Source organism: Miniopterus schreibersii, assembly GCF_964146895.1.
Source record: "Miniopterus schreibersii genome assembly, chromosome: 18".
Classification (NCBI taxonomy): Eukaryota; Metazoa; Chordata; class Mammalia; order Chiroptera; family Miniopteridae; genus Miniopterus; species Miniopterus schreibersii.
In genome coordinates this window covers 26796201-26867644 of record NC_138121.1, presented here as the reverse complement: position 1 = coordinate 26867644, position 71444 = coordinate 26796201, and the positions used below count along the sequence as shown (strand labels likewise).

Sequence of the window (71444 nt, the reverse complement as noted above, 5' to 3'; positions counted from 1 at the left end):
CATGGAGAATTTAGAAAACTTTCAAGGCCACCTAGAAAACTGGTTCAGAAAGAGGGTCCGGCCCAGGCAGTCTGCTGTAGGGAACCCTGTAAACTTTGTGCTCTGTGGCTGGACGCGCAACAGGCCAGAGGGGCCAAACCAGGGCCACCTGCCACACCAGTAGCTCCATGGATAACTAGGCATCTGGAGAAGATTCTAGAGAATGAAGATTTCCTCCAGCAGGCTTCAAGTGGCTTCTCGGAAGGCAACACCTTGAGATTTTATGGCTCCTCAAAACCGGGAGCCGGATGGCATTCCCAGAAATGATGTGGCTGCTTTTATGACAGCTCCACATCCGGTTCACAAACGTTTGTTTGACTTTTTTTTTTCCCCACTTTCTTTTTGTTTCGGGAGTTTTATTTATTCCCCACCCTATGTTTTTTTTTTCCTCCCCCCACCCCAAACTTTGTATTTTCCTGTGCTTTCCAGGTTTTCTGCATTTGAGCCTGTGTTACATTTAGAAGTTTTTCAAATTTACTTTATGTTAGTAGATAAACAAATGCTTACTGTCTCTAACCCATGGGTCAAGGGAAATAAATGGGGAAGCAGTTCAAGCAATCGATATCATTCAGTTGTGAAATTTTCTCAGCATATTCTTGTCTTGTTTTTTTAATCTTCACCCGAGGATATTTTTTCCATTGATTTGTTTTTTTAGAGAGAGAGTGGCAGGGAGGGAGAGAGAGAAACATTGACCTGAGCTGGGTTGCCTACCCCATGCACCCCGACTGGGGCAGGTGATCAAACCTGCAACCGAGGTACGTGCCCTTGACCGGAGTCAAACAGCAACCCTTAGATCCGCAGGCCGACGCTCAAACCACTGAGCCAAACCAGCCGGGGTTCAGCATATTCTTTAGGCCAATGGGGCCTCAAAGAAAATTCTTTGAAAACATTGCTCTGTTTCAGCATGAAGACATGATCGGGTCCGATGGTGCTGGGGGGCTATGGGGCCCCTGCTGGCGGTATTGCCGATGAGGAAACTGAAACCCCAAGTGGTTAGGTTCTGTTCCCAAGGCCGCGCAGCTGGGGCTCAGCCTCACCAGGACTAGAGCGGACAGGGAGCTTCTGCGGAAGGTGGCAAGAACAAGGCCCAGCGAGGGGAGCCTGGCCAGCCGCCCCTTGAGTGAGACCCGAAGCCCCCCACCCGTTTTCTCCAAGGGCTTGTTAACAAGCCTGTGAGCTGCCTTCGCCCAGCTGTGCTCTGGTGAGTGAGAAATCGACCCTAAAGCAAAACTCCCTTCGTGAAAAGGAATCAGGTTTCGTCAGCTCTGCAGTCACATTGCTGCAAAGAGCAGGTGGTGCTCATGCAAGTCACTTCCTCTCTCCAGGCCTCAGTTTCCAACCTGTGACATGAGAGGGTCCATCGGGACAGTCGTAATAACTTGCGGTTATGAAGGGCTGGTTATCCGCCAAGCATAAGCTCACTTAAACCTCACAAGAGCCCCATACAAATAGGTAAACCGAGGCAGGGTGTGGTTAAGTCATCTACCAGAGTGATACAATGACCATGAACAAAGCCAGGGTTTGAACCAGGGCCTCTGACACCAGAACCTGGGACCCAATCTCCACACCATCTGGTTCTGGAAAGTTCTGGCAGCCCTGTTGGTTCTACATTGCTCCCCAGTGTTCATCTCAACAATCTGAAAGAAGCAGGTCCAGGGACGTCCCCGCATGAGTTGAGACATATAAGCGACACCATCTACCCTCACCAGGGCAGAATGTAACAGTGCTTGTGTGACAGTCTGCACTTGGTTCTCTACAAGGGAAATATTGGGGACAAACTGGCTTCCACGACATTCAAGAGGAGGAAGAAGAGGGCTCAGTAGCTGAGCCAGGAGCCCGATCCATCCTCGGGTCTGAACATGTGAGCTTCGGTTTTCCCTGTCTGCAAAATGAGATATGGGACAGCAGAGAGATACCAATTCCTGGCCAAGGCAGAGCTCAGAGCCCCTTCTCCCCTCCTTCTAGAAGGTAATAATCACAGCTCCCTGCAGGGAGCACTTGCTACGTGCCAGCCCAGTGCCAAGGATGTCACACAAATAAATCATAAATCCTCACAACTGTCCAGTGAGGTGGAGGCTGTTACTATCCTCATGTCCCTAATGGGGAATTCAAGGCACCGGGAGGTCCTGTGGCCTTGTGGTTAGAAAATTGGGGGGTACAGACTGGAAGGGGAGACACACAGCTAGGCTCCAGGACCCTGGCTCAGGGCACCACACCACAGACCTCTCAAAGCCGGCACCACTATTGTCACCTGGTATGTCAGGAACTGGGGCCACATGTGTCATTCACCTGTTTTGCATGTGACCCCTGTGGATAGCCCCAGAAAGTACGGAGGTGACAGGTCTGCATTCCCACCCCAAGGCCAGTGCCCTGACGCCCTCCACGCTGCGTGGGAGGGAGCTGGGAGCTGCTGCAGAAAGACAACTTCAAACAGCTGCCCAGCTGGACGTCAGGAAGGAAATCAGGCCTCTCCCTGCTGTCCCTCCTCCAGGGCCAGGAGGCACTGACCCATGAGGAGCAGGAGGCTGGAGGGCCAGGCATCTTTTATAAATCCTGGAGCCTCGCTTAGACCCTGCTTGGACTGTCCAACATGCAGATTTTGAGCCTCTCCGAAGGCATCAGCAAGGTACCACAATTTGGCTCTCTCTCTGGAATGTAACAGAAGGGACAAGACTTTAGAGACAGGTGGACAAACGTTTCCACCCTGCTCAGGTAGTTCTTAGCTGGAGGCCTTGGAGCTGCTCCCGCTACCCCCATGGCTCTCCAGCCATGCCAGGCCTAAGTAAGGCCTCCCTGCAGAGTTGCCAAAAGGTTTAGAAGCTCCTAGGAGGCCGAGGGGCCCACCTTGCAGGCTAAATGTGGGCCAGAGAAAGTGGCCCCCCTGAAGAGCATCCTCTGCAGCCAGGGTGGCTCCGGCTGTCACTCTCCCACGAGGCAGTGGAATGCAGTATTAGGGCATTAGCCCTGGATCCAAGTTTCCTGGCTCCTTGCCCCATCGCTGTGTGGCCTCAGGAAAATGACCTCACCTCTCTGGACTTCAGTTCTGCTCCATCCAATGGGGCTAAAAATAGTTCTTATCTCACAGGGTCATGAGTTACATCCTTTGGAACATATAGGAAGAGCTCAATTATTAGTTATTTTATTATTATAACGGTCTGTGCCTTCCAGACCACAGCAGACCAGGATCCATGCTGAGGCCCAGCCAAGGGCTTTTCTGACTATCCTTGGAGAAAAGGCCACCCAGGGGGCAGCCTGGGACCTTTGTCTTCAAGAAAGGCCCTGGGAGCCACTCACTGGCCACACGTGCACACTTATGCACACACTCATGTGCACACACCCATACACAGTCACACACACACACAACCACATGTGCATCCACAGGCACACACACACAGAGGCGTACCAGTGACGGCCTCTCCTCTCCTCTCCTCTCCTCTCCTCTCCTCTCCTCTCCTCTCCTCTCCTCTCCTCTCCTCTTCTCTCCTCTCCTCTCCTCTCTTTCCAAGGGAGCTGGGCAGGGTGGGGCAGGCAGTGGGTACGGTGCCAGGGCAGAGCCCGATTGCTCAATGCCAGGACCACACTGGGTCTCAACGGTCAGGGACCTGGCTGTCACAGAGCCTCGCAATCCAGCCTCTGCGGGCCACGGGCTTATAATATTTTTAGAGAAGTTGGGTTTCTGCCAAGTTCCTCTGCTTCAGATTCTTCCTGGAGCTGGTGGGTTCCCACCCGCCAAGGTCCTCAGCCCCGCTCTTCAGTTTCTCTGGGGGCTTCACAGAATCACAGGAGCCACCGCCTCTGACCTCGCACAGGGTGCCCAGCCCATCAGAGTGACTCCCACCGCACCTGCCTCCAAGTTCCCTTGAAGATGCCAAGGCCCTTCGGTCCCCAGGGCCTTTGCACTGGCTGTTCTGTCTTCCCAACAGCCCTTCCCCCACCTCCAACACCTGTTCTTTTCCTTCCCAGCTGGTTTCTTCCCCTGCTCTAGGACGCAGCCTTGATGGACTCCCTCAAAGAGCATTCACCCTGAGCACCCATCTGAAGTAGGCACCTCATTGCTCCAGAAGGAACCCTATTTTTTCTTTCAGGTTGTCATTCTATATCCATCCGTTTGGTCGCTGGTTGTCCAGAATGTTGGCCATGCATGTCCCTGCTGACCCAGTGCCCAGCAGCATGCCTGGCAGTTAGTGAGCTCTCCTGGCACTTGGCGAGTAAGTATGGAAACCCAGTCCTGCAACCATCAATCTAGGTTAACAAACCCTCCTGGGCCCTCCCATGGCATCATGCTAGGGACTGCGCACCTTGGGATGAAACACACGCAGAGAGAAAGAGAAATTAGCAGAACTTTAGGACACGGGAGGTACCTGTGGGTGGAGAGATGCTCATTGAAGCCCACATCAACCCTGTGCCTTAGGGAGGGCTGGATCCCTGTCACCGTTTTAAAGATGCAGAAACTAAAGTCCAGAGAAGTCACTCAGACTGCCCAGGCCGTAGAGCTGCCATCCGGCTCGGCTCCCTGGTCTCCAGTCCACCGCTCGCTCGGCTACCCTATGGCTGCTCGGCCCCTCTCTGATCTCGGTGGGGAGGGGTGACCCCACCTCAGTGTGGCAGAGAAGGCATCCATTCTCCTTGGACACCACAGTAGCAGGGGACCCGCAGTGTCCCTACAAGGTCAGGAAGGAGCGTGTGTTCGGAGCCCCCACTCCAAAGCCAATGCTAAGGTACCAAATTTATCAAGCAACTTGGCCCTGCCCTGTGTCCCCCACCCACGGACCCCACTGACATGGGCAATTTACAGCTTAGTCTCGATCTTTCCAAGCAGAAGAAGGGGAGGTGACCAGGCAGGGAGCAGAGCTGAGCAGATCTAGGCTGGAGGGGAGGTAGCAGCGGGTGGGCCACACAGAAGAATGAGCGGAGGGCTCGGGTCTCCAGGGGGAGCTGCAAGCAGCCGAGGGGTAAACCTAAAATGCAGGGATCCGCTTGAGCGCGGCCCTCGGGTCCCTTGCTAAGTAACAAATCATGACTGTGTCTGTTTTTACCTAATCTTCATCATTCCAGTGGTGAAAGGACCATGACAATTGAGGAAGTGCGGGTGGACTTTCTTTCCTCTTAGTCGAAGTGCAAGGCTTTCCTCTAAGGTCCCAGCTTTAGAGCGTGCGGGGGCCGAGGGGCCGCAGAGGCCTCGGCTCCGAGGTGAATCCGCCCTTCACCCTCCTAACACGAGGCTGGCAGGCCAGGGCTGGGCCCGTGGGTCCGGCATCGGGGCGGCCCCGACAGCTGTGTGTTGTGACATCTCCAGGGTGGATCGGGCGAGCTCTCAGGGCACAGGGTTGGTTTTTAGATTACCCCCGAGAACTCTCGCCCAGAGCCCTTCTTTCATAATGTGGCGCACAGCATTCCCACAAACCGTCACCGAGTATTTTAGGCGACACGTTTCTATAACTGTAATGCTCCTTAAAACATTTTTTTTTTTCAGCTTGCCCTTTTGCAAAATAACTGTTTTTATTCTGATTCAGAAGCTCTTTCTCTCAGAACTGTTCTCAGCCAGAGTGGCTCTAGCAGGTGACACTAAGGAGAAAGCTGAGACCAGGGGCACAATTCCTCCTGTCTCAGTGCACATCACGCTGTGGAGTTTTAGCCCCAAGCAGCAGGAGTCACTCCTCTGCCCCAGAGTACCCCATAGAGGGACACTCGCACATGAGAATGGAAAACGCGTTGCTATTTGAAAGCAATCAAGAAAACAAGGCATCATTCTGACATCCCACAGGCAGGAACCCCAGACACAGGGCTCATCCGAAGCAGGTCACTCTGGGGTCCACATCACTGCACACACGCACACACACACGTCTGGGAAGGATGCTAGCAAACTTCTAGCATCAGTTACCTCTGGCTTGGAAATTTGAGGAAGGGAGAAGCTTTTGCATTTTCTACATATCTCTCTATTGTTTAAATTTTTTGGCAGTACACATCTAGTTCTCGTGTGTGCTTCTTAGATTTGCATGTATTTTTTCTTTGAAAACAATAAAGGGAAATGTTACTGTGCACCCAATACACGCAAGACGCTACATTGGATGCTGAATGTCATGCGAAAATGAGAAGTGGTAAGAAAAGCAGTAATTACTGTTTAGTTGAGGGATTTCTACGTGCCCAGCACTTTTATAACCACTTTGCACACGTGACCTCATTTGAGCTTCAAACAGCTCTTGGAAGTGGTTACCATTATTCTTTCCATTTTACAGGTGAGGAGCAAATGTGAGACTCACGGTTAAGCCATTTATCCAATGTCTTCAGCGTCGATGGCCCAGGCTGGTGGCAGGACTTGAACTCAGGAGCCTGCAATCGAAGCACTGACCCGGCAGTGTGTGGCAGGGAGCCTGAGCTGGGCAGCAGCTGGGAGACAGCAGGGGTGGGAAGGTGTCAACCAGGAGGGATCTTAAGGACACCTACGTGTTCAAGCCGTGGAGATGCATTTGTGGAAGGGGGTGAGTTCCAGTGTTACCCAGAGGCATCCCTCTGCAGTTACACCTTTGAGATTCTCAGTTTTTTATGATATACTCCAATTTTTTAAAAACTACTTTGCTATGCATCCGTTTACACGTCACCCTGTCAATACAGGTATATCGAACAGAAGCTCCTGAAAGCCCCTCAGTAATTTGTGACAAGGCCACGCAGTGATGCCAGCCTCTGCTGAGAGCCCTGAAAACACAACCCTGGAGACCACGCCCGGGACATGAAATCTCAAGCCAGTGAGTGTTGGAAAGGACGTTTTAAAGTACAATTTGCATAACACGAAACTCATGGACTCAAAAGACGGCAGCACAGTGAATCAGGAGAAGGTTTACTTTCAGGAGCAGGTTTTTAACACACAAATTCAGTTTTGGGAGGAAGCAGATGCCATCTAGAAATTTGGTTTGAGGGCATTAATTCCATGTCATTAGTTTACTTCGTGACTTTTTTTCCAACTGCAGTGTAGCAACCAGGGTATTTTTGAGGAACAGAACTGCACTGCCAACAGAAGATTGCACCACGAGTTTTCCAGGCCAATGGCTCTGGTGTCGGAAGCCAGGCTGCCAAACACAGGGATTCAGAGTGTCACTGCGCAGAGCACCGGGCTTTCAGGCAGAGGTAACACTGCAAGCTGTGCACTGCCCTGTCTGCAGCAAGCTCCCCCCCCCCTTTTTTGCACAAAAGGCAGGGCTGTGAGCTGGTCTGCATTCACCCAGAGGAGCCCACCTTTTTCTAACCCATCTTCCCAGCAGGGGTGCCTTTTTCCAGTTCACATAAGAGGGCCATCTAGGTTAGCTGGCCATGGCTCCAGGCGTGAGAGAGGAGAGCAAGGCAGGCCTTGCAGAGGCTCTACTTCAAGGTCAGGAGGAAGAGAAGCTCAAGGTGTGGCCTGATACAGAGAAAGAAAGGAGGTACTTTTATGAGTTCAGTTTGCAGTGAATGGAGAACTTTCAGGAACCCCTCACCTTGAGGTTGGCCGTGAGCCCTTTGCTAAACATTGAGGAAAAGGGGTGACAACTCCAATCTGAGATTCCCTTCAAAGCGACACCTGCAGTCTTGGGTTTGCCTAGGACCCTGGCCAGTAAGGATGACCCGGTAGGAGCCAGGCTGGTCGCCTCCAACTGACATGATTTTAATTAAGCAGCCCTCACACATGCTCACCTGAAATCCTTTCATCGAGAACTGGCTATTCCTAAATCCAGAAAAGGCACCCCCTGTAGTTACCCTAAAGGAGGTGCTCTGTTGATTTAAATCACATTGAGGTGTAAGTGGCTGATGCTAGAACCCGTGAGGACAACGTGTGACAGAGGAAGGGGAGACACCAAGGCAGTCCCAGCTGAGAAAGGGGGCATCACAGAGGGGAGAGGGTCAGGGGGAGCAGAGTGAGGCAGAGAAAACGGCCAGCACCAGCCTGTGAGCTCAGCTCTGTGCCTCTTCATTCATTCATTCATTCATTCATTCATTCATTCATTCCATGAACAGGCCCTGGCCAGTCACCCAGCCAAACTGGAAAGAGGGAAATGAAGACATTATCCTTGTTCTCAAGAAACTGTCGTCTCTAAAGTAATATAAAAATAATGGATATTTATGGGATTTTCTGTATCAGGCATTCACCCAGCACTTTTAGCTGCATTATCATTAACCTTCACATTAATCTCCGGAGGCGGGTGCTGTTTTTAACTCACATTTCATAGAAGAAGAAATGGAGGCTCAGAAAGGGAAAGTGATTTAGTTGAGCTCACACAGCCAGGACCATCTGGCTCTAGCCTTGCACTCTTACTGACTCAAAGACATCCCTTTAAAGCAGCGACTTTCAACTTCTGTGCTGCAAGAATTTTTGAAACATGCAATACCTCACCATTTAGTCAGGGGCACTGATCTCTTTTCCTGTAGGTTGTCAAATAAAAAAATGACAACAGCCAACACAATAGCCATCAGATGCTAATGCCCCTTCTTGAGCCATAAATATATAGGTCATAAAATAGAGTTTCACCTTATTGGTCACGCCGCATAATAAGGTTGCATCTGATTGCTTAATTCTTGGTTTCAGAAATCCTGATTTTTTAAAAAAGTCACTTTGGAGCAAAAAGGGTAGGTAATTGCTATTATTATGTAAATCCATCAGAATTATAACTATCTTTGTCAGATCAGCAAAAAATATATTTTTTGGTGTCCCACAGAATTTTAGTAATTAGTTTATGTGCCATGAGATGAAAAAAGTTGAAACTTGCTGCTTTAAAGGACTATCTTACCTGTCAAATCTCTCAACGATTGGGTAGTTATAGAAATAAAGAGGTTTGCAGCCTTGTGCTATATAACAAACACCGTGTAATGAACTCTGAACTGTCACTGAACAGAAACTCAACATGGACTTTTTATGACCTAGGAGTCGGCAGTTAGCTTGAGGGCCTGACCGAAGGTCAAAAAGTGGGTCCACAGGAAAAAGGGGTCCCCCACAGTGAGGCAGGGAAACAGTCGTGGCAAGTCTGAGCCTGCATGATGTAAAACCATCCCTTCCATCAAGCTGAATTCAGGTTCAAGGTGAGATCACCCCGACACAACGAGCGATGGGCACACCAGCTGCCTCCCACCCCCGGCTCTTCCTAAAGGGCGCCAGCCCAAGATCCCACCCAGGGCACTCAACTGAGGCTCAGAGAGGCTGGTGTTGGAGAAAAGCTTAAGGCAATATTATGCAGACGACACCACCTAAAAGGGAGCTGGATGGGTGTCCCTCCCTCTGCATGCAAGTAACAGTCCTGAGAGTTGCAGCAATCCCAGTAGCAACAGCAGTGATCGTCACAGCAGCAGCCCTCGCAGTGGTAATAATGGCAACCGCAGGCTCCTGTCTCCGGCAGCACAGCAAACTGCCATGGCCTGAGAGCACTTACAGCGAGAAAGTGAGAATTGTATGTAAACTGAGATTAATAGCCTCTGAGCAAAAAAATGCAAGTCCTGCATCCTGTCCTCAGAGCACGGGCTAGAGCCCCTGGTCTTTAGGTCTCCAACGTGGATCTGAGGTTTGCATGTGGATCTGAGCCTTTTGTCTTCATTTTTATTGTCATGGTTACTCCCCCGATAGTTGGAATTTTTTGGCCTCTGACTTCCAGGGTCACAGTGTTGGAACAGTGACAACCGAGCCCCGATAAGAGAATGAACACAGCTGCCAGAGGCAGGAGGAGCCAGAGTAACTTAGAGCAAACGGCTGCCCCACACAGACCCTCGAAAGACACAAGCCCCTCCAGCAAGGGACCCGCCACCCAAATGCACAGGAAAGCCCTGGTAAGTCTGGGGGGGGAAACGACACCAGATTCTAGCCACAAAGGCAAATGAAAACCTGAAAGTAATGAGATAATCTAGCCAGTGAAAGCTGCCTTGAGGCAGCAGAAACTCTCATATTTTAGGTAATTTCTTAAAAGATCAGAACTAATTATGGGCAATCCCCTCTACCAGAAGTGTGAGGTCTCTCTTCTCATATTCTCGTGTTTAGTTCCTGTCGTTCCCCCCCCCCCCCCCCCGGCCAAATAATCGTTACGGTAAGCTTAAAGCCAAATGCCCTTTCTGGTGTCTTCTCTTTTGTAAAACTCCATTCAACCTCACTCCTTCATTCTGAAAAAAATGTCCCAATACTTTATTCTGATTCTTTTCTGCACCATTTCTGACACATAAACCCCCACTAGATACCATCCAGTATGTAAGAGAAGCTCAGACATGATTTTGATAGGACTGTGCTGTTCTCGAATCTTTTCTTATGTTCAGAGCTGCTCTGTGGCGGGGTGAAGTGGAGGTGAGATAGCAGCAGGGGTGAATCTTTGTGTCCTAATCAGGACACCTGGGGCCACCTGCCTGTCACCCTAGTGTTTTCTTTCCCCCTCTTAAGTATTTGCTTTCCGTCTTTCATGCTTTGTGGGGACCAGTTTAAGACCTACCCAAAACTTCCAACATAATTCCCCACCAAGTGGTAATAAGACTATTTTGCATCTTTGCTACTCAAACTGCAACCAACACCATCAGGTCCCCTGGGAGCTGGTTAGAAATGCACCATCTCGGGCCCCAGTCCCAGACCTACTGAACCAGAACCTGCACTTCAGTCCCCCGGACACCACGCAGGAGCATTGCTTTATTTACCCATTTGCACCGCAGCTGTTCAAACCTTTGTTGCTCTCAAAGTGCCAGCCTATTTCCCAGGGAGAATACAAAACATAAGATGCCATAGTGTCATCCCAATATATTCAATAAAAAGAAAAAAATCATAAGATGCCATGCCTGCTCTCAGGTGCTCTCGCCCTAATGAAGGCAGACACCCAGGCTTGCCAACCTCTGCTGAGTGTCACACGTAGGATGCCCCCAGTGGTGTCCCACAGCACCAAGCTCTTAGCCATTTGGTAGGATTTTCTGTTAATCCATCTCCCCCTTCAACTGCAATCTCCTGGAGGTCAGAAGCTGTCTTATTTGCAGCTTGTCCCAAGTACCCAGAATATGTGTGTAATTAAATTAAATATGTGTGTAATTGAATTAAACAGCCAAGGTTAATTGCAAGAACCTGGAACTAACCCATGCTTCTTCAAAACCAGTCCCGATTATGTCCAGTCTGGTCCGCAGCCTCTTTGCTCTTGTCTGCCCACAGCTGGCACCATTGAACCCCCTTAGCAGGGCCAACCCACCTGCCTCACCCAGGGCAAGCACTCGGGCCCAGGCCTCTGGAGTGTCAGCACTAGTGCTTGGGCAACTCACCAGGCTGACCTTGAGCGCCAGCTGTGACCTCATCATCAGGTTGACCTTGGGCACCTGGGTTTTTTCTTCCTTGTTTCTGAGCCTTTTGTCCCCACTTTGTGCTTCAATTAATGGTGCCTTGAGTCTCTTGCTTGCTTGTTACGTCTGATCCCCTTGTCTAGGGCCCTGATTTCTTCTTCGTAACTATCCTAAAGCTCCCCATTCACATGTAGGTACAGCTCTTCTCTGACGTCCTAGAACCCTACCTCCTGCTATCAGAGCTTCCTGCACTGACCAGAGCTGCCTGCACAGACATTCAAGGGTCCCCTGTTCCCAAATTCCTGTAAGCTCTGCCCTGACTGTCAAGCCCCTCTTGACTTCCCCTTAACCAGCTGCACTTTAGCCTATGATAACCTTTCCTGCAGATTCTGGCCTCCTGGCCTGGGTTTCCCCTGCTCCCTGCCATTGCAGCTGTGTTCATGTTCCTCGCCCCTGCACCCCTCAAGTTCATACTTAATGTCCCATTTTTATGTATTCCATACCTAAGCTCAACAAATATTTGTTGATGAATGAGAAGACAGATGGATGGATGGATGGATGGATGGATGGATGGATGGATGGATGGTGGTTGGATGGATGGATGGTTAGAAGAGTGGAAGAGAAGTGGAAGGCAGATAGACAAGTGAATGGATAGATGGGTAAATGAATGGTTGAACAGATGGAGTGGTGGGTGGGTGGGTGGATAGATGGATGATGATAGATGAGAGATAGAGATGATAGATAGATAGATGATAGATAGATAGATAGATAGATAGATAGATAGATAGATAGATAGATAGATGATAGATAGATAGATAGATAGATAGATAGATAGATAGATAGATAGATAGATATAGATGATAGATAGATAGATAGATAGATAGATAGATAGATAGATAGATAGATAGATAGATAGATGATAGATAGATAGATAGATAGATAGATAGATAGATAGATAGATAGATAGAGTAAATCAATTAAACTATCTCAGACCTGAAAGTCCAACACACTTGCAGCAGAAATTATTTGATCCATTCAAAGGGGCTTCTAGAAAGCTCACCAATGTGCCTAGAACAAGGGTCTACAGAGAAGAATGAAAGATGACCCTGCCCTCGTGGCACTCAAAGTCTAGAGTACTTGGGCCTCAATTTTCAGTGGAATTAGACAGACAAACCCCAAACTGAACAACCCCCCGGTCATATCCGATGCTTCCTTCACTGTCAAGATCACTGTTAGGATGGTTTCCTTATGTGTCAGATGGGGATGGGGATGGTCATTGTACCTGCCTGTGTTAGTTTCCTGTGGCTGCTGTTATAAATGACCACGAATGCCGTGGCTTACAACAACAGAAACTGATTTTTCTTACAGTTCTGAAGGCCAAAAATCTAAAATCAGTTTTGCTGGGCCAAAATTAAGGTGTCAGCAGGGCCATGCTTCCTCTGGAGACTCTAGGGGAGAATCCTGTTGCTCGCCTCTCCAGTTCCTGGCTCTAGTGTCTTCTCTCGGTGGCCTCATCATTCAGTCTCCGTCTCCACGGTCACTGGCTTTTACCTCTTCTCTGATCAAATCTCCCTCTCCCTCCCTCTTATAAGGACACTTGAAATTGCATTGAGGGCCCACCCAGATAATTCAACATAATCTCCCCACCTCAAAATTCTTTGTTTAATCACACCTGCAAAGTCCTTTTCTGGCCATAAAGGTAACATTCCCTGGTTCCGAGGATTAGGACATGGATAGCTTTAGGGGCTATTAGTTAGTCACCACACTACTCCATAGGGGTAAATTAGGTCATTCCTAATCCATAGCAATGACTCAACAAATAGTATCTATCTCAATAATAACAATTATTCAACATTATACTGGAGGTGCTTGTGAACAAAGAAGAACAAAAAAGAAATTTTATTCTTTCTATGAGTCTATAACATGGATCCATCACTGTCTCACACGTTTGGAAAACAGATGTATCTGCTGCTTAATGCACGCTCTTGGCTTTTTTGTGGCCACAGACCCTGTGGCCACTTTCCCGAAAAGGGTCAGTCATCACAATTTACTCACTAATTTGGAGGAATTACTGCTTTGGTGTTGGAGTCCAGACAAAGCAGAAGGCTCAGGGAAGAGAGTCTAAGCCAGCAAATGCTAAGAAGGAGAGACAGAAGCCACTTCCAAGCCAGCTGCTGGACGCCAAGACACATCGTCGCCTGCCAAGACCCGAGAGCCTTCCCAGGACAACGCACTTGAGTTGCAGCTTAAAATGCCATCTGGCTTCTGCCCTATGTGCGACCTAAAAAAAAAAAAAAAAAAATCACTTTAAGAAGTGTAGGTGGGAATAGAGAAAAAAATAAGTGGGAGAATTGCATGTGTTTTTTCAATGTGTTTTTGGTCATTTTAGAGCAACCTCATTAACCTTTCAGAGGCTGGAAGAAATTTCGTTTCCTTACAGATTTAAATAAATACCAAATATAGATGCAGCACTGGGAAATTTGAATAGGGGCTGGATATTAAAGGTGATACTACATTTCTTCTGTGTGACCATAGCATGAGCATTCTGGAGGAAGAAGTCTATTCTCTGTAGACCCCACGAAGGTATTTGTGTGTGGTCTGTCAGCACGCCTGCAACTTACTTTCAAATGGATCAACAAATACATAAACACAGATCTATAAAGCAAATATGGCAAACTGGTAACAGCTGTTGGATGTGGGCAGTGCATAAATATTGGTGTCCATTGCTCTGAGCTCCTCTGTGTGTTTGGAAAGTCTTCACGTTAAAAAGCAATAAAGGCAAGGAGAAAGTAACAACTGTTAAGTGAACTAGGGAGCTCTGCCCACTATTTGTCCCTAGATTCAACTTGATGGGCAGGGGACGAGGTTGGGGGGGAGCCTCAGAGGCCAGAGGCTGTGGGAACAACGATACCAGCCTGGGCTTCTAGGCTAAGAACCAGAGGCGGAGAAGGAACGGAGACACAGCCGTGGCTGAAGCGCTTTCTGGGCATCGGGGCACTAGCAGAACCAGAGCCAAACACCCTCAGAGCCGTGGGGACCAGGGCATGTGCTGTGAACCGCCGGGTGCCGCTCAGGAAATCAGACGTCGGCCTCGGAGTGTGTTCAAGTTGGTCAGCAGCGGGGTGAGGCCTGGGTGGGCTCCTGAGACTCGGAGCCTCAAACGCAGCTGCTCGGGGTCTGCCGTCTGGGGGCTGGCTGACTCCACTCTGCCTGCCATTTGCATGCAGAAGAATTAGGAGGTGTGCATCCCCAGGAGGAACCCACAAGGCTGAGAGTCGTGGACATTGAGGTTGAGCACCCTGAGCCTTCCTTCCACCCTCGCTAATTCAGTCATCAATCTAATCCAGTCATCAACCCCATCCCTCCACAGTGATTGCTTCAGGAATGGGCATGGGACCCAGTCCTGGCCAATGAAATGTAAGACAATGTTGGCCAGGGGAGGTTCTGGAAAAAGTCTCCTCCTGCCAGGAGAGTGCCATGGAAGAGACACTCTTCTTCTGGATCCTGTCTCCTGAGTGGGATGCCTGGAGCCACTGCCACCCTATTGTGACCAGAGAGAAGACAAAGCCAAGGTCAATGTTGGCAGGACAGAAGGATGGAAAGGCCCTGCGTCCTGCCCTGGCTGGTGTAGCTCCGTTGGTTGAGCATTGTTCCAAGCACCAAAAATGTTGCTGGTTCGATTCCCCATCAAAGGTGCAGGCCCTGGTTTCAGGCTCAGTCCCCTGCAGGGGGACAGCAGGAGGCAGCCAATCAATGTTACACTCTCACATCCATGTTTCTCTCTCTCCCTCTCCCTTCCTCTCTCTGAAAATCAATAAATTATTCTTTTTGTGGCTGTTGTTAATCCTCCCTTGAGGATATTTTCCCCATTGATTTGTTTTTTTGGTTTTTGGGTGTTTTTTTTTGAGAAAGTGGAAAAGAGAGAGGGAAGGCAGAGAGAGAGAGAAATATGGATGTGAGAGAAACACATTGATTAGTTGCCTCCCCCACAAGCCCTGACCGGGGCCGAGGAGAGGACCCTCAACCCAGGTACGTGCCCTTGACCAGAATCGAACCTGTGACCCTTCGGTCCACAAGCCGTCGCTCTAACCACTGAGCCCCATGAGCCAGAGCAATAAACTGTGCTTTAAAAATTCATTAGAAACTACCTGGGCCCTTGAGGACATCTCTGAGCAGTGGGACCAGGCAACCCTGAAGCCCACTGATAACTTCTCATTAAGTGAAGTATTCTCCTCTTGAGTTTTTGAGATATCTGAGCCTCACCCAGGGAGTGTCAATGGCTATCTCGCTCACTTCCACACCGCCAGTGCCTAAAATAACACCTGGCATGAGGCTGGTGTCAGTAAGTATTTTCTTAATTAGCTCAGGAATAAGGGATTGAGTCCATGGACGAGGGAATTCATGGGTATAACACTTGAACCTAGACCTTGTTGTTTACTGCATGATCTGCGTGGTTCTAGAGCCCGTGGTGCCATTTTACATACAACAGTCTTTATTTACCTAGGACAGGCACATTTCCAAGTCACTACTCAGAACTTAGGACTCAATGCATGGGCATAGAACTTATTCGCTTGTAGGTCGGGATCTGGGTTCTAAAATTGGCTGTGCTACTGTTTCTAAAATTGGCTGTGCTACTGGTTCCCAATTTTTCCATGTCTCCTGCCTCATTAGAGCCAAGCCTTTTACATTCTACAGAGAAATCTGAATTCAGTCCCCGCAGAGGTTTACAAGGCTAGTGATGTGCTGGAACCAACTGTTTGCATCTCTTCCCAGTTCAATGCCATCACATTGGTAGCTTCATTTGGTCATGGTTGGGTGTATTTACACCACGAAAATTAGCAATCACTTTTTTTTCTCTAGAGAGTGGGTTGTTAAATTTCTATCACTTTAAAAGACCCAAATTTCTTTGCAGTATCTGATCTTTAAAACTCCTATTTATTTTGCAATTATTTCACAAAACATTATTTTTTACTTTAAGAAACAGTTTAATTACCAGTTTTATTATGTTACTTCTTCCTCCCAAATCCTTTATTAAAATGAATGCTCTGAGAAGGCTGCCGTGTTTATCCTGCGGCTTGAAAATCTACTTACAACTGGATTTTCCAGTTAAAAACAATAACAGAACATTGGAGAAGGAGAGATGAATAGGTAGAGCAGAGAGAGTTTTTTTAGGGCCATGAAACTACTCTCTATGATATTATAATGGTGGATACATGTCATTGTGAACCATGGTATAAACTGTGGACTTTGATAATGATTGTCATGCAGGTTCATCCGTTGTCAATGAATGCAGCGCTCTCGTGGGCGATGTTGATAGTTGGGGAGACTGTGGAGAGGCTGGCGGTGAGGGCAGGGTGGATGTGAGAAATCTCTGTACTTTCTGCTCAATCTTGCTCTAAAAATAAAGTCCTTTTTTAAAAAAAAAAAAAAAAATCAAAATTCAAAGAAGCAACAGCATTGCATGATTTCCAGGTGTCCTTCCAGATCTTCAAGTTCACAGGGTTTTGTCTCTGTTCTTTAATTAGCACCAGTGAAAATAGGATTTCCTTGCACTGGCTGTGGGGAAAACACTGTGGCTCACACAGGTGGCCAGCCACCTACCATCAGATGTCTTCCCCGTGTGGTCAGCGTTTGGGGAAAGTGAGCCCAGGGGAGGCTCGATTCTTCCAGCGCAGTGGTTTCTCCAAGTGTCTGCGGCCACCTGCATCACGATCACCTGCTGAGTTTATGTAAAGGCACATCCCCAGGCCCTGGAGCCTTTCAGACACTGCACCAGTTTCTGGCAGGGATAGAGTCAGCTCCCTTTTCCGAATGGGCCGAGAATGACCCAGGCCACACGGACCCTTCACCCCACCCAGCTGCCTCCGTGTAAACTGAAATGCAGTGAGGCACCTTTCCTTTCCTTACCCTCCTGGAGGGGCCTTTCCATATGGATAACATGTACCCTCCCTGGTTGCTAATACCCAGGGGCTTCCCGCACACCAGGCACTAAACACTAAACTCAGGCTTTTCCCTTGGTCTTTCTCTTTAACCACAATGGCCCTCAGAGAGAGGAATCCCCATGTGCCCATTGTGGGGGTGAGAGCGCCTCTCGGGGTTTAGCCAAGTGCCCAAGGCCGCCCAGATTGGAAAGGGCTGCGCAGGACTGGAAGCCAGGGCAAGCCCTTAATCGTCACCCTCCGGTGGTTTGCCTCCTAGGTCCTGGGGGGTTGAGTCAATAGGTTTGTTAATATAAACCCCAAGATACTGCATCACAAGGGAACTAGCATCTCCCACAACTGAGGGCCCGCTGCGTGCCAGGGTTTACACGGGCTACCTTACTTAATGGAGATTATTGTCAGTGGCGGGAGACTGAGGGGGCGCCCCAGCAGCAAGCCTTCCTCGCATCTCCCCCACCCCAGCACCGCAGTGAGCTCTGTTCCACCTTTTTCCTCCCGGGAAAGCCTAGACAGGAGGATGCTGAAACTCAGGGAGTGGGCGGTGAGGGACATGCCCAGGGTCACACAGCAAGTTGGCGTCAGAGTCTGTCTTGGAGCACAAGATTGTACTTTCCTCTGCTTGGTCCCTGGGCCACACCCTGGGCCACCCAACCAGATTCCTGTGACAGGAGCCAAGCCCAACCAAGGAGGTGAGCTCCGTTCCCAGAGCAGCGGTCCTCAAACACTCGGGCACCACGAGCTGATCCACTTCTTTACTGTCTCCTCTGTGTCAGATTCAGGGTCAAGGCCTCGGAGCTGAGACACCAGAGTCTGGATCTGGGTGAGTTTGGTTCTGCCACCCAGGGGGCAGGTCAGCTATCACCTCAACCACTAGTGTTCTGGTTTCTAAAGTGGGGTCATCCTGCTGTGGGGAATGAGTGGATCCTCAAAGTGTTTCCATTTGGCTCCTGTAGCTGTCACCTGAAATCTCCAGGACTCAAGTGGTCAAACAGTGTCTAACATGGCTTCTAAAGGCGGGGACCTACTCTTCCATCCAGACCCACCCTAGTGCTACCAAATTAACACCCAGAACATTTTCATGTAGGTATTTTTAGAGACATGAGTATGTCAGAACCACTCATCAGGGAAAATCCCCAACAGGAGTTGCCCCTGGCCCCGAGCACTGCCATAGGAACCAGCCATTGACAAGCACCTTCTGTAAACAATGTGGTCATCCATGTCAAGAGTCTTGAAAATGTTCATAACCCTCCATATATTCGAATGTTCATTTGGCAAGTGTGCCAGGCACCTACAGGAAGCTGGAGATGCACCAATGCACAAGACATAGTCCTCCTGGCACTTACTGTCTAGCAGGAAGCCATCAACTGCATCAATGTCACATGGTGACAAGTGCCCCCAAGAAAAACAAAGCTGGACAACTGCAGAGAAAGTAAAGACAGCCCCCTCTGAGGAGGTGGCATCCGAGCAGACCCCTGGGTGAAGTCACGGAAAAGCCTGGTGAACAACTGGAAGGAGAGTGTTCTGGGAGGGTGGAGCAGCAAGCAGTGCAAAGGCCCTGAGGTGGGACCAAGATTAACACGTCTGAGGACAGCAAGGAGGCCTGTGTGGCTGCAGTGGATTGAGGGTGCAGGGGGATGAACTGGAAAAGCGACGAGGGTCTAGATCACATTGGCCATCCAGTAAGGCCACTCCTGGACATTAGCCTAAGAGAGTAATCAAACAGAAGCAAAAATCCACCCACACGGTGTATGCAGTATTATCCTCGAGGGCCAGAAATTTCCAAACCGCTCAAATGGCCACCTGCATGGGATAGCTTTTTGTTGCTGTTGCTAATCCTTACCTGAGGATATTTTTTCCATTGCTTTTTTTAGAGACAGGGGAAGGGAGGGAGAAGAGAGACACATCGATCGGGGCCAGGGATCGAACCTACAACCCAGGCACATGCCCCTGACCGGGAATCGACCGAATCCATGACCCTTCCAGGCGCGGGCCGGCAATCTAACCGCGGAGAACATGGGCCGGGGCGTACATGTGACGGTTCCACAGAGCCTGGCAACCGGCTCCGTCGGTGCTGTGAAACCGCCAAAGACACCGTGAAGCCTGGAGCGACGAAGACAGAGCGTATGATATAATAAGTTCAGAAACAGATCTCGTGCCAGGATGAGGGCCTGGAGCTGTTGGGGGGGGGCGGTGAGGAGGAACAGTTCTTTTTTCCCTTTTTCAAATTTTATATAATGCGGTCGCTGCATTATTTTTATAATGTAAAAAAATTCAAGGGGGAGAAGGTGTTCAGGCCAAACCAATGGCGAAGTGAGGGCAGGGCCACGAAACAGATTGGTTTCCCTTCCTCATGATACCAGCCCCGCCACTGACATTCAGGTTTTCTCACAACCACTTTCTGGAACCCAGCCAGTCCAGGAACCTTGGCCGCACCGATTCTTAGGAACGTGAGAATCCTGTCCCAGGGCCAACGGCTGCTCCAAAGCATACCTGGATTTCCAGCATGCGGGCGGGGGGTCACATGTTCTTACAGGACCCCTGAGGAACCCTCCCCCGAAAACCTCCCTGGCTTCTGCCTGAAATCCCACCTTTCAAAGCCCACCAGGTGACCGGGGGTTTCCTCCTGATCCCTAATGGAGAGAATCGCCCCTCCTTCCTGCCCCGTGTTCAATCCAATGTAAGGCCAAGTCCCGCTGCCCCAGGCCCAGGCTTACTGCCCTCATGTTATTCTCCTGCATCCCCTCAGCCTCGCCTGCCCCCTTTCCTAAAGTCCCCTTATCAGGTGCCAGCCCCCCAGCCGACTGATGTCTCTGAAATGGCGCTGGACGTTCTCCTGCCTCTGGACCTCTGGTCATGCTGCTCCCTGGGCTTTAGGCACCTGCCTGCCCAGCTCTGAGTACTTGACACTCAGCTTGGATGTCCCCTCCTCTGAGCAGTCCTCCTTGACCTCAAAGAATCCCAGCGTGGGTCAGGAGCCTATCCTGGGTCCTCTTGCCTACACCAGCACCCACCATAACCAGCCAGAGGTGGGGGGCCTCTCCATGTGCCTCTCCCCACCCCACACTCCTGGGAGTGCCAGCACAGAGGTAAGGATGAGCTGGAGAGAAGGGAGCACAGATAGAGTGGGTTTGGGTGGGGTGTTCATGTGAGCTTGGGGACAGGTGAGGGTCCAAAAGGATCTGGGGTGCCTGGGTGGGTCCCTGCCAAGAAAGCTGAGGGGGTCACAAGCCCAGGCTTGGTGGGGAGATGCCCCTCCGGCAGGCAGCCAGCAGCACAGGAAGTCACAGGGAGGGATGAGCCAGGCCAGCCATACCCCAAGCCTGGCTACCAGAGTCCCTTTGCTTTCCACATCATTGTGGGGCATGACCCCCATCGGCAGGGAAGGGACCTGGCATTTACTGAGTGAGGCCTCCCAGAAGTGATGATATCTGAGCCTTCACTGGCTGACTGGGGACCCCACGGGGCCTATGCACTGGGCACCAAGGGCCGTGTCCAGAGGCTGCAGAAAATGCTGTTTCCTGGACCAGGCTTCATGCACAGGCTTCGTGTGACCAGAGTCTTGGCCTCTTTTTTTCCCCCAAAATGGAAATAGGATATAAATTGTGTCCTCCTGTTTTTGTTGTTGGGTGTGTTTTTTTAAAGCAAAAAATGCTCATTGCAAAAGTAAATTCAGAACACACAGAAAAAAATTACAAAGATGAAACACAAAATTGGACTAATTTCTATACCCACCCTCAGAAGGGTCTGGAAGTTTTAAAGAGAACTTTAAAGGGGGATTCTCAGCCATGGCTGCACGTTTGAATCACCTGGGAGGCATGTGAAGTACAGATGCCCGGGCCCTGCCACAGACAACAGATGAAGCACAGGGCTCGGGCTTTAGAGCTCCTGGTTCTGTGGGCCTGGGAGGCGGCGTGGGCCTGGCTGGTGGGCTCCCGGGTGCATGTTCCCAGTGAGGCCCACAGGCCTGGAGAGGATGCTCGGCAGCCAGGTAGCACCGCGTCTCTACCTTCAGGTGTTTGCTTTCAGACTCCTGCAGGGGCTTCAGAAAGGAAGCACAGCTTCAGGAGAGGAGTCTGCAAGAAAGAGGAAAGGGGAGACAGGCGGGTGAACCTTCTAAGGTATGTCACAAGCCTGGGTTGGGGTCCCAATGTACCATTCCCTCTCTGCGTGGCCTGGGCCAGGTGGGGCCCCTGGGGCCTGTGCCGTTACCAACACACGAAGGCAAATGAGCTCCAGTGTCTGTCTCTACGGGCCTTCCAGCCCTGAGATTCTGCCTCTAACACTATTTTCCTGATTCCTTAGATGTTGAGGAAGCACAAATGCACGTGATCTTTGGTGCGAACATCACTTCATTGAAGATCTTGTTCCATAACCTCAGCTTGCTCCCTCCAGATCTTCCTTCTCACCCAAAATGCTGAGTGAATGTTGACTCCCAAGCCCACCCACAGATGGAAACCCAACATCAAAGAGGTGAAAGCTTCTAATGAGTGAATCTCCAACATTAAAAATAAAATGCCTGTCAGGCCAGTGTGGCTCAGTGGTTGAGCATCGACCTAGGATCCAGGAGATCAAGGTTCGATTCCCGTCAGGGCACATGCCTGGGTTTCAGGCTCAGTCCCCAGTGGGGGGTGTGCAGGAGGCAGCCAATCAATGACTCTCTTATCATCGATGTTTCTATCTCTCCCTCTCCCTTCCTCTCTCTGAAATCAATAAAGACATATTTTAAAAATATATAAGTAAAAATTTTTAAAAATAAAATATAATGCCTAGAGAACCGTTTCCTTTGAGTTCTGGGGTCTCAACGGTTTCTTATTTTTGTCTCCCTCTCTGTTCCCAGCTGGTCTCCACTCAATACACAGTGGGTCCAATTAAATGAACAGAAACTGGCCTGAAAAGGGTGTGGTGAGGTATTTGGTTGAAGCCCATCTGTGAATCGAGGGGGCTGGGAATGGGGTGGGGAGTGAGTGTGCCCCCTCCCCCGCTTCGGGTGTGTGGTTTCTGCATCTGCTAGGGCGACAGGGATGGGATGCGCCTCTGTGTCGTGGAGAATGAAATGTGGAAGTACATAGGCCGAGTGAGGCCTGCAGGGGCTGAAATAAGAGGAGGGTGGTCCCCTGACCTCCACACAAAGAGTCTGGGGATCTCACTAGGGCCCTCACTCACTCTGTGGTCTTAGGCCACTTAGCGACTCTGAGCCTCAGTTTCTTCATCTATGTAATGGCAACTGAGCAGAGTGTAGAGTGGTCAGCAGTGGTGCCTCCCAAAGAGGTCCACATTCTAACCCCCAGTACCCATGGATATGTTATGTCACATGGCAAAGGGGAGTTACCGTTGACGACAGACTTAACCTTGCTAAGCAGCTGACTTTAAAATAGACTGTCCTGGGTCATCCGGGTGGGTCCAGTGTAGTGAGAGGGAGAGGGAGGCAGAAGAGAGTCTGAGTGGTGCGACGTAAAGACTCAACAGGCCGTTGCTGGCTTTGAAGACGCAGGAAGGAGCCATGAGCCAAGGGGTGCAGGTGCCTCGAGAAGCTGGAAAAGACAGGAAAGTGGGTTCTCCCCTCAAGCCTTCGGAAGGGACACAGCTCTGCCAACACTTAGGTTTAGCTCAGTGAGACCCATCTCCAGAACTGATCCAGCTCTTATCTCCGAAACTGTGAGATGATGCATGTATGTTGTTCTGACCACCAAGTGGGTGCTGATGGGGGGGTTTAAAGGGACATACACAGATGCAGCTCCCAGCACACTGGAAGCCCTCAGGGAATGTTAGCTATTTCCATCACATCTCAGGGTGATCAGGATTTGGTGCCACCCATCACCCTGAGATGCCCCACTTCCCAGGCTTCCAGCAGGCCTGGGAGGGGCCCATAGGGTGCACCTTCTAAAGACAACCCTGGGAGGTGGCAAACCTGGGCCCTGCGTCCCGGTGAACAGACATCAGAACCGTCTCATTCAGCAGAGCCCTACAGACTGAAGAGGGAGGGAAATTATGTCCCGCTTTTCTCAGCACTGGATCTCGAACAGCCACCCTCCATCCTGGTAGCACCAACTTATTCCTAACCCTGAGGGCCAGGGGGCATCAGTATTTTTTTACAGCTCCCTGCGTGGGTCCCATGAGCAGCCAGGGCTGAGAATTTAATCTAGAAAAGACGCTGACCAAAGATCTACACAGCCGCCCTTTATTATTTAGATAATAATAACAATGACGACAACAACGGGGGTCACCGTTTGCTGACGGCACCCTGGCCTAAACACAACACAAAGGCTGTCCGCTGACTCCTTAAACGTGAGCTGTGGGGTGAGCATCCCCATTTTACAGATGAAACTGCAGCTCTGAAACAGGGAGAAGCTCGCCCAAGGTCACTGAGTGATCAAGGGATGGAGCCCGGATCTGAAATTGTAGGACTTCCACAGCCTCCCCCTTGGCCAAGGATGTGTGATGCTCGCCCAGCTGACGTGAAGAGGCAGGCTGTGCCAGCCTTCGGCTCCTCCAGCGCCCAGACGGCACATGGGCTGCAGGGACAGACGCTCCCCTCCTGTTCAGAGACCAAGTTTAAGTTCAGACTTGGGGGGGAGGCAGTAAAACATTACCTTCGCATCTCTCAATCTATGCTACGCCTTGGCCTGTGGCTTGCTTTGACAAATGCAGTCACCCTGAGTCAAGCCTTATCACTATGAAGATCTTTGAAAAATAAATTCCACATGTCCTCAAAAAGATGCTTCATGTATAAAGCGAGGGACATGTGTTTAGTTGAGGCGGCTATCCGTTTTTGAGAGTGTCGAGACCCTCCAGCCACGACCCAGGAGCTTGCCTGGGGTGGAACAGTCAAGTTTCCTCTGTTGCAGCAGGTGGACCCCCCCCCCAGGGGAATGGGGAGAGAGAGAGTGTTAGAAGAGCCTGGATGGGACAGGCCGGTTTGGGGTGCAGCACCAGATGGAGCTGTGACCCCTCGCTGTAGCCGAGAGGGGAACAGTTTTCTACTGCGTGGGTGCCGCAGTCCCCCGTTTCCTATCCTTTTATGGTGAACTCCAGGGACCTTGTCTGAGGTTGGTGTTGATGCCCAACGGGTCTGAGAGCCTTCTTGCAAGAATAATAAGAGTGAATGAAGCCTTTTTAAAATATTCTACAATTCCTGCTTTTCACATTGACCTTCCCTCTGTGCAGGCTGGGGCTGGGTGTCTTAGAAAGATCCCCGCTCCACACCTCAGCTGACCCATTCGCAGAATTAAACCATGTTTTCCAAAGCATTTTCGACATAACACTAGCTTCCTGAGTTTCATGGGAGTGATTTAAAAAAAAGGGAGGGGGAGGGTTCCCTGTGCTATTGAGTTTGGGAAGCACTGGGTTCTTTGCTGCAGGACTTCTCAGAGTCTTTATTATGCTCCTGTGCGTTAGGAAATGCACAGAAAGCCCTGGCTGGGTCCCAGGCTCAGTTGGTTGGAGTGTCATCCTGTACACCAAAAAGGTTGTGGGTTCCATTGTCAGGGCACATACCTAGGTTGCGGGTTCGATCCTCGGTTGGGGTGCGTACAGGAGGCAACTGATGGATGTTCCTCACATCAGTGTTTCTCTCTCTCCCCCTGCTTCCTCTCTTTCTAAAAAAAAATCAACAAAAACATCCTCTGGTGAGGAATTTTTTAAACATGCAGAAAGAACTGGGTTACTTTCCAAACTTGTTTGACTACAAAACCTTTGGGTTTGGGGGGGGGGAGTTGGAGGCAATGTTCTATGGGACAGAGTTTATAAAATGCTGAAATCAAGGGGAAGCTAAAACAACGCTGCCCAGCGGGTAAACCATGAACTTCTGAGCAGCCCGGGGAGTCCTCACAAGGAGCTCCCATCGCAAACACTGCTCCCCGCGCACGTGTGCGTGGCTGCTATCCAGACGGAAAAGAGGCTGCCGTGGTTAATCGCGGATAAATCTGTTGGCTGGGGCGTGTAAGAGAATTAATTGAGCGCAGCTTCTGATAACTATGGAAGCTCCTGAAGCATGGAGATGAAAATGCTCAGCCCCCTATGAGCCCCGTGTGGTCTGATCTCACCCCCGCGCATCCTGTGGCCTCGGCTTGCTCTCCTTTGCCCCCCTGCACCAACCCTCCTGCTAAAAACAGGCCTTTTGCTCACTCTGCGGCGGAGCATGCTCCTTCCCAGCACAGCGTCCTCAGAGACTCTTCCCCTGTCAACCCCCCTCCCGTCTCCACTCACCCGTAGGCGCCTGCCCTCATCCCCGGGCGAGGGGGGTCCCCTGCTGCCTCCTCTAGTGGCTCTTTCCTAGATTCTTTTCTAGCACCTTCCACACTGTGATTTACATGGACTCCTCTCAGCACCTAAATAGGTCCGTTTCCACCCCTAGGAACAGGGCCGTGTCCGTTTGCTCTCTGTTGCATCTACAGCTCCAAGTACCCCGGCTTGGCACGCGGCAGGTGCTCAATAAGATGTGTTGAGTGTATAAATGAATGGGAGGCCTCCGCAGGGTATTGAAAAGGGCCCCAAGACTCAAAATGTTGGAAACCACAGGTTAAAAGAATACATAAAAGTATTAACAGTAAAAAAAAAAAAAAACAACACCAAAAAACAAAAAAAAACAGGGAGGGGGTATTAACACTAGGTGAGGGGCCGGGTGTGGCTCAGCGGTTGAGCATTGACCTAGGATCCAGGAGATCGAGGTTCGATTCCCGGTCAGGGCACAGGCCCGGGTTTCCGGCTCCATCCCCAGTGGGGGGCGTGCAGGAGGCAGCCGATCAATGACTCTCTCATCATTGATGTTTCTATCTCTCTCTCCCTCTCCCTTCCTCTCTCTGAAATCAATAAAGATATAAAAAATAAAGTTAAATAAATAAATAAACAAACAAACAAACAATAGGTGAGGGGTGGCAGCCAAAGGCAGCGGGGCTTTTGGGACGGGAGTAATGAAAATCTCCTAAAATTGACTTTGATGATGGTTCCACAAGTCTGTGAGTATACCAAAGGCCATTGAATTGTACACATTAGATAAGTGAATTATAAGCTGTGTGAATTATATCTCAGTAAAGCCATTACAAAACATAGACGAGTCTGGGTAAAAAGTATGAGACTGTTCTTTGCACTGTTCTTATTAATTTTCTGTATATTTAAAATTATTCCCCAATAAGTTTTTTAAATGGCTGTATCAACCCCTCTGTCTTGAGTGAACAGGATTTTAGGAACCCCCTTCCCTCCCTCATTCAATAAACATTTTCTTTGCATTTATTCCATGCCATGCTGGTCACTATAGCGAGCATTGCCATGCATTAATTCGTTCGACTCTAGCAGCCTTCCAGTGAAGGACGGTCTTTTAATTTATCCATTGTACAGATGAGAAAACTGAGGCCCACTGACGGGAGTAGCTTGCCAAGATAGCCCAGCAAGAAAGGAGAGGAGGCAGAACCAAACCCAGGACATCTGACCTGAGTCTATACTCTTTGCTATTGACTGGCCAGACCCAAGTGCCAGCTTCAAGCGTAGATGTCAGTTATGGGATGTGGGTCCAGAGACGAACCCTACAGAAAAATAGGCGGAGTGGTGTTTTTTTAAGGGGGTCTAATTCAGTCTCTCACACATGTCTTGCCCACAGCACCTGGGCTGCCTTCTTACTGGAGGGGCCGCAGAAACCTCAGCAGCTCATGTTGCAACAGTGTGGCCCTGCCACGTGGCAAAACTGGCAGCTGCTCAGGAAGACGCAGCCTCTGGCTGCCCGACACAGGTCCCCAAGACAGGGACAGGCCACCCCAGCAAAGCACAGCGTGGACTCCGGCCTCCTCCGAGCCCAGGGCAGCGGGACCCTCCCAGAGCAGGGAGGGGGGCCTCCCTGACCCCCAGTAGCACTGAGGTGAGATCCTGAAACCAACCTCCCTGACTAGTTCCCCTTCCATCAGCAGCGAAACGTGGGACTTCCACTAATGATTCCTTTTTGGGAGTCGCTTGTTCCTTAGGGCAGGACGTGGAGAGCTGGATTCAGGAAGTCTTCAGTTTTCAACTTCGCCTTTTCGCTTTTCTTATCAGAAAGGTGTATGACTAATCTCACGAGCCGGGCACCTCGTCGCTGTGGAACTACCTTGATGTTCGCGATCCCCGAAACTTCGCCCATCCCTCATGTGTGTATCAAGGTAGGGGCCTGAGACAAAACGAAATTCAGAATGAGAAGAGCTGAAATAGAAACGAGAAGAGTCGGGGACAGGAGTGGTCACATGGCTGTCCCTCCTGGTGGGGTCTCCGCACAAGGCAGGGGGTGTTCGACAAGCAGAACCCGCCTCAGAGGCCCCCTGAGGAACAGCGCCATCCCAGATATGGACCCAGTTTCTGAGCCACACAAACCTGGCTCCACCGATGGGTGGCTACCCGACACACAAAATCGCTTCTCCTCCCTGAGCCTCAGTTTCTCCATCTGCAAAACGGGGCAACAGTAACACTCACCCCACCAGGCTATAAAGTATTGAGTCAGCACACCCGCTCATAAACTGGTACTATTAAGTCTAATAATAACTATGATTTATTGAACTCCTATTTATTCTACCAGTCGAACAATATGACCCAACAGTTAGGAATTCCACCCCTATCATGCTCAGTGCATCTCCCGACGTGATCATTACAGGAATCCACTCAGTAAGGAAGGTCTTATTATTCCGGAGGTTACTGGGGCCAAGTGGCCTGCCCAGATTGAATCTAGGTTTGTGCCCTGCTGCTTAAACAACTTAGGGTCCCTCTTTAAGAGAGACAAAATTCAGCACCCAGCTCAGTAAAGAGCCATTGCGAGAAAGGGGCGCAGGAGCTTAGCCCGGTGGTGCATCTGCAGCTGAGCCAGGATCCCCCCAAGAATGGGTGGTCCCAGCGCCTGGGCCTCAGCCTCCATCACATGCAAGGAAACTCTAAGAGCGCCCAAAGTGCTGAGTGCAGCCAGCAAATATGTCACCCTGGGGTCTTCAGGAGGAACAAGGAAGGGAGAGGATGGGGAAAGAGACATGGAAGTATGAGGGTGCCAAGGGAATATAAAGGCAGGAGCAGGGGGCTGAGAGTGGGGGGGAGGCAGGGAGGAGGCCGGGTGGGTAGATGAGGGGCGGCCAGAGCTGGGAGCCAGGTTAAGCGGAGGGTGGGAGCTGGGCGCTGGTGCCATAAGAGACAGATTCGGAAACACTCTCTCTGGGTTTTGCATGGATGGTGGAGCAGAGCAGGCAGCCTGGAGACTAGTTGGGAGGTTGTCATGACTTAGTTTTAATTAATTTAAATTTAATTAGCCACTTGGGACCCTTGGCCTCCATATGGACAGCACAGTGCTAAACCATTATAGGGGTTAGCGTGGGGTTGTAACAGGATCAGATTTGTGTGGTTAAACGATGACTGTCCACTGTGAAGAGACCAGATTAGAAGGGTGGCCGCAGGTCTGCAGGAGAGTAGCTGCCACCCGATGACAGTAATCCAGACAGGAGACGGTGGTGGCCTGGAGGAAGCAAGCAGGCAAAGATCACGCTGGGTTTTCTAGTCTCTCCAGCTGTCCTTAACTGAGATACAGAAGCCAGGAGGGGGAGCCAGCTTTGGGGTGAAGGCAGTGGCTAAAATAAGGAATTTGGGTTAGGACATTTTGAGCGAGGTGCCTGAGGGCCCTCTTGGCAGAGATTTCAAGGGTGCGCTCTTTAGAAACTTCTGAAATCTATCACATTGACGCTAAAGAGATTGATTCAGGAGCCATCAGCCAATGGCAGTGGCTGTCATGGGAGTAGATGCGGTCACATGAGAAGATCCTGAGACATGGCAGGAGAAGTAACAATTCCCACCTGACGATGCCACCAACACACCTGAGAAATGTTCAAGCACTGAGAAGGGGAGTTTCTCTTCACCCTGGGGGTGCTATCCTCAATACCCACGTAGCAGTTGCTGCAAACCCCCATACTCTTACTCTCCCCCCTTCAGTGCCAGCTGGATGCCCTGCATTTCTTCACCTGATGGCTTTCTCTGACCACCTGGGTCTGCTTTGCTGTCCGGGCCAGAAGTGCCAGGGAACCCACGCCCCCTGGGAACAGCAGTCGTATATGTGTTCACTCCTCTTACCCTCACAATCACCCTGAGAAATAGGTACTGTGAGCATCACCCCTAGTTTACAGACAGGAAGCTGGAGCACAGAGAGATGGAGGCCCTTGCCCAAAGTCACACAGCTGGTAGGTGGCAGAGCCAAGATTCCAGCCAGGATGCCTGACACCCAGCAGCACTCACTGTCAGCATGTTCCTGTCTCCTCCTAGTTGCACCTCAATTGCGACACCAGCAACGGGCCCACATGATTCACCCACCTTGATACTGGCTGTCAGAATAGTAATGGCTGCAAGTTTTGAGCTGCTGCTTCCAGACCCTGCCCCAGGGTCTCTGTGCATTTCATCTTCACTGCCCCACCCGGTGGGATCCCCTCATTTTTATCTCCCACTTCAGGTCCAGGGCTGGTGCTGACACTTCACTGGAGGAAGTTTCTTTCTTCACACTCTAGAATCAGGGTTTAAAAATAAAGAAAAATAAAACTTGGTTCAAAATTAGTCTTCATTCAAGACTCGCTACAAAGAACACAAGACACGGTTTCCTGTGTTGTTTTTTTCTTCAGTTTTTTTTAAGGCTTCCAGAAAAGTTTCCTCCGCAAAACTGAGACCAAAAGGGTAAAAAATGCAAATGTGATAGTCCAACCTTGATCAATGATCTTATGTACCCAGCCCAGGAAAGCTACAGAGAGACTCAGGAGAGAGTCACAGAAGCTCCAAATGGGAGCTGGCTAGAATTGTTTGGGGTCACAAAAGCTGGGAATCCCTTGGTACACGGGCAACTCCTTTGACCCTGTGTACTAAGCTTGGCACCATTCTTGGCTCAATGGATGGATTGATGGATGGATGGGTGGATGGATGGATGATGGGTAGGTGGATGGGTGAATGATGAATAGATGGATAGATGGATTGATGGATAGTGGATGGATGGATGGATGGATGGATGGATGGATGGATGGATGAATGGATAATGGATGGGTGGGTGAATGACTGTGTGAATGAACAAACTGTGGTCTGAAAACTCCATCACTTGATGGCTAACAGAACCAATGTGCAGCCAAATGCTTATAATTTCAGATTTGGGACTCACTCAGGCCCAGACCTAGATATGGGCCCTCACTCTGATCTCACTGGCAGGGTGACCTTAGGAAAGGGCTCAACCTGCTGAGCCCTCATTCCCTCATCCACAGGATCAAATTGCTAATCCTGGTAGTTCCTGCCCCATAAAACTGAGAGCAACCTAAGAGCACAGGGGCCCTGTGCGAGACTCAAGACACAGAAAGATTGTAATTAGCCAAAAGAGAGTCATCAGGTGAGGCAAGATTCCAAATTGCTGTCCTGGGAAAGAGAAAGCAGTTTCTGTGGGATTCAGGACGACAGGCCCAGACAAATTTGTGAAACAGAAGGAGACAGAAATCCAGTCAACAGGAAAGACAAACTTTCAACATCCAAGTCTCCCTGCAATGGAACAGGCTCTGTATAAAATAGTAAGCTCCCCATCACTTCACATATTCAAGGCCTTGAATGGCCAACTGTGGTGGATTCAAAATGACCACAAATTCTCTGACACCCATTTTATTAAACGTTGAGGTCTATCACCTCTCCTTCAATCTAGTGAGTACTATGACTTCTTTGACCAGTAGAACAGGAAGAGATGACATTGTATCTACTTCCAGAACTGAGCCCTAAGAGTCTAGCAGCTTCCTCTCCCTGTCTCTCAGAATACTGGCTCTTGGTGTTCTAGAGCCGCCATGCAAGAAGTCCATCTACCCTGCTGGAGAGACCGCATGCAGAGGCCCTGGGCTTGCAAGAAGACTGAGCCAGCTGAACCCTGCCTGAGCTCCTGACCCACAAAGTAATAAGTCAGAATAAAGTGGTTGTTGTTTTATACCACGAGCCTGGGGCAGGGTATTTTGCAGCAATGGAGAACTGGTACACCAGTTGCCAGAAATGCCATGGAGGAAAGTTCTGGCAAAAAAGAGGATGCCTGTGTGGCCCATGAGATGCTGTGAACCTGTATTGTGCAACTGCAAGACCAACAGGGTCAGACCCTTCAAATTTCACTCCTACTTTGGTTTGATAAAATCCAGACAAGTAGACTAGGACATAGACCAGAGATTCAAAATCCCAAATTAGTTGACTCAAAATTTTCATTTTATCCCACTTGAAATGTGCTCTTAAATGCCCCCTAAAGGAAGGAAAGGGGGTGGAGCAAAAAGCTAAGAACTCTAACAATGAGACTTGTCCTTCTGTGGTATCCAAGGTGTCTAATGCCCAAGTCTTCCTTTCATCCGATAGATATTTACCGAGCTGAGCACCTGCTTATGCAGGTGCTTTGTGATACAGGCTCTGGGGATGCAGCAGTGAACACACAGACATAATCCTGTTCTCCTGGAACTTAGTCTCTTGTAGAGGAGACATGATCATGAAGAAGAAAAGCTCACGCATGAGCACTGAGATGGCATGTTCTGCAGATTTGTACTGGGGGAACAGTCCTCAGCTGGAGGGTGGTGAGGAAAGGTCTTGCTAAAGAAGTGGAACTTAACTTGGAACCTAAAGGAATCATGAGGCCCGGCCAGGTGAGGCCCAGCAGCTGAGCGTCAGCCTAGGATCCAGGAGATAGAGGTTCCATTTCCAGTCGGGACACATGCCCAGGTTGCAGGCTCAATGCTCAGTTGGGGGCTTGTGGGAGGCAGCCAATCAGTGTAATTATTTTATTATAAAATATTGATGTCATAAATAATGAATTTTTGTAATTATTTATATTAACTATAAATAATTATGCAACTGATGTTTCTATCACTCTCTCTCCCTTTCCCTTCCTCTCTCTGAAACCAGTAAAGACATATTTAAAAAAATAATTAACAAATAAATAATAAAGGGATCACGAGTTAACCAGTCCAGAAGGAAAGGGAGCAGATAGCCTGTACAAAGGCCCTGGCCTGTACAAAGAGGCAATGGCCTGTACAAAGGCCCTGGGGTTAATGGAAGGAGCTGGGATGCACTAGGGAAAGTCCAAGGTAACCAGAGGTTGGTTGGCAAGGGTGAGCACAGAGGGAGATAAGGTTCGAGTAGTTGGTGGGGCCAGAGCAATCAGGGCTTTACAGACAACCCAAAGGGTTTTGGTCCTTCTGAGGGTAAGGGGAAGCCACCGAGAGGAATTCAGTAATGGAGCACCATGCTCCTTGGCTTTTGAAAAGATTTCTCAGATCAAGTTTCCAGTAACACCTTAAATAGCTGCTAAATGAAGGGTATCTTGCCTGTATCAAACCCCTGGACAGCCAGTGCTGGAAGGGCATAGAGACTGCTTCGGCCACTGCTCTCCTGTGTAGACAAGACAACAGGTCCCCAAGCAGAGGCCAGGGCCCAAGTGTGTCCACCACTTCCTGCCTCTGCTACCTTGGGGAAAGCCCCTTAGTGCATCTGGGCCTTGGGTTTTCTTCCAGAGCACAGGCTAGAAAGGGGGGGATAGAGCAACTGTACAGAGGAGAAGCCTGACAAACACCGCTTCAGCCAGTGGTCAAGGTCAACACCACCAACAAGATGTCATGGTGATGGCATGCACCCTTGATATGATGTGAGGAGAAGGTGATCTTTCTCCCCAAACCCTTAGCCCCAGGCTAACCATGACCAAAATTTCAGACCAACTCAAACTGAGGGACATGCTACAGAACACCTGACCAGCACCCCTTAAAGCTGTCCAGGCCAGTCTGAAAAACTGTCACAGCCCAGAGGAGCCTGAGGAGACGTGATGACAAAAAATATAACGTGAGATCCGGGCGAGGACTCTGGAGCAGAAAAGGGACACTAGGTAAAAACTGAGGAAATCTGAATAAAGTATGGACTTTAGTTAACAACAATCGAGCAACACTGGTTCATTCATTAAAACAAATGTACCAGACTCATGGAAGGCATTAACAGCAGAAGAAACCTGGGTGTGGGGTTTACGGGACCCCTCTAGCTATCTTTGCAATTTTTCCATAAATCTAAAACAGCTCTAAAAAATAAAGCGTGGATGTCCAAGCCCCATCTTGAGAGACTGATTCTGGCGTAGATGGGGCACAGGGATTGATCTTTCTTGAAGCCCCCCAACTTGCCCAGGGGCCATGCTTTAAACCCTGGAGCCTGAGGAGAAAGCGCAGCCGCCCTGAGCTGGTCCGTGGGCTCGGCTCCCCAGTGCTGGGCCTGCAAAGGCTGCGAGTAACCATCAGTGACGGTGCTGTGACCCGGGTCCTTACCCAGGTGGGAAAATGGAGCTAGAGGCTCCGAGGTTCCTGCCAACCACAGGACTCTGTGACTCTAGAAGGAAAAGGCCACCAGGTTCAGAGAAACTGAGTTCTAGTGCAAGAAACATGTCCTTGGCTTAGGATCTGCATTGGAGTAAGAGCATAAGGGTCACTTCCAGAACATTCCAGTTGCTTCAGAATTTATAGCTTACCCACTCATCCACTCATTCATTTGAGTATTCATTCAACAAACATCCCTCGAGCTCCTACTATGTGCCAGAGAGTAAACTAGACACCTTGTTGGAAACTGTTAGGTTGAGTTTCTATAGTAAACACGGGCTTTTTAAAAGCATCTTTCACATTTTCAAGCACTGCTATCAGAAATGAAACAGAAATTGGAAGCCTCACTGAGAAAGTAATTCCTCTCCTCCCACACAGCCTAATACCATGAGTCTGATGATGTTGTTCAGGTTTTCCAGCTACAAATCACCTATAGGTCAAGCCCGAGAACTAAATGGAAGCTGAGGAAAATTTCTTAATTCACTATGCTAACGGTGGTTTTGAGTGGAACTATCTTCTTGACTGTGACAGCATCGTGGTTGAGTTTTACACTAGAGAAAGGAAGCACTGACTTTAACCTCAGAACGAGGAAGACCATAATAGTCACCAAAAAAAATAAAAATAAAAAAGCAATCTTCTAACCAGAAACTCCTAGTTGCTACTCACAGTCTGGCCTGGGAACATGTCAGACATTTTTCCAAGGAGAGATGCTTCAAGGCCAACCTGGAGATGGTGGAGAGCTTGGCATATGGAGGACTTGAAATGGGAGAGGATGGAGGGAAGGAAAGTGCCAGAGAAGATGGGGCTGGCAGAAGCAAGTCAGGAGGAAGTGGCTTTGTGAGGCGTCAACCTCACAGCAGGCTGAGAAGCAGAAACTTAACTACGCAAGGCACAGAGCTATTTTCATCCTTGGGGTTTGTCCCCATGTCCCCAAAGTACTCTGGGCAGCAGAGCTCCGTCACGACACCGTCAGGGCCCTGGACTCGCCAGAAGGGACAGCAGAGAAGTCAGGTCTGAGAAAGAGAGAGAGAAGGGTGCATGTGATGGCATGCTCCACTGTGCCACCTTGGCCACAGGAGGCCCAGAGGACCTCAGTTCCCTCATTGGTTCACTAAAAAATAAAAATGAGAAAAAGAAAGTTCTGTATAAGTTTCCTCTTGCTACTGTAACATGTGAGCACAAACTCAGCAGCTTAAAACGACACACATGTTCTCTTATAGCCTGGAGGTCAAAGGTCTGACACAGGTCTCATTGGTGTCAGCAGGGCCCATTCCTTCTGAAAGCTCTGGGGAGATTCTGTTTCCATATCTTTCCCAGCTCCTAGAGGGCACCAAATTCCTTAGCTCATGGCCCCTTTCTCCGTCTTCAAACCCAGAAGGGTAGCATCTTCTAGTCTCTTTCTGACCCTCCTGCCTCCTCCTTATCAGGATCCCTGGGATGACATGGGGACCCCAAGATAACACAGGATCATGTCCCATCTCAAGGTCTTTAACTTATTCACATCTGCAAACTCCCTTTTGCCATGAAGGTCACTTACTTACAGGTTCCTTCTGGGCACTAGGATATGGACATTTTATCTACCACAAGTTCCTTCCCTTTTAAACCATCCAAGAGTCTAGGTAAGAGAGATGAGTCTTCTCCAGAACTCACTATCAGTTACAGCAGCAGCTCTCATTCATCAAGACTGTCGCCCCCCCCTTACGCGGTGTCCAATCTAATACACCTGCATCCCCATGAGTTAGGTCCCACCCTTACCTCCTGTCCACAGAGGAGGAGACTAAGTCTTGGGGTGAAGGGTGGTAACTGGCCTGTCCACATTCACACTGAAGTGAACAGCAAAGTTGGAAAATTGAATCCACTTCTTGCCAGAACCTGAGCCCTTGACCACGCGGATACCGGGCCAGCCCGGTGTCGGAGGCAGGAATCTCACTAACCCAGTCAAATCACAATGAGTCAAAGACAGAAACCATGAGAATGTAAGGAAAAGAGACAGCGCCACGAAAGAGGGAGCGAGAGTTGAAACTAACAGCACTTCATCGAAGAGCCTGTCCAATAAATATACGGCAAGGAGCCCAGATCCAGGAGCCATCAGGGAAATACCAAGTAAAACCAAAATAAGGCATCACGACACCCACCGGAATGGCCACCACATAAATGACTGAAAGTATCAGGCGTTGGTATGGAAATGAACTGCGGGAAATGCTTACGCTGCTTTGCGAACCTGGGAGACTGGGAGGCCGCAGGCAGCCTGGGCTCAGACACCTGAAAGGGTGGACGGCCCAGAACGTTCACGAGGGACCGTCAGCGGTGGCCGAAAACTGGAAACAAACCAGACGCCCACGTGCGGAAGACAGGAGCGATCATGACGCAGTCACACCGCGGAACGCAAGACAGTCACAGAAATGGACGCGGGACCCCAGCGGCACGCAGCAGCAGGGCTGGCACCACACGACGATGCGAGGGAAGTCACACCCGAAGGAACGCTTACAGCGTGAGCCTCTGCGCGTAACATCCCCAAGCAGGTGTGTGCTTGGGGGCTGCTACTCGGGAGTAAAAGCATAAAGAAAAGTAGGGAGGTGGTCACCCGAAAAGTTAAGGGAGTTCTGTCCTGTCCTCGCAACCGACACCTTCCCCTTTGCTGGAGGAGAGAAGGGTGTTAACTGGGCACAGACACCTGAGGTCAGGGGCCAGCAAGCCCAAGGAGCAGACGGTGAATTGTCCCCAGGCTCACCCTGCAGTCCCCAAGGTCCTTTAATAAAACATAATGCCAGATGGGAGGAGGGTTGGCAGGATGGATGAAAACAGGACGGATTAAGTAATATTCTAATAACTATGTATGGTGTCAGATGGGTGCTTAACCCGGTTGATCACTTCATAAGTTATATGAATGTCTAATTGCTTTGTTGTACGCCCAAAACTAACATCATAATGTGGTCAACTGTTATTGAATATTTTTTTAAAGTTTAAACATAATCTCGCCCCATTTGCCGGGTGAGGAAACGTGAGGGTCAGAGAGGTCACACTATCACAGCAGGGGCAGCCATGGGCAGAGCGCACTGCGGGCCTCATCCTTTCTTGGCCTGGGCTGTGCGCAGGGCCCGAAGGGGTGGCTGCTGCTGACCTTTGGCGCCCACAAGTTTCCACACCTTGGGAGGGAGGGAAGTGCTCTCAGCTAATGTCACCCTCAGGAAACGAAAGGTGCACTTGAAGGAATTACCTTGAGTTTCAGAACCGCCCAACTCCCCACGCGTCCACAAAAACTTCCGAAAAGTAGGCTCGTCTTGAGTACAACTGTCTTGGAGGGAGTCTTGTGGCTTTGGCTGGGCCAGCAAGTGTGGCTTCTTGGAATCTGTTGTTTTCCTTGTGGCCGCACAAGAGCAACCTGTGTACAAAGGCCCTGGATGCTTCTAGAGGCCTGCAGATGGGCCCCCATCTGCCACCCTGGGAGCTTCTCACCCCCATCTTTCACCCACAGCAAGCCCAGTCTCAAACCCCAGCCCAAGACATCTCCCCACTGGCCCCCTCCAGCCTTCTTCCCCATCAGGGGTCCACCAACACCCACCCAACCACACACTCGGCACCCTCCGCCTCCATCCCGTGCCCCCAGTGTCCGTGCCACTCTGCCACATGGCTCATACAGTGCCTTTGGAAGCATGGTTCCTACCGGGCAGTAAGCATTCACTTATTCGTCAGAAACTATTTTTTGAGCACGTACTAAGACAGATACTCTCCCTCTATGAAGATGAATGAAAGCTGCCAAGATAGTAAATATTTTGGGCTTTTGGGGTCATGTGATCTCTTTCCAACTACTCAGCTCTGTCACTATAGCCCAAAAGCAACCACAGACAACATGTAAATGAATGAGCATAGCTATGTTTCAATAAAACTTTATTGACAATAATGGACGGTGGGCCAGATTCACCAGATTTGCTGACACCTGGTCTAAGGGAACCAGAAGAGACAGCACAGGAACCAGGACTGGCGATAGCAGAGCTGTCGCCAATGAAAGGTGGTGGTGCCCAAAGGAACAAGGTTACTGGAGCCCAGGTAGAGTCCACTGCCTTGGGAGGAACGTAGCCAACTCAGAGAGACTATGGGAGGAACACTGAGCTCTCTTCCCTCCTTCTGATTTCCTATAGGGGTTCCCATTGCCTGAACTCTGCTGGAAGCCAGAGGACAGGGGAGCCATTAATGGTCCATAGAGGTCAGTTTCCCAGGGAGCAAGCAGGGTAGTTTCTGGGGACAATGAAGACGTCCAGCATGATCAACTTAGAACAGTGTCTGCTCAGTAAGTGCTCAAACAGTATTAAACTACCTCCAGGGACAGGCTCTTTTGAAAATCTCTTAGCACCCTCTGTTCCACGCCCTCTAAGCAGTCTCCCAGACTGCTGCTTGTGTCACCTGCCCCCTGGGAGAGGCTCACCCAAACCCGCTTCCTCGGGTGCTTGGCTGCTTTCTCCCATCATCAAGTCATTAGAACAATGTCACTAGAATCATCCCAGGGGCTAACATTTCTCCAGCACTTACTGCGTGCTGGGACTTGTCTAAGCGCTTGGCACAGATGACCTCACTTATTCCTCTTAACTACCCCAGGAGGGCAGGGCAATTAATCCTCACTGCATCCATGTGAAATAGGAATGATGCATAATCGATAGCCAAGGATATTGAAATTCAGAGAAGGGAAGCCATTCCCCTAGTGTCTCACAGCAACCAAGTCAACATTTGATCCCAGCTCTCGCTGATTTCTCAGCCCATATATAGGCCCTTTGCCTCAGCCCACACTGGAGCTGGGTAAGAATTCAGGCACTTTTCCCAGCCCGTTCCCCCTTTCTCCGTCTCCTCTCCAAACAGCACCCTCGCCTCCCCTCTAGGCCTGCCTTTGGACCTAGAGCCTGCCGCCCAGCGCCCCCAGGGGTCCCTGCCTCTGTCCTGTCTGGCCCAGTGATGCAATAGCTCCAGCCAGCCTTGCAGTTGAAATATCCTGAAATGTACAGTAGACCAGGCCATCTGCTTCCTCCAAACATTGCCTTCTGCCTCTGCTGGGCCAGAGCAAACGTGCATGAACACCAAAGCAACAGTCACTTTATTTCTGGGCTTGGGATTGTTAACTGGCTGGATTGCTCAATGCCTCATTTCAGACTCGGGAGCAGGGAGGAGGGCAGAGGAGAGGCGGAGATGCTGCAGGAAGGGAAATGCGGACCGAGAGATAACGTCTGAGTCTGCTAAAGGCACCGTGATTTTTCCCCCCAAAAGCTCTTCAACAAAAAAGCCAGGGTCCCTCCCTCTTAAGTTTCTCCGAGAGATTTTTAGTTTCAAGATTCTTTATTCTTTCTAACTCCCTGTGGTCCTTGTGATTTATTAAATGTGAAGGAGCCCGGCCGGGCGTGGCTCAGCGGTTGAGCATCGACCTAGGATCCAGGCAGACCACAGTTCGACTCCCGGTCAGGGCACATGCCCGGGTTGCTGGCTCGATCCCCCGGTCAGAGGCGTGCAGGAGGCAGCCGATCAATGACTCTCTCATCATAGATGTTTCTCTCTCTCTCTCTCTCCCTCTCCCTCCCTCTCTCTGAAGTCAATAAAGATATATTTTTTTAAAACTGTGAAGGAGGGGATGACTGCTTGGTACCAGGCACTTGATATATGTGTGGAATCCTTATAAAGCCAGGAGCCGTGGGACTCAGTCTCAGAAATGTCCCTCTGGATAAAACATAGCTCCACAACCAGATAGACTTTCAAATTAGCTCAAATCACCCTGGCCAGTGTTGCTCAATGGTTAGAGCATCAGCCTGCAAACAGAAGGATTTCGGCTTCGATTCCCAGTCAAGGGCATGTACCTGGGTTGCAGGTTCAATCCCTGGCCCCAGTTAGGGTGCATGCGGGAGGCAATCAATCCATGTGTCTCTCTTTCATCAATGTTTCTCTCTCTCTCCTCCTCCCCCCCTCCCTCCCTTCCACTCTCTCTTTAAAAAAAAATCAATGGGGGGGAGAATTAGCTCAAATCCCCTATTTCCATGTCCTGAGGACCAGGAGGCAGATCACACAGCTAACCCTGACGTGCACAGCCTTCCCTCCCGTGCACCGTCACTCACATCCTAAAACTCCCTTAGCACTCGGGTGCAGCACTGCCTTCCCTTTCCTGCCCCCCCCCCGCCCCCACCATTGCTTTATCCTATAGATTAACTTGTTCTCTCTCCAGCAAGAAACAGTTCATCTAGGGAAGGAGGCCAAGGCAAAAACTAAGCTTGTAATTAGACTTTTCTCTTTGGAAGACTGGGAGGAGGGCAGAGATCTCTGAGTGAGCTCCCAATCATTTCTGCTGCAAGGCTCCCGTGAGCTCATGTAACCTCACAGAGACCCTATGGAATCCCTCTTATTTTTTCACTTTTTATACGGAGAAGGGGATGGGAAGGAACTAACACATCTGGAGCACCAGCTATGTGCCAGGCAGCTGTGAATACGCTGTTTCCTATAGCCCTTTACTCCTCTGTCCTACGCTGGCCTCTCCCACCGAGGGCCACTCCCGCCACCAGAGAGCCCTGACCTGCGGTCACCCGCCACCCGCTCGGCAGACACTGACCGAGCACTGGCTCGAGTGCTGCAATCACAGGTAACAGGGCAGATGGTCCTGACCCTGCACAAGAGCAGACAGTAAATAAGAGATGACATTATATTTATTTAACAATTACATTATAATGACAATAGGCCTCCGCCCCGCCCCCCCCAGCCCAGTATCCACAGCTTTCCTTTCTGTGGTTTCAGTTACCTGCAGTCAACCACGGTCTGAAAAGATTAAATGGAAAATTTCAGAAGTAAACAGCTAGTAAGTTTGAAATTGTGTGCTGTTCTGAGTAGCGTGATGAAACCTCACGCCGTCCTATTCCACCCGCCCAGGGCGTGAGTCACCCCTTCTCGGGTGACTCCAGCTGCAGAGGCCACCCACCCATTAGCGGGGCCCCAGTTTATGGCTGCCTCGGTTCTCAGAGAGAGGGACACCACACTCACGTGGCTTTAGTTACAGTATATTGTTAGAATCGTTCTATTTTATTAGTTATTGCTGTTAACCTCTTACTGTGCCTCATTTATAAATTACACTTTGTCATAAGTACATATATCTAGGAAAACACACCTGTATGTGTAGGATTCAGCACTATCTGAGGTTCCAGACATCCGCTAGGGATCTTGGAACGTATCCCCTAAGGATAATGGAGGACTACTGTATTTAATTATTTACATAATTAAAATATACATAACAATAGAAATCATTTAATAATTATATAATCAATGGAATTATCAATATAACTATAAAGTTAAATAATTATAATAAAAGATAACCAAATAATTATATAAGTATATAATGTATCACATTATTAAGTATTTAATAATTAACAATTATTAAATAATTGCATAATTATTTATAGTTTATATGAATAATTATAAAAATTAATTATGACATCGATGTTTTATCATAAAGTGATTACATAAATTATAAATACTGTTCACTTGTTTTAGCACTTACTCTGTGCAGGGTACTATTTTAAGCTCTTTACACTTATTTAGTCATTTACTACTCACCCCCATGTTACAGATAAGGAAACTGAGGAACAGAAAGTGTGATTTTCCCAAGGACACACAGCTAATAAGCACTGAGCTGGAATGTGAAGCGTGGGCTGTCGGGGGCTAAAGGCTGCTCTCTGGAGTAACCCTCTGAATAATCGAGGCAACACTCTCTGGAGCAGGTGACTCCCAGCTCCCAGCACCCGCTTCAGGGGCTGAGGCTTTTCTGGGCCACCAGAGCCCATTCCTCCCGCACACAAGGCAAGCCAGAAGGACCAAGTAATTAGTAAGTAACCCTCTCCTCCCTGGGAGGCTTCAGACAGGCTGGTGTACAGCGCACCTGTCCAAGAGGGAGGTATAGATTGTGAGTGGGTCAAGATGTTCGCTTCTCCCTTCCTACTTACAGTAAAGGCAGTGTTTCCACTAAGAAACCAGCCCTCCCCACTCTCAGCCCACTAAGCTGTTACAATTAGTCATTAATTATAGATCATTCTTTAGAAAGAATTTCTAAATATTTCTGAGTAATGGAGTTGCAAAACTTTCTATTGTGGAGATTCTGAATCACATGAGTAAGTTCCCACAATTGCTTCTTTGCAGAGAGAACTGTCCCCGTAGCGCACAGGGATGCCTGCTCTTCAGCAGGATTCTCCCAGCATTCCCAGGGCCCAGCAGAGCCTGGATGCTTGCCCTTGGGGTCATCATCTCAGTCCATCTAGACCTCGCAAAGAAAACAAAAATTTCACATTCCAGAGGTATCTTGCCAAAGTCAGTGCACTAAATGGCACTCAGATAGAGATTGTTGAAATATCTTAATTTCTTAAAATGTTTTAAAATACAGAGTGAAGGCTGATTGTTTGGCCGAATGTCTCATCAGCCCGTTCCCACTGGCTGCCCTTCGGGTGCTGGAGAAGAGCCACCATCTCAAAAGCTAGCCCTCCGAGGTTGCTGAAGAAGCTGAGGGGGAAGAATTTGTCTGCACAAGGGTGTTGAACTCTGGAGAGAAGCAGTTCTACCAAACTGGCCTGATCCATGGGATGGATGAGTCTACAAGCTTGCTTACAAACGAAATTCCTACTTACAGCATGTAGGAATGAAGGTGACTCACGGCAAGGATTTCTAAGAAAGTCAGCGATTTGCCCAGATGCCTTTTCAAGGGGCGTTAGTGGCGAGCAGCTTCAGCACGGCAGCCCAATGTCAGAGAGCCTCTTGGACTGAGCTCACCCCCGGACACAAATGGCCCATGGTCAGTCAAGCATGGCCCCGTGCCTCAGTTTCCTCATCTGTAAGCTGAGAATAAGAACAGCCCCAGTCCCGCTGGGCGTGTCTGAGGCTGGAGAGATAATACCCATCGCCATGGAGAGGGGTGTGTTGGGTACCACCTCTCTGCCTGTTCCTCCCGGCAACTGACAATTTGTCCTGGGTTGTTCCCCAGGCATGTCCCATGAAACTGGAAGCAATCTCCATGTTTGCCAAACTGGGTCCCTCGCGTCCCCACTCTATTCCTAGGACCTGGCTCAAGGAGCATGTGTATGAATGGAAGGACACACAGCCCCATCACACGTGGACCCAGCCCAGGTGGTCCTCCTACAGTCATTTCCAGCAGCTTCCAAGAAGGGCTACTGATGCCAAACTCCTACTTTCTCCACACCCTCTGCCCAGTCATCAGTCAGCTCACAGAAACTCAAACAGGCCCTCAGGTTTTAGCAAAAACCACGGGTGCCCCACAATTTCCCCAGGAAATTCTGTATAATTTGCAAGTCTCAATACCTACCTTTTTGGAATTTTTCTGGGATGAGTCAAAAAACAAACAAGCAAAAATTTCTTAAAATCAGTGCAGTATTATTTTTTAATTCCTTCTTTAAAGTATCTAAAATCTGGTGACAATGATAAAGTATTTAACAGTGACCCCCCCCTCCAAAAAAAGCACACATCAGCTTTTAAAAAGGGCATTTTATTTTAATAAAGAATAAAGGAGATCAATATATGTTTAAATGCGTACAAAAATAAATACTCATTAGCATATTAAAGATGTGCATTTTATTTCTCTTTTTTTTTATATATGTTCACTTACTTTAATAACACTACATTTACCATGTTATCACCATGGAATGTAAATTCAGGTTAGAATCTCACAAGTGCAAAAAAGTCTCCGCAGTACACAAAAGTTTGTGTAAAATGTCTGTCCAGAGCTTGCTCTCAAATCGCTCCCATTATAAGTAATTTGTTTAGTTTAACATTTATGATTCTTACAGAGAAAAAGAACACACTGCACATATTTCAGAACTGTTTTTCATTACCTTTGCATTAGCACTTAAAATACATATTTCTATTTCAAGGTGACATTTAAAAATTATTCTAATATAACAACAGCAAAAATGTAATTCTGCCATTACAAAAGAACTAAACCAGGATCCATAATTATGTTTACAAGTGTGATCCTAAAATACTACCTTCTAGCAGCTGTTGTCCACATTTTAGGCTTGGTTCAAACACACACACACACACACGTTCAGCTGTGAGGAGGCCTGTAACGTTACATGCCCTGCGCTTGTTCTGAAAGGGTTAAGAGCCAACCAGCCCTGAAACCTGAAAGGCTCATTCAGTCCACAAGGCAAGCAGAAAAAGTTAAATTAACTGGGGTAAATAGATTCCTACATAACATCAAAAGTATGTGATACTCCGCAGTAACCGGGAGTACTTCAGGATGGCATGCTGTCTTCTTTAGAACTAATTTCACCAAAGAGTTTAACAAGGTGGTGCATTTAAAAGTGATTATGTTTCTTACATGCTAATCTGACTCCCCTGAATGGCCTCGCTAGTGAACCAGTCACTAGTAATTTAGTCACCTGGCAAACCAAGCCTGCAAGGAAGGAAGCCGATATTCAAATTACCGTGTTATTGTCTGACCCACTCAAATGATTTATTTTCAACATAAACGTATCACCTTAAATGAGGCGTCTAACTATAGCAAGCACCACCACCAAGACCAAGGCGGAGCCTCTTCTAGGGTTTAGGTTTTGCCCGGAATTCTTTATACATGGATTAGCCCATACCAAGAGTCACTGATCCCACAACAAAGCCTTGGGCTGCCAAGCGCATGTGGATCAGGGGAATGGACATATTAGTATTTCCCCTGCTCATTAATTTATATAATCCATATGCAATGATTGCTGCAAAACCCGCCATTCCGATAGGGACAAATGGTGCCTCTTGGGCTTTTTGGACAAGTTTAGATCCCTGACCCTTATCATACAAAGAAAGAGAAACATCTGCGCTGGTGGACATAGTGATTGAACAATCTTCCCAAATCAACAGGACCTCCCAAGCTCCAACTGGCTTCTCAGATGTGAGCTATAACGAGCTCATTTGAGCTACACACTAAAGCTATTTATCCTACAAAATTTCAGAAAACACTCAGATGTAGAATCTAAAGAACAGAATAAACTGATGAACAAGTAGATCCAGAGACATAGAAGCAGGGAACAGACTGAGGGATCTCAGGGGGAAGGCGGGGGTGGGGGTGGGAAGAGATTCACCTAAGAACTTGTATACATATGTGTATAGCCCATGGACACAGACAGTAGTGTGGTGAAGGCCTGGGGGGGTAGAAGCGGTCAGTGGGGGGAAGGGGGACATCTGTAATACTTTCAACAATAATTTTTTTAAAAAAGAAAACCTTTTCATATCTCTAATGACACACACACAAATTTTTCAGAAAATGGGCCTGTTATCCTTAAAAATGTAATGCTCACTTTGTTGGCTGAAGGAGGAGAGCCAAGCTCTTTTACTGGAGTTTCCCTATATTCTCGTGTGAAATCAGACACATCTAAAGGCCCCATGGTGAGTAAATCTGGGCAGCGCCACGCCTGCGTCACCCTGGAAGCAGTGACGGGAAGGTAAACAGGCTTTCCTAGGCCTTTCAGATTTTAAACCAGAGACTTCTGTGGTTACAAGGCTACCAGGTTGGCTGAGCTGGGCAATTTGTCCCCCAAATCCCAACTCCTCCCATTTCTCAAAATGAGGGTTGACAGGTGAGCCCCCTTCTTGCCCTTTCATTGTGAGATTCTGAGTCAGGGGTGGTGGTGCCCCAGGCTGTGTGAGAAAGGAAAAAGAACACAGAAAAGATTCTCCTCCCCACCCCCAAGAGAGTGGAGGCAAAGCAAAAGCACCCCCCAGCCCCCCACACTGCCTGGTGTCTGCGCCCACGGTGCGACTGACTCCGTCAGACCAACAAACTGCACCACCGAGAAGTGGGGCAGGTGCTCCGCAGACGCCATGGGTGCCGATCTCTGCCAGTGCCCGCGCACGACACAGGATACACAGACAAACAAGAGACACCCGATCTAGCAAAATATGTTTATTTAGAAAAAAAAAAAAAGTTCAAGTCCTTTTGAACCCTGACAGCAGTTTTAAAGGGGTGTGGGGATTCTGTCTACTGCTCGCCGGAGGGTCAGCGAGATGGCATTGTGTTCAGTTTTTTGCCTCTGGCTTTTGATTAGCATCAGGATCCAGGGTAAACATTTTGAGACATTTTGGGTAGTAAACTCATTTTATGTGCTAATAAATAGGGTAAGTTCTTCAGAGCTAACACTGGGACTTCTCCATTGAAATCCCACCATGTAGGCTCTGTTGAAGGACTTGGTGTGGATGAGGGAAGGCGCTGTCCGGGCCACAGTCCACCCATGACCAGTGTAGCGGTGACAGGCTCACACATGCCATCCACATCCCCCAAACCACTCTCCTGGCACCTATACTCTAAACTCCACCAGTTGGGACGACTGGGTCCGAGGCCCAATCAACATGCTCATACAAAATGCTCATATTTTGTGAACTTGTGGCTTCTATCCTGCCTACTTTATAAAAAGAAAAATAAAGAAAAGCTTCAAAGCAGTTTATAATCAGACAATTAAAATTACAAATATTTTAAAAACAGGTCGAAACTATTTAGAGGAACAAAACAGAGAGGTATCTGGGGTGACTTAATTACAGAAATGAAAAAATGAATTTAGCCCTAAGCTTCCTGCAACAAAGCGCCAAAGGGAAAAGTGTCACTGTAGGAAGATAAAAGCACACTGGTTCACCTGGGGACAGAAGTGCTTTCCGGGCACCAAACTGTGAGAACAATACACCTTCTCCAAAGAAGCCAGGGGCTTCGCTTTCACTTATTGAAGGGAAGCTGGTCTCTAAGTACTTTTAAGTCTTATTAACATGCTTAAAAGTACAAAGACACTTCACATCGAATCAAGTGCATAAAATCATAAATCTATAGCTCTAATCAAAGATTAAGATGAAAAGCAGTCTTGTTCTCACAAGTTCATCTTCCCCAAATTTCTTTACTGGAAGCAAATATGTGCTAGTCAAATTAAAAGTCTTCGGAAATATCAATTACCCAAAATGCTCAAGAATCACAGCAACTAATGATAATTAGGGGGAAATGCAGGAAATAAATGTTTTAATCAGAGGTTCTAGTTATAGCATTCAAATCACTTGGTGTGTCCTCGGAGATGCCCTTACTAAATTAAGAGCAGAGTGAGGCGTCCCACCCCAGGTCAGAGGGATATCCTTAAATAATTACAACAGTAATTGTAATAATGAAATGTGAGATGTGAGCGGGGTGGGGTGCCCAAGAGAGACTTAAACTGTGATCTGTTGGTTTTCTCTGAAAAACGGTCTCTGGTGGGAGGCACAAATATCTGGAAACATCCGGAAGACCTGGTCTGGCTGGGGCTCCTCAGGAGCCTGCATCATGGACCCAGCACCACAGCTCTTCCCAGCTTCTTCCACCAGCTGCCGGACATAGAGTTGCTCAATCTAGAGGGATGGTGCACAAGGTCAGAGATGGAGGTGGGAAGTGAGGGGGACCTCATTGACCCTAGCCAGATTCTTTGATTACCCCAGTCCAAAGTTAGCATTTAGAAACTCCATGTGAGTCTCAAATGAACGAACCCAGAATAGGGAGATGCAAAGAAAGGGCAAGCGGTATTCCTACAAAGACTCCTATATATTCTTTCTCAATATTGTCCCAACCTGGCTAGCCAGTGTCCTGAATCCCACCATTAGAGCTTCATTCCTTTGACTAGCGGTAAGTAAGAGCTTGCAAAGCCCTAATCTGTCATTTAGACCTTAAGGCAAGGTGGGATCTTTCTGAAAAGAAGGTTTTCATTTAGAAAAACAAACCAGGCCAAAAATGGGGAGGGGAGACAGATTGTGAGAATCCTGAAACATAAGATGGTTCAGCACTGGCAAGAATCCACTGCTGCCACTTGAAGGTCCCACCCAGGCTTGCTTCTGCACACACGTGGAGTACCCCAGTCCTTGCCGCCTGCTATGCAGCCCAGGGATGAACTGGCTCCTGACGTGCGGGCTGGGAGATCTGGCCACAAGGCCTGACGCTGCTGCTCTTACCTGCACCAGAATGAGTTTGGAGCGCAAGGGGGTCATATCCGGAAACTCTTCTCCGAAGCACAGCACCACCCTGCTGTCAGGAAGCCGGCTCTGGTTGTTATAGAAGTGCTGCAGCTCTGGAGAGACACGAGGGGAAGGGGCAGGTGTTTGCAACTCCTCAGTGCTTTCACACAGGAGCTCACGAAAGCCACCTCGCCCACCTTTCCAGGGCCCCTTCTCCAGGAAGCCTCCAGCTCTCAGGCCAGGTGGCAGGAGAAATGTGACACTAGCTCCTGCCTGTAACAGGGAGAGAAGCAGAGAGCTCTGGGAGCACAGAGAAGCGTTCCCACACAGTACTGCAGGCAGCCGGACTGCTTTCAGACACCCTGACCTTCTAGGAGGAACACACACAGTGGGATCCTAATTATGTGCCCCACAGAATAACAACAGCTGACGTGCAGCACTTCTGTATGTGGGTGTTGTGCCGGGGACTCCATGTTCATAAGGTCGGCACACACCGAACCCCTGGCCAAGATGCAGCTTCTGACGCTGCAGGCACAGAGGAAGGAAGCGCACTCGAACCAGCTCCCAGAGTGCAGGCGCCGTCTACAGGGGCTGCAAGGTGCCAAGTTCCTTAACCCTCCAACAGCTGAGCGAGGAAGGTGCTGCACTGACCTCCCATTCTACACGTGGGGAAGTCGAGGCACAGAGAGGCATCCCCGGGGTCGCGCAGCAAAAAAGTGCAGAGTAGAATTCAAATGCAGGGTCCCCCCTGCTGCAGCTGAGCCTCTGGCCCCTACAAATGGCCCTGGGAAGGAGGCGTGATTTTTAAGATACGGGCAACAAGGTGATGGTGGTACAGACCTCGGAAGAACTGACTGGTGTCGAAGACCTTGACCACCTCGTCGCGCTCCAGCTTGTTGGGCCTGTCCTTGCAGAGCACGGCGTTGCCGCTGTAAAACACGCGGCCCTGGCACAGCCGCTTGACCAGCACGCCCTGCTGGCTGCTGTGCAGCAGCACGCCCCGCTCCAGGTGCCCGAACAGCTTCCGCGTCACCTGCCTCTGCCGCTCGCTGGGGATGGTGTCTGCGGGCGGGAAGCGCACCAGCTCCAGGCCCTCGGGCCCATACAGCTTGGCGCCCGGCAGGCCCGGCTGGCCCAGCGACAGGCGGCAGCCCTCGCGGCAGGTGGTGGTGGTCTGGCCCACCAGCTTGCCCCCGTAGTAGAAGCTGATGACCATCTGGGAGAAGGCTGCGGGAAAGAGGGGGCAGGTCAGGGGCTGAGGGGAAGGGGGCTCCCTGGTCCATCCTGTGCAAATGCCTAGAGCCTTTCTTCCTCCCAAACCGGGGGGGGGGGGGGGGGGGGGGGGGGGGGGAGCTGAACTTTTTGTGTGTCTAGGACCTTTTTTGGGAAGTTCATGCACCCCTTCTAGAAATAATGGTTTTATAAGCACGAATAAATGCACAGAATTACTAAGGAAACCAAGGATTCCGAATATAGAAAACTACTACAGTGCTCTCCCTATTTCTGGGAAGGGCTGACAGCTGGACAATTTACCCTGAGAGTAACACCCGGAGAGTAAGGAGGTTTGACAACTTAATTTCTTAGGAAGCTAGCTCCACCTCACAGGCACTGCTATAACACTGTTACACGTTATACTATATATAATACAATCCTATAATATATAACATAGGTTCTTAATTTGAAATCCAGGGAACCTCAAGGGGACTGTGAATTTGTCAAGAAAAAGATTATATCTTTATTTTCACTAACCTCAAATTCAGATCTAGCACATCCTTCCATTATGACTGCAGGCAACAGGCTACATCGTTCTAGAGTATGTAAAGCTATATATCTCGGTAACATTGTGTAATATATGTATGTATATTCCCTCAGTCTCTGACCACCTAAAACAAAGCCCCACTTGGGTGCTGAGGGATCTTTAATATTTAATTCTGACAACCTCTCTTTTAACAAAGGGGCTCTAAGCCTTGGGCAGGTGATAATATCTGGCCAGAACCACTAAACAGTGTATTTGGTTTCCAATGAATTTGCTTTGACCTCTGGTTTCCTACTTATAGCAAGTGACACTGTTTTTTCTTTGCCAGGCAATGATAGATGGCCCCCATCTAAAATAAATTTATGTTTTAAAAAGTAAGATTTAGAGAAAACCAGGATATTAATAATAGTCCAGGTGGTACCCAGATATGAAAACCAAGTGTGAAGGTGGGGCTCACATGTCTAACATCTAGGAACCTCTAAACTAAGGCAGGAATAAAGACAGGGGAACTCGCTAAATTCAGGGGTACTCACAGAGAAATCTGCATTCTGATAGTCTTGAACTATGGAATTACATGCACTGTCAATGAGCTTGGTGAGATTAGGGAACCTTTTAAGACTAATCTGGCACTGACCCCTGGAGCCACATAAGCTGTGAGGTGTCCAACTCCATGGTGCCCCCCTAGACCTGCGCAGTGCACACCTGCACAACTGTCAGGGGCAGCCTTCTGGGTGGCCACCTACCTCACCTGGGTTAACGCTGCTGCGCACTTACAATTTCTTGGACCCTCCTGCTGGGCTTTGCTCAAGAAACGTTTGCTCAGTCAAATATTAAGATGCCCCACTACTGTTCACAGAATCCATTTTCTCCCATGTTGGAGTTAAATGACATTCTAGAATCCTGCAGGGTTGGGAATCAGAGCTGCAGGGGCTCCAGTCCAACTCATTTATTTGACATTTGGGGGAACTAAGGCCCAGGTGGGTCACCCAGCAGGTAAGTAGCACCACTAGTATCTGACCCCAAGTTTCATGACCCCCCACTCACCATCCTCCCACCCTCCAGCTCTGCAGCATCCACATCACCTGATGACTTGACACACTTTCCACTCCTTTGCCCCAAAACAATTCTTAACTTTGTCCCAAATGAATGGAACACTCCAGATGAGTCTGTCGCCACTCTGCCCCTTTGCCCTGCCATTGCTGTGGCCTTATTTCATACTAGTGTCTCTCGACTGTGTGAACTGACTGCTTCAGAGGGAGGAGCAGACAAGGGGTTCCAGAGAGGCCCAGGCAGGGCTGTCCTAGTGACCCCAATGCCATGGGACAGCTTAGGCTCGAGCTAGAAGGAGGTTCGAGCTAGAAGGGCCTGAGCCATGACTTGCCGAGCCCTACAGGCGAGCAATGGAGACCCACAGAGCAGTAGCCACTCATCAAGGGTCCCCAGTTATTCAGCCCAGCCCTCTGCAATTCTGAGCGCCCCAATGCAACCCTGTCCTGCGCCTGTTACATCCACTTGCCCACTGAGGACAGCCCTGCTTAGAGAGGACAATGGCAGCAGAGCACACACTGTGGAGCCCACTGCCTGATGCATTATCCCAGCTGTGTGACCTGGGGCAGCAGCTTCCCTGCTCTGTGCCTCAGTTTCCCCATCAGCAAAGTGGAGCTAATAATAATCCCACTTCACTGGGTGGCTGTGAGGATTGAATGAGCTTGCATTTGTACTTAGCACCATATAAGCGGTTATTAAATAAATTGGGGTAAGAGGACAAAAGATTAGCTACACAGATGAGACTCCTGAAGTTATAAGCCACAGTCCCGTCTACACAGCACATCCCAAGTGCTGTTCTCAGTGCTTTAAACCTACTAGCACATTTCATCCTCACAACCACCCCATGAGGTGAAGACTATTAATAATTATACCCATATTCCAGGTGAGAAAGCTGAGTCACAGACATGTTAAGGGGCTTGTTGTGAATGGCACAATTGCTAATTAGGGAGCCCGGATGCACTCCCTCCCCAGCAGGCCGGCACCACATCTGTGTTCTTCTTTTTTAAGTGTTTTTCGTTGATTTTAGAAAGAGAGGAAAGGAGAGGGGGAGAGAGAAAAACATCAATGTAAGAGAGAAACATCGATAGGTTCCTTCCCATACACACCCTGACCAGAGATCTAACCCACAACCTGGGTATGTGCCCTTACCAGGAATCGAACCAGTGACCTTTGGGTGCATGGGACAACACTCAACCAACTGAGCCACACTGGCCAGGGAACCACATCTGTGTTCTTAAGCACCAAGCCACACTGTCAATTTCAAACATCACCCTTCACACCAATTATTTCAAATACATACAGTTGAGAGCACAGAAGGGGAACAACAGACATGTTTGGATCCACCAGCACAGTAGGATGTTGTTAATGCAAATTTGGTGCCAACTTTTTATATGGGAAAATTTCACTTAAAAATTCTGACCTCTGGTTCCTCTAGAAAAATGGAAAAATTGAGCCTGGCTGGGTCTGCAAGTCCACTGGGCAGGGACCATCACAAACAGCCCAGAGGAGTGTGGCCCCTCCACTTTGCCAGAGTCTCTGCCACTCCCTATTGTCTTTCACCTGACATTTCACTCATTATATTACCTTTCCCTGCAGAGCTAAGAACTGGGACCCTTGACAACTTATGTACATGGGAGCAGGGGTTGTGGGAACTGAACAGAAATACCGAAGTCCACAACTTCTAGAGGAATGTTGTAGGATTTTCTTTGCGTGAGGCAGTGGCTGCGAGTCACTCCACCTGCTGTGTGCTGAGACAGCTCTGGAATAACTTGCGGGAGCTTCCTCCTCAGACCATGCCTTCTCACCCAGACACTGCAGCCTGGTGCCCCACTATTCTCCTGCCCCCAGAAAGCATTAGTCAGCAGACTCCCTGGGCCATAGTCCAGAGCTGACCAGGTCAAAGGCCCAGTCCCATGACTCAGGGCCTCCAGGAGCTGGGCCTCTGGTGAGCATGAGAGCTGCCCAGTATAAATCTAAAAACAGACTTGAAGCCAGATGCCTGGGTTTGAACCCGGCAGCCCCACATACCAGCTGTGTGATGTTGGGAGAGCAATTTAACCTCTAAGCCTCAGTTTCCTCATCTGTGAAGCCAGAATTATAACAGTCCACAGTTCCAAGGGCTGCTGTGCTATAGGTAAGAGGTCAATGAACTGGAGCATTGTTAGCTTTAAAATTTTCTTGCCTGGGTAAGAACCTGCCTCTACCACTCAAAAACACTCATCTCACGAGGGCCTTGGTCAAGACACTTCTCTCTGAGCCCCATTTCCACCTCTGCACCAGAAGGCCTTGCTCGGATCCCCGGCCCCAGTGTTATGTGGTCCATCTTGATGAGTCAGGCTGTTCCCTTCTCACAGAACCCGGCCACTGTAGGGGAAGACACCAGCTTCCTTTGCTCTGAAGATGCCATCAATGAGCCTGAATGTAAATTCCAGGGGCCACTGGCAGGAACGCGGTCTGAGTCCCCAGAGGTGGCACGCACAGAGGCCACCTCTGTCTGCTGGGGGCAGGAGCATGAATGGGACAGCCTGGGGCCATACCCCAGCTCTGCAGCCCACAAGTTATGTGACCAGTGTCTGTGGCGCAGTAGGTATAATAATAACAGCACCTACCTACGGGTGGTGGGAAGTGATAATGAGATTAGGCCATGAAAGTCTCACTGGTGATCTTGGACCCATTTAGCATTTGCTAATGTCAGCCATCACCATCAACATCCTCACCATCATCACCACTATCACCATCACCATCATCACCATCATCACCACTGTTACCGTCACCATCACTACAATCACCACCACCATCAACATCATCACCATCATCACCACTATCACCATCACCATCACCACCATCACCATCACCACCATCACCACCACCACCACCATCACCACCATCATCACCATCACCATCATCATCACCACTATTACCATCACCATCACCACAATCACCACCACCATCACCATCATCACCATCACCACTATCACCACCATCATCGCTATCACCATCACCACCACCACCATCATCACCATCATCACCATCACCATCACCACCATCACCACCATCACCATCATCACCACCACTACTACCATCATCATCACCACAATCACCACCACCATCATCACCATCATCATCACCATCACCAGCATCACCATCATGACCATCATCATCACCACCGTCACCACTATAGCCATGATCATCACCACCACCATTACTGTTACTAGCACTGTTATTGTTATAAGCTTAGGTGAGGGAGAGAGTAAAGGAAATTGACACTGGTGACATCCGTTCACCAATATGTCCCCACCAGAAAGTTTTAATAACTCTGTTTAATCCTCACAACACTCCCATGAGGTAGTTGTTACTGTTGTTCTCACATCACAGATGAGAAGCCTGAGGTTCCGAGTGGTTCAGTTACTCTGCCTGGGGTCACATGAGAGGGGCAGAGCTGGACCTTGAGTATGTCTGTCCCTACACTCTCCCATATAGTTAGGCCTGCAAAGAGCTCTTTGATTCTCTCTGTTGGTCCAATCCAAGAAGAGGCTCAAAAAGGCCAGCCACTTACTCCCAAACCACACAGTAAAGGAGGAATTGGGTGCCCAACTTCTGACACCAGATTGTGCTCATCTAGGGTCCCTCAAGAACCCACATGGGCCCTTCGAGTTTCGTCTTCAGAGTGCCCCCCTCCCGTGGCAGCCAGCCCAGAGAACTCTGTACCTGAGTGGTGCGCATCATAGGCGGTGTACCCCGTCACCAGCGGCAAGCCTGCTGGAGAAAGAGAGAAGCAGAATCAGACCCAGCCAGACCCAGTTGTGTGCAGGGGAAGCAGCCCAAATGCTCCCCCTCTCCAAAAGTTTCTTAAAAAGCCACATATGGCGTGGTCCTGAGGCCCTGCCACAGGCTTCCGCTGAATTCGGTGTTTTTCCCTCTCAGTGTGGCGACCTATGTTTCATAAACGCAGAAAACCAGACCTCAACCCAACCAGCATGGAGGGGGGAAGACTTCCTCTGTGCTGTGGGATTTCTGACCATGTGTCAGTGTGACATTGTGGGGCCACATTTCCTTCCCCCTGAGGGCCTGCTCTCAAAATACTGCTGGACTGCGTGCCCACCATCCAGGGCTTGACTCGAAGGGGAGCCTGGGCCCGAGTTAGCTTCTCGGAGGTACTGAGCACAGGGAGAGGGGGCTCTCCCAGGGCCCCTGACTTAACACCATCCCACACCCTGGCAACCTCTGAGGCCCATTAGGCCAGCTATCACCTCCTGTTCTCCCACAGGGGACAGTGGGGGGAGAGGCCAAGCAAGGAACCAAAGCCACTCATGCTCCCGTTGGAAGGGTAATTTTGATGCTCCTGGAAGAAGGGTCATCTCAAGCAGTGGTGATGGGCAGGGAGAGAAAAGGGGTTATCAGAAACTAATAAGAGTGTAAGTGTCTCATTTAACTTCAAGACCCTGTAGGGTCTGTCCTGGTGTCTCCATTTTTCAGATGAGGAAACTGAGCCTCATGCAACTTCTGACAGGGGATTCACATCCAGGGCTCTGAGTAAGCAACTGGCCGTTCCTGAGCTCGCCTGCTCTCCAGCTGCTCTGGGATGTGCTTGGCTCTGAGGAGTCCCTAATGTCTGAAGAAACTGGATGGCGGACCTAACAGACCTAACATGGCCCAGAGCTGTGAATCCCCTCTGCTCTACATGAAGTTCACTGCACTCCCTCCCCTCGGACCTTCTCAGGCGCAAAGGGGAAAGTAGACATCTCCCAGGGAAGACAGAGGAAAATGGGGCTAAGGGCGTGGCTGGGCTCTGCCCTCAAGGGCCACCTCTCCGGGATCAGTCACCATCCATAAAATAGGGATGGTAGCAGCACTCCCGCCCCCACCACACTCCAGCTGCGATAGGGCTGAAACCATTCAAACAAGCCCAGCCCCCACCCCACTTCGAGTGGTCCTGGGCTCCCACCCTCACCTGCGCTGGGCTGCTGCATCCACCAGTCTGGGAGGAACTGATTCCTGCAGGCCTCAGGTGGTGAAGGGCTCCTTTTGACCATCCCCATGTACTCATCCACAGAAGGCTGTGCAATTGAGGACAGACAGAAAAGCAGTGCAGTCAGGACCCCAGTGTTGTAAAGACAAATGGCTTAAGCTTAACTGAAACTATACTATCACCTTTAGCTCATAAGACAAAAGGGAAGTTTTACTTTGCATCTTGAAAGATCCGGGACAATCCAGCAGGCTTAGTGATCAAGCCACGTGACTGAATTACTAGCCTCTTCAGAGCCGCTAATAAGTGTATTGGCCTTTTACATGAACTGCCCATTGCCAGTTCTGGGACCCCCAATGCACCCTGAAACTGAGTGGGCTCTGCCATGTTTTAGCAAGTCTCACTCAATACGCCATGTCTCAATTTTCCATCTCTGCCCCATTTCTTAAAGGAGTTGGCAAATCAGTTAGGCAATGTTTTTTAAATCTGCTTTTCCTGTGATCCTAGTGCACCAATCCAATTATTTCACTCTCTTAGCTGAGTGAGCAGAAAAACCTTGTACAGAAAATGGGACCTTGTTAGAGTGACATGAAGCCAGGAACTCAGTTGATCTGCTGCCAAAGACCACCCAGAAACGTAACAGTGGCTATGTACAGGAAAGTCAGGCGGCTTGGAATAGATTGTATTTTGTTATCTGCATTTTCTGACAGCCAAGTTGCTCCCAAGGATTGTAGCATTGCTGTGTGAATTGAGAATTTATACAATACCCACACCGCCTTTTGCAAGGACTGTGTGGGATTTTAGCTATGCCATGTCCACCTTGTAATAGCCATAAAAAACATAGTTAAAAGGCTAAAGGCAGAAGAAAATGGCATCCAAATAGCTAAAATTGGTATTTAAATACCCATTGTCTGAGGCCCCATTAAGCCTTTACTGATAGCCTATTAACTATGACTTTACATACAATGCTAATGAGCTTGGTTATGCAGCTTTCCAACCCATCAAGGATGGAAAGCTGTGTATTGAGAGACAGGCAACCCACCAGCCAAGAAAGCTAGTGCAATAGCCAGCCCATAGGGACAGCCCCAAGCAGGAAGAAAGGTTTCCATTTTGTTCATTGCAGCCTGCTAAGAAAGCAAGAAAATATATGATGCACTAAAAAGACTGCCATTCAGGATGTTTAAATACGAAGAGGGAGAGCTTGAGGGAACACCACTGACACAGAGAAAGCACTCTGCCCCAGCCCCCAGGATTAAGGAGCGGACACCAGGTGAAGGGGCTGACCAGCTGGTGGAGGCTGGCCTCACATAGGTGGCCCAGTCCACATTCTGTCTCTGTTGGGGTAGAGACAAGGTTTGTGGGGAGAGCCCGAGGCTCTGGATGCCTTGGCAGGGCATGAACAATGCCACTGCCCACCAAAGCACATGTGGCTTCTGTCTTTGGGCCAGACCTCTGGAAATGCTGCCCCCACGCACCTCCTTGATCAGCTCGTCAATTTCAGAGTGACTGCACTCCATCTCAGTGACTTCATTCACACAGCCAGGAGTGGACACGCCTAATTTGCCTATGGAAAAGCAGACGAACATGACAAAACATGACCACAGCACTGAGACATCACAACCATCAGTGAGGCCATAATCACTGGGAGTTTTTTAAATGCTGAGTTGAAAGAAATAAAAGTCAGTAAATGTCTTCCCTGGTTTGGGAAAGGCCTAGAAAACTTTTTCCCATGCTTCTTTAGTCATCTGATCAGCAGAATCAAAAGAGAGAAGTTGGTTGTTGTTGTTTCTAACACTCAGAGGATAAAGAGCACTTTGGTCTCTTCCTTCTGTTTGTGGAGATCTGAAAGGAATTCATATGAGATGTCCTTTATACCAGGCGCCTACCACCCTGCAGAGGTTAAATTTACAAGCCGGGGCACTTGAAGGCACTCAAAGGTTTCCTGGCAAAATGCATTTGCTGGTTAGAGCCTTTTTTTTTTTTTTTTTTTTAAGTTAATTGGCAGGAAATCTCTTTTTGGCCTTTCCAAATATACACGTGTGCATCCGTACACACACGCACACACACACAAGGCATACCACAAAGACTCGCCCATGCCCAGTTCAAACCCACCTTCATCGGGAATCACTAAAGGCATGTGAGCATTTCCACGACAAGCACTCTGGACCGGGCTAGTCTCTTCCTTGGGTTTATGCCTCTTCCCTGGCCAGAAAATCGCCTCATTAAGTTTATCAGTGTGAGGTGTACTATAACCGACAAACACCTGTTGGTTGGAATTCATGAGTCCCAGTGATCTACAGCATTAGCCTATTGTTTCATTGCCACTGAATTTTTATTCCATTTTGATTCAAGAATTCACTTAGAAGCTGTTGATGAGGGAAGTTGGGGGCAGGTGGGGCACCCTCAATGGAGCTTGCAAACCACTGAAGTACAGAGGGGATGATGGGTCGACGTAGGCTTTATGCAAATGCAATGCTTCTCTGACCCCCTGAGAACCTGCTCCTTTAACATCCACCCTTGCAGGTGATGCTGGCTGCGCCCCATGCTATAAACAAGTTAGGGTCACCTGCCAGTTCAAGCTTGGCTGATCCCGGGGGTAGGGGAGTGAGAGGAACTTCTCTATTCCTTCAAATCACAATTTACTTTGTGATGACAAAAATATATATACATATCCAAAACTGGGAAATAAAGCAAAAAGATGACTGGCCTTTCAAAACCATTCCAGGGGATTATCCAAGAGGTCTTCCCTAAGGGTTATCTGATTTTCCAGGGCAAGGTCAGTTTGCTTGACTTAGTATCGACTATCGACTATCGATTAGGCTTCAGACTCAGTAAAGCCAGGTGTTCATTTACAGGCAATTAAGCTACAAATGACCAGCAGAAAAGATAACCCCCAAACTATGGTTGTCTTGCCTGGTCAGACTCTGTCCTTCACTGACCATGTATGTCAGTGTGTCATATTCTGTCGAACAATCTTTGTCATTGTGCTGGTTCCCTCATTAATGAGTCAAGTAACTCTCTGACCCAGGCTCACTATATATTTGTTAGGGTCACAATTTTAACTTTTTAAAAATTACACAACACTTTTAACCTTCCCACAGTGGCAAGAGCTCAAACTCAAAATTTCTGCATAGTCCTAACTAGTGTTCTATTTCTTTCAGATCTTACTGGACTTCTTCAAAGGACAAAAGGATGCCATGCCAATATTCTCATTGCTACAATTAATGGCTAAGAAAATCAATGTGTTAACAATGTTTTAAACCAGAGATGGCAATTAGATTTGATCTTATGGGCCAGCTCTGATGCATAGCAGCTGCAGAGCACGCCCCTCTGAAAGGATTCTGAGGCCAGATCCGAGCTCCATCCATCCTGATTTATTAGCAATATCTGACTGGAGTGTAGAAATCAAGTCTTGGGAGATGTACAGCAGGTTGTTGCTATCCCTGCTTTAAATTCCTCAGATGCTTTCCTGGGATTTTAGAGGTGGAAGAAACTTCAGGAATTACCACGTCCTGAGTTCCCAAACAAGGATCAGGATCTAACAATACTGAATTGTGGTGATGAAACTAACAGTGTCATCATCTGCAAATTCATACAAGAACTTTACCTTCTACCCTCATTAGCCATCCCTTCTTTGTTCACCTTATGTTCCCCTGGCCCCCTCTTAGAGTTGCTAGAAAACAAAAGGAATTCCTTCCACACTGTCAGAGGATCCCTGCTCCTGCCCAATCTCATTCCTAAGCCCCAGGGATATCCTGGTCAGCAAAACTGGCTGCCACCCAATCTACCCACCCTTTCCTTCCATCGGCTCCACCTCTCACTCAACCAGAAGCTGCCACTTGGTCAGCAGATGGTGGGTGAGGTCAGCGGAAAGAGATCTCCATATCTGCTTATACAAAGGAGAGAACTATTTTGTTTAGCTAAAACCACTTGCCCCAGACCCTGTGGGTAGTGGCCTCCACCCTGAGCCTGGGCCTTGCACCCTCTGTTGGACTGAGTGCCCATCAAGGATAGTTACATTTTTGTTCTTCCTCTGGGACGATGCGATAAACTTTGTATGGCTCGGAAATGTCCAGCTGGGACCGGTCTGTCACTTCCTCAAAATCTGGACTCTTGTTCAAAGCACAGCGTAGCCTTGTCTTCCACGTGGCTGGTTCAGCTTTGTCTCCTTCCTTAAATTTCCCTTTAAAAACTGCCCAGGCCTGAAGAAAGAGAAAGCAGCACATGAAACACACAGCCTGCCCCTCAACCACAGATATCCACAGCCACAGTCAGGACCAGCACATGCTCACCCTCCTGAAAGTCATTTTTGGCCATCAACTCTCATTCAGGGAATTTCGGGGCTCAGAGACCTCAATCAGACCACTTTCTTGGACAGATATAAGAAGACCCAGGCCAAGAAGGGGTCCCCCAAGATCTCCCAGCTGAGTTGAAACTGGAACTCAGGCCAAGGCTCCTCCCCGACACAAATCCTTCCCTGGACCAGAGAGCCAGGAGGAGCCTGAGGTCAAGTAGCACAAGAAGGAAGTGCACATGGTTTCACTAGAATGTTCAAAACAAAGAACAATTTGTGTGTGTTTTTTAATCAACCCCAAGCATGAAAATTTAGCATGAAAGGGAAACATTTGCAAAAATTCTGAGTGTGGGTCATCCACTGACTGCCCTGCTACTTTTAATAGAAATTTTGTTTTGCATTTTGGCATTTATTCTAACCTTCCCCCAACCTCCCCAGGGCACTGCTCACAATGCAATGAAATGTTCTCCCTCTCTGTTCATTTTCTCACAGCTCTGTTTTCTGACCTCTCCAAATCTTAGACTCTGAACTAAGAACAAAGATTCAAAGCAGGAAACTTCAAGTCAAAATGTAAATGGGGGATTATTTTAATTTTTTTACAATATGTTTTTATTGATTTCAGAGAGAGGGAGGGAGAGGGAGAGAGAGAAACATCAATCATGAGAGAGAGTCACTGATTGGCTGCCTCCTGCTGGGGACCGAGCCTGCAACTTTGGCATGTGCCCCGACCAGAATCAAACCATGACCTCCTGGATCATGGGTCGACGCTCAACCACTGAGACCAGCCGGACATAAATGAGGCATTAGTTTTTTAAAATAAAATATATGAATGGGCATACTTTTAATTTCAAAATTGGAATACAGGACACATCAATTAGGAGGTCACTACTGTCAGGTGAAAATAACTTTTGGCATTAGACAAAATCAGACACATCTTCCAACCTAAAATAATACCAGATCTAAAAGGAATTCTCAACCCCACTCAGGAAAATGCAATTCCAAGAGGTAACTTTCCCAAGGTGACCTTGTATGGGATTAAATGCCAGCTATTCTCTACCTTAATGACAATCCCCTGGGAGTCGTGAAATGCAGATTCCTGGACCTGCCCCTCAAGATTCTCATTCGTTGGTGTGGGTAAGGTCTGCAAACCTGCATCCTTAGCGAACATCCCAGTCATTCTGACCCAGGTGCACATGAGGCCACGCTCCCAGAAACACCATAACACCCCTGTAAGTCACAGCTCCATTTAAAAGTCTTGGCTTTTTATCTCCCCATAGCAGACAAGACCTCACAGTCCACTGCCAATGCTCCCTCCTCTGTTGATGCCCAGAGCTCAGATTTTGCATCTCTGCTCCATGCAAAGAAACTGTTAAAACATTCCTACTAATGAGCATGAGTGGTCATTTCCTTCACTTGACACAGATGAAAAACTCCCCTTTAGAAATATGTTTAAAAGTGGTTTTCAATTCTTTTCAGTGTTTTGTTTTTCAATCATTTATTAACTGCACTAGAGAAATATAAGAGCAAACCACGTACACACTGAACAGTAATTTCAAGTATTTATTACATTAAATCAGAGTATCTCTACCTCAGCACTATCGACAGATTATTCTGTGCATGGTTGGATGTCTAGCAGCATCCCTGGCCTCCACCCACTAGATGCCAGTAGCACACCCACCCCCATTGTGACAACCAACAATGCCAAGTGTCCCCAGGAAGTAAAATCATGATACACACACACATTTGAGAACCACCGGCCTAATCCATATTACAAATGGACCTTGAAGAGCATGGATTTAGGGGCAATGTTAGGATCAGCTGGTACTTACCGAGAACTGCACAGCCTACAGGGTCATAACCACTGGTTCATTCAAGGCTCACACTTGCCCCATGAAAATAGCCAGGACATCATAAAGCAAAGCAGGGCCTGTGGGCAGGAAGCACCCTGCGCTGGCATCAGGTTCCCCGCTTCAGCCCACACTGAGTCTTTTTGAGGGTTCTCGGGCTGGCTCTAAAATATCACCCAGCTGGGAGATCTGTCAAGACCCTAAGAGCTATTCCTAGACAGAAAAGGGCGATTCTGAGTCCCTCCAATAGCAGCCGCCATGGCCGCCCAGTCCCACTGTAACCTATACTCCCATCCACAAGGCGCTCTGCCCTCATCAGCTGCCAGCATTAAACCGGGGACCATGAACCCTTCCTGACTGAGCATTACTGTCTCATCTCGTGTTTTAAAAATCAAATGGTGTTTTTTTTCAAAGGCCTACTAAGTGAGTTCTAACCCATTTAGGACTATCACAATGCCTGGTCAATGAGAGAACGACCAATGAATCATAACTCCCCTTTACTCCATTTCCCCCCTCAACATTATGAAAAGGAGGCAAATACTTTGTAAAAAATAAATATGGGCTGATATCAGGGCCTCATCAGTGCATCCGGGGATGGTACAAACTGAGCTAAATGTCTTTTTCAGTCTCCCATCTCTGGTCTCCACCATGAAGCTGACCTCAGAATGATGCCTGCAGACGATGAAGGAGTCTCTGGTATAAGTAGCTTCTTAAGCCCACTTACTAAGGCAGGAAAACAGACTGGTTTTCTTAACTCATAAGTGTTTGACAGGTTTTCTTTGACTGTGTGAAACTAAACTTCACCAGAAAATCCCTAAGCTGGCTCTATCCAGCCAAGGCCTGCCTACCAGCTTCTTCCAAGAGCAGACACGTTTCCTGGACATCCGAGATCCGCCCCTCAGAGGCTGCAGAGAGCTAGTGCGACTCGGGGAAGCGCCAGATGCCTTCTTCCCACCTGTATTCCCCCAGCCCAGGCTGTCACCCTCCCAGTGGCTGCCCAGCCCTGGGTGGGCACCCATGCCCCCCCACCCCCATTCCTGCTGAGATTGTACACTCATTTCAGATTGCCACACTGAGCGACTGCGTAATCAACGGAAACATTGGGAATCTTGCGCATTTTTCTCAACGCTGTTGAAACGGCCATGAAGAACATTGCATAAGATGTATAAATCTGGGGCTTTATTTCATTACCCCCTGCGCATAAGCTGAAACGGGGAGCAGCATGAAGGGAGAGGCCTTGCATTTCCACCAGCAAGCCCCAAGCCAGAGTTATGCAGCCTACTGGTCCAGCCCCCTTTACTCTCCTCCCAGAATGTGCCCTCAGCACCCCACACTTCTGCGTAAATCTGTTCATCTTGGCCATGGTCAGCTCCTAAAGGGGCTCTCAATGTGGAAGGGGAGACAGCGCCCCAGGGAGGCATCTGGCAATGTCAGAGGCATTTTTGGTTGTCACATTTGGGGGTAGATGCTGCTGGCATCTAGTCAGTCGAGGTCAGGGATGCTGCTGAATATCCCACAGTGCACCCCCACAACAAGGAACTATCTGGCCCTAGATGTCAATCAACAGTGCCAAGGTTGAGGGGTCCTGGCTTCTAGCCATCTATAATCTAGAATTCCCAGCTGACCAGATGGACCTTGGGCACTGTCTAAATTTAGCTAGAGTCATTCCAAGAAGAGCTCAGTATAATGCTAACGGAAAAAACCTCCACAAGAGAGGAATCCACATTCCTCCAAGAAGGAGACAGGACTCACTAGCAGCTCGAAAACCTGGCAGAGCCTAGGCTCCTGACCTGCGGTCCTTGATGGAAAAAAATCTGCTGGGCATTCAGGCCACGTGGGGTCCCCTGAGGTGAGTGTAAAACATCCACATGTGCCCACTTTCCTTGGAGAGGGCCAGTAACTGGCATCAGATTCTCAGAGAGTTGCGACCCCAGGTGAGAGATTTCATAGCATTGCTACATGTACAGCCCCACTGCAAACATCAGAAAGAGACCTGAAGGACAGAAATGCCTCAGAAGCCAACTTTGACCTACTTATGCTCCACTCTGAGACCAAGTTATGATCTTTTGTCACTTTTGACTTTTTGTGTCAGAAGACAGTCATCCCTGGCTAAGAGTCTGGTGTTGCAATGGAGTCCCGCAGGGCCTTGCTCCCCTCATTCAACCAAAGTGTCAGGTCTGATTCTGACCCTTCACAGCTCAGCCTCTCTACCCCTCCTCCATGCTCCCTCACTCTCCCCTCCCTGTCCTGGAGCCCCCAAATGCCCACAGCAGCACCAGTTTGCAACCTGGGCTGAGTCAGACCACCTGTGGTGCATCTGTTTGCAAAAACAGAAGCCTGGGTTCACCTTGACCTAGGGCTACAAATCTCTCAGGGGGTAGAACCTGCACTTCTGGAGCCTTAGAGAAGCCCACAGGGGACCCTGATGACCCTCTAGGTTGCAGAGCTGCACTGCCCTTGCTCCTGGTTCCTCAGCCTGAATCTAAGTGTAATGGCAAGAAACCTCTGTTTATCAGTACTGCTAGGGGTTGGGAGCATAGGCTCAGGGTTGGGCTGCCTGGGTTCAAATGCTGACTCCATCATCCAAGAGCTGTGAGATTTTAACAAGTCACTTCTCCTCTCAGTGCCTCCACAGAACCAGGGCAAAGACAGCACCTCCTGCATAAGACTGTGGTAGAAGAAAAAACAAACCCTGTGGGGCCAGGCCAAACTCTCAATCAGTGCTGAGTCTCAGTGTAAATGGTAGAACCAAACAGCAAGTCCTCCCATGCTTGGGGTACTCACTATTCTCAAGGGAAGTCAGACTATTTCTAGACACCTGCGGCAGGACATCCCATATGACCCAGCCCGGAAGTAATGACAGATGGTGTCTCTCTCACTAAGCTGACCCCACATTGCCAAACAGATGTAATAACTTTGCAAGAAGGCAAAAAGTGTCCTTAATCTCATCCAAAAAATGCCACCAACATACAACTGACCTCAAAGTGATTAAATCACACAGTAGCTGCAAAATCACCTAGTATATTTTTTAGACACATTCTGCACTCAATCAATGTTCAGTTTTAAAAAATTGGGTTAATTTTTAAGAAAATAAGAAAGTTGTCACTCAACATCTCCACCGGCCAGTGAGGGAAGACAGAGGCCCGGCTCGTGGTCAGGGGAGGGAAGTCCAGCCTTTACCTTGAAAATGGAGGCGTCCACTTCCTGATTGTAATCTTGTTTACCAGCGTGTTTCCAAGGGATCCGGAACATGCTCTTCTCGTCGTTTTCCCAAATCAGCCCCGGGTACAGGCTGCTGTCAATTTGTTCAATCAGCCACTGCCGAAGCCGCCGGCCTCCGTTCCTGTCACACATCCTTGGAAAGAAGAAAACATAGTCTAAGACATTACAAATATTGGCTCATTCATCACAGCACCCCAGGTACTGAACAGCCAAGAATTGCTATCAGGAAAATCAGAGGTCGCAGCGCAGGTGCCAGCTTGGGGAAACCCACGCTGCCAGGAACTCTGGGCCACCTGCTGTGAGAAGACCATGCCTGCCTCCAGGACCTCAGGCTCCTGAATGAAAACTGAAAGCTCCCTGGGAACTCTGCAGCGGCCCTTCACCCAGATGTTGGCCCCACCTACGGTTCTGCCTGTGCCTTCCAGCTTTTACCCCATGCTCCCTTTCAGCCACCTCTAATGACCCCATTCCATCTTTAGCACAAGGCAGGGAAAGCTCACTTTTACACTTTCAGGTCCCTTCAATGAGCACCCATCCCTCTAAGAGCCAATTCCATTACTTGATGCCCACTCTGACCAGTGTCTGTGAGCAAATAGGACATTTGTGATCTCCGAGAAAGAAAAAAGTCTCGGGCTATCCTTCTAGAACATTCCTTCAGGGCTGGTTTAGTGATAACAGCATGAATTTGGGAAAGGCAGAGCTGGGGTCCCATTCGAATCCTGCCATCTCTCAACTGGGTGACCTGGGAGCATCACTTAACATTGAAGTGTCAGCTATACTAGCTGAAATGTTGGGACAACTATCGGTACTTGGCATCACTGTAGTCAGGGCTCAGACAATGCGTATAAAACACCTGAGACAGTGCCTGGACGTTCGAAGATTTCTCTAAATAACAGATATTGGTATTATTATCCCAACTTTCTTCCTCAGGAACTCTTATGACCAACTGGAAGATAGCAGACGAGTGTGAGGAAATCAACTGTGGCTATAGACAAAGTTAGCCCGGATAGACTCTTCCAGAGGCACCAAAATCAGGGGACCTCACCGTCCTAGGGAGCCCAGAGACATTCCTGCCAGAGCAGGCAACTGTCCCAACAGCACAGAGAAAAAGAGAAAGCAGTCACGCTGTATCAACTCACAGCCCACATTTACAAGAAGAGGAGTGGAAATCCCCTAGGCAGTTGGACAGACGCCCACCCAAAAAAAAAAAAAGTATTTATATTCTTCTGATTAAAATGTGACCTCTTCAGGCAAACAACTTCGAAACAATCAGCAGTGACAAGACATAATGTCCCCAAGAATATGCTCACATCCAGAGCCATGCTGGTCCATAAAGCAACAAGTGAGTATAATGAAAACTCCAGCTACCCTGCAGAGGGCTATGGGGTCAGAGAGGGTGTCCAGGTCCTGGGGAGAAGGTGAGGTCCCGTGAGCACCAAATACAACTTTTTCATCCAATAACCCCAGCTGGTGAAGTGTGTGAACTTGGAAGTGGACTTCGATTTGAAAACTGCAGACTCCAGCAAAGGCTTTTCTCTAACTAGACCTTGGTTAAGTCGCTTGAACCTCTCTCTGGGGTTCTCCTCACCTGCAAAGTGAATGGATCTCAAGTGTCCCAGAATTCTAAAACAGTCCCTTGTTTTTATAAATACGGGACAGATTTGGGAGGAGCACTTAATGAGAGAATGGCACCACCAAGCTCCCTCCAGAAAATAACTTGGCAGGGTACAGATTCCTATGGGTCTTTCCTGTTAGAAAGGCAGGAGACTTTTCCCTTCTCTGAGGAAGGAGCTGTGTGGGGGACAATTATAGGGGGCCAGAACACAAGAGAAAGGTTAGTCTGTGGATCTGTCTATTAAAAGACATGTTCCTGCTCATTAGCATTTTGCTCACCCCCTTAGTACGAGGTTCATAAACTACAGTCTGTATTCCAGGAGCATCCTGAAATGAAAAGCAATATTTTGTTTGTATGGGCATTTTTTCTAGAAAGTGATCAACACCTTCTCATCAGGATTTTTAATGGATTCATAACCACAAAATTGTTAAGAACAACTGTCTTGGTGATTTAAGAGGAAAAGAAAAAAAAGTAAGAGATGGCATTAAGAGGAAGATTAAGTCATAGAATACAATAGCTGGAAAAACTCTAGAAATCATCTAATCCAACCACTCTTGGTTCAAAAATGGAAAAACTGAGACCCAGAAAGGCATCCCAACCCCCAGACACCCAGCAAGAGGGTCTTAGTTTACTCACTCTGCAGAGAAAAACCATGGTTAAATTATAAGATCTCAGCACATGGACAGCCCCACCTGAATTTTCAATGAGATCACCTGCAAGATTCTAAGCCGCATTAAAAGCCTAAGATTCTAACACAATGAAGATCCATAATAATCTATTAAACACTAACAAATTAATTCCACCAAATGCTGAGCCAGGAAAATTTTATAAGCCCAGTCACATGTTTATAACTTCCTCTTCCTTGATTTTTAGGTAATAATTCTCTTTATGGGCCAAGTCCTATCTAGAGCTAATCTACACCCTATAAATGGGTCCGGGGGTCAGGCTTTCCAATCGGCAGATGATAAGAGTCTTCCCTGGGGCCAACCAACCTGATTCCAGGATGTGCCCGAGGGATGGTGCAGGACTCACCTTCTCCCACACCTCTGGAGGCCCAGGGCATCTGCCCTGGCCACCACAAGCCCCCATCCCCATGAGACCCAAAAGCATCAAAGTCATTTCTCCCTCTGGCCCCTATCTTGCTAAAACGACCAAACCACTCCTAATTCTTTATATGGGGGAACCTGCCATAATCCAAAAGGACACTCTCAGACCATCATTTAAGGACCGGCTCCTAACTTAGGTTTAAAAAATTATGTTGTATCCCCCTATATATTAGGAGAATAGTTTAAAATCCTGGGTAATGAGGTCTCTAGTTTCCATCACGAAGCACTTCACAGCTCTGGGTAAGTAATATATCTATCTCACCTTTTCACCTTAGAGGCTCTGCCCTTTGCCTTGGGGTCATTTCACACCAAAATGTTCTTTTTAGTTGTGACCCCAACTAACCTCTTGCCCGGGGGGCGACTGGGCTATGACAGAAGCAAAGGACCTCAAACCCCACTCAGAAATCCTAATGGTCATCCATCAGAATAAAAAACCCAGTCTGCCCCCTTCACAAACTAACCCACACAAGCCCTGCTGGGTACTGGGCAGTTTCAGGGTTCTGACCCTCCAACTGTTATTCCATGTGGCTGTATTTGAGCGGGACAAAGGAGAAGGCTTTATAATAAAGGGTATTTCCCTTCATTATCCGAGCCATTCTAAAGTCCTCCATGCAAACCAGATTTTAAGAAAAATTAGGGTTTTAAAAAAAAAAAAAAAAGCCTCGGCCCATTTTTAGGGGCAGCCACCCCACGATCAACAACGTGGACCTTCGGTTTGGATTCAGGAGAAATAGAGGGGTGGGAGAAAACAGCGGGGGCGGGGAGGCGACGGCGCCGGCCGGGGACCGCGCGGCTGCAGCGCTCGCGCGGGCCGCCGCCCCCGCCCCGGACACCTACCTGCCGCCGTGCGCGCCCGCTCGCCGCCCGCCCGTGCCGCCGCCCGCGTTCCCACGCTCGCCCGCCGCGCTCGGGAGATGCGGCCGAGGGCTCGGCTCCCGCGCCTATTTAAGCTCGGGGGCGGGCCCTGCACGCCACGCGCCCGCCGCGCCAGCCAATGGGCGCGGGCAGGGCTCCGGAGCCGCCCAATGGGCGCGGCCCCCTCGCTCTGCTTCTTCCGAGAAATCACTTTGCTGAAAGTACGCGCGGCTATAGGTCCCGGCGTCTTCCGGGGTCCGCGCCGGGGGTCCGGGGGCGGCGCGGGGCGGGCGTGGCCGACGGAATTCCCGAGGGGCCGTGGGGGCGTCCGCGGGCCCACGTTAAGGTCAGGGCGAAGAGGGGGTGTCAGGTGGCTGAGGTCAAGGCGCTGCCGGGCTGTCAGGGCCTAAGCGGGGGGGCGCATGGGGAAGGTTAGGGCTGCGGGGCGCATGGTGGGTGTCAGATGGCCCAGGCGGGGGCCGAGGGGGGCATGCATGCTGGGGGGGGGGGGGGTCCAGAGGTCAGTACTGCAGACCGTGACCCCCAGTACCCACCCAGGCCATTATCTCCTCGAGTGTGGCCGAAGCTCCAGGAGGCATCCCCCATCCCGATGGCGCCCCTAATAACGCGTCCAGACTGTGACAAGCAGCCCACCTGAGATGTGGAAAGGACCGGCCACCTACACACGGGTCCTAGAGGACCAGTCGCCTGCACTTGACGGAGAATGGCAGAAGAAAAATTTAAAAATGCCCAGCTTTTAAAAAAAAAAAAAAAAAAAAAGGTGGTGGGAGGGGAGGGGTCAGAAACCACTGTCCTCTGAAGATCAGACATAAAAACAGGGAAACTTTCATCATAAATTATTTTCCCCAGAAAACATCCGTTGTGTTGCGGTCGGGTGCCCTGTAGGTCTGTATCTTCAGTTTCCAGCCTCTCCTGGATGCCGGCTGGCATTTATTGTGTACCTGGCAGTGGAGTGGGGAAACAACACTGCTGAAAGAAACAGGAGCTAAAGCCCTTGGAAACAGGAGGGAAAGCCATGCTTCCCCTTGTTCCTTTCTGGGGTATCTTAGAATAGAGGAAGAGGAGTCTTCATTGACTTTGTTTTTTTGTTAATCCTCAACAAGGATATTTTTTCCACTGATTTTTTAGAGAGAGTGGAAGGGAGGGAGGGGAAGAGAGAAACATCCATATGAGAGAGACACATCTATTGGTTGCCTCCCCCACGAACCCCAACCAGAGCTGGGGGGGATAGAACCTGCAACCCAGGTGCGTGCTCTTGACCAGGAATCAAACCCTTGACCTTTCAGTGCCAGGGCAGAGGCACTCTCCACTGAGCCACACTGGCCAGGCTTAATTGATTTTTATTGCCTTGTTGCCCAATCATATACAAGCAGCAATGTTTACAGGGCCATTTTATTCAATAGGCTTTTCAAGGACCTATGAAAATGGTTGAGATTCAAAAACTTTTATTGGCCCCAAATAACAAATTTGAAATTCATAATTCATGTTCCAAACATAACATGTAATCAACTTCATAAATGTAATTTACTTATTGATAAACATTTCATTATAACCATGTGTAAGTTAGAAATCACTTAGTAAGAGTTTCCTAATACCATGATTTCTGGGAAGTCACAGCAATTATAAATTAACTAAGTTCCCTGTGGCCAAATAAGTTCAAATGAAAACTGTTTTTTTAAGGTCAAAACGTTTTAAGAGTATTTAGATAATGTGGGAGTATTTTAATATATTTGTTATGATGTGGGATGAGCTTCCAGAATGCAGAGTGCCTGGAACGTAAGAAGTTCTTAAAATAGCCTGCTGTGTATGTTTACACTCGTATCTTTTCACGAATGTGCCACTTAAGCCTAACCAGGCTTACATACCTACGGCTGTCCCTGCACAAAGATCAGTGCTCAGGTTTCCACTCAGCACTCCACTTAGGTAATGATAGGAGCAAAGCATACAGAGCAGTCAGCTGTGGCTGGGTCACAGCATATGTTACTGGCAGTAGGTGTCACTATATACATTACAGGAATCATTCACAATACGCTGGCTTGCATTAAAACTGATCCTGAAACCCCATATTTTCAATGTGGTAATTTCTCACCACCTAGGAACAATTTCTAACCTTATCTGTTCAGTTCTGTTCCTACATAATGGGCACTTATTGAGCAACTACTATGTGCTATATATGGTGCCAAGGACAGGAGACTCAAAAAGTGTCTCTTCAGTCTTTCCTTTCTTGCCAGTTACCTGCCAGGACCTCCTAATTCTAAGTGTCATCTGATTCTACAGCAGCCTACTCACCTTCCTGCCTCCATACCACGTCCCTTTTTTTCCCACTCTTTGCTCCCCCATTTTAAGCCTTTTTATCTCCAATGGTCTCCCTGTAGTTGCTACTGCAGGCCCAGATGCTCATCCTGATATCTAAAAGCCATACTCTGCCAACCTGATCTTTTACCATCACCCAATAAGAACCCCTATTTCCATGGATAGCATCCTGTCACCACAGGGAGAAGGGCTGGTTTTGGAGTCAGGCCTCGCTTCAAATCCAAGCTCCCTGACTCATGAAATGTGTGACCTTCGGCAAATGACTTAACCTCCCTAAGCCTCACCTGCATTATGGCGTGGATTATAATATTATGTGAAATTACCAATATTCAACTGTTTTTGATCTACAGAAAGGGCAGTTTCATATGGTTCAACCTAATAATTCCTGCCTCAGGATAGTGAGATGTGTAGGAAGGTTGGGGGCTGGGTAAGGAAGGGAATTGGTGGTGAGATTTCTGGGGAAGAGCTTCCCCATTACCGAGTCACCACCTCTCCCTTCCCACTTTCCAAGCCCAGGCTTCACAAGGGAGGTTCCAGGGAGCTCTGAACTGTGTTTGCTGAGGGGACCAGTGTCAACTCACTCCCAAGAAATCTGTGCTCCAGGAGGTGGGTTGTTTTTTATACTCCTCTGAGTTGGGGATTCTCTGGGAACATCCCAGGCTGGTAACTCGCCAGCTGTGGTATATGCTGGGGGACTCAGCATATAGCTGTGCTCACGGCCATGATTTATTACCATGAGAGGATACAAAGCAAGATCAGCACAGGGAACAGCATGAGGTGAAGTCCAGAGGAACCAGGCACCAGCTCCCAGAGTCCCCTCCCAGTGAAGTCACACAAGATGTGCTGAATTCCTCCAGCAATGAGTTGTATCAATACGTGTAAAATGTTGC

At 48.9% G+C, this 71444-nt stretch overlaps 1 protein-coding gene and 1 pseudogene across 3 annotated transcripts; both read right to left on the bottom strand.

The window, feature by feature from the left end:
* Nucleotides 1-44146: 44146 nt before the first annotated feature.
* LOC308547866 (HIG1 domain family member 1A, mitochondrial pseudogene) lies at nt 44147-44389 on the bottom strand (annotated as a pseudogene). The gene has a single exon. The product of its transcript is annotated as an HIG1 domain family member 1A, mitochondrial pseudogene (transcript).
* A 1058-nt stretch (nt 44390-45447) lies between these two features.
* Nucleotides 45448-68277, bottom strand: IRF8 (interferon regulatory factor 8). Of its 2 annotated transcripts, none has more exons than XM_081118800.1 (9): nt 68203-68277; nt 64603-64777; nt 59300-59483; nt 56757-56845; nt 55267-55372; nt 54024-54074; nt 48353-48739; nt 47510-47625; nt 45448-46915 (listed from the first exon to the last, which is right to left on the bottom strand). In XM_081118800.1, the coding sequence occupies exons 2-9, from the start codon at nt 64774-64776 to the stop codon at nt 46739-46741; spliced, it is 1284 nt and encodes a 427-aa protein (XP_080974926.1). In that variant the 5' UTR covers nt 64777; nt 68203-68277; the 3' UTR covers nt 45448-46738. The 2 variants fall into 2 exon arrangements, with proteins under 2 accessions (XP_080974926.1, XP_080974927.1); XM_081118801.1 differs by having other exon boundaries at nt 54024-54071.
* Nucleotides 68278-71444: the final 3167 nt, after the last annotated feature.

Bases quoted from the DNA above. Each gene is read 5' to 3' on its own strand.
- IRF8 (XM_081118800.1), bottom strand. From the start codon at position 64,776: ATGTGTGACAGGAACGGAGGCCGGCGGCTTCGGCAGTGGCTGATTGAA. The intron at 47,626-48,352 runs GTCTGTACCACC...GTGTCTCTCCAG, and splicing joins CACCAGTCAGTTCTTCCGAG to AGCTGCAGCACTTCTATAAC. The intron at 46,916-47,509 runs GTAAGAGCAGCA...CCATCCCTCTAG, and splicing joins CCAAACTCATTCTGGTGCAG to ATTGAGCAACTCTATGTCCG.